Below are 62,560 nucleotides of genomic sequence, written 5' to 3'. Positions count from 1 at the left end.
AGGGATGAGGTTAGGCATGTAGTGCTTATGGTTGAGAGGGAATTCATGTAAATTGATAGTCTGGCTATCACCAGACCAAGCTCAATCTTTTAAGATTGAACATTAGTCTGGGGAGTCTGCTCTGTATTTTCTCTGCACAAGAGGCGTGATCAATGGGCATAGTTCAAATGACTCTGTACACAATTGGATAGTCCTTCAACCAATCAGACCAACGATCCGGGTGACATAGCAGTGACAGCATGGAGTGCTGCGCTTCGGTGGCCACCTTGTTGAATGTAAACAAAAAGCTGCTTGGTCGCTTCTCTATCGTCATCGTGTTAAACCCGCCAATAGCGCGCCATGTGGATAAGCCAGTTTGTGATTGGTCCCCGCAAATTTGTAACGGAAGCAGGAGAGATAAATGTACAGGTTTCCAGCCTGAGCTGCTGGGCAAAATCAAATCACCGGCAGATCGGGCTGGGTTTACCCAGTCTAGTAAGTTGATGTTCTGTGACAAAAATGACAAAAAGAAGTTTTAGTGTGTGTTGGTGTCAGATTGAAGGGAGATGAAGACAATGAGAGAAAAGACTTAAATTAAACATCCAGCCAAAGTTTTCTTTTGACTTGACTTTAAAAACTGCACTCTTGCACTCAAGAATATATATTTGTGTTTGTTTGCTGAAAACACAAAGGACACATCATTAAAGCTTATTAAACAAGTGGTGGTTGATTTTTAAGAAGAGTTTAAATGTCCACGTTGGTTATACAGGCTGTATCAGAGGTGAGAGTAAAAATATGTGCATGCACTAGAGTCAAGCTCTCAGTAAGTGCACACTGTTAATACAATATTTGTTTATGCTGATTGGCTGGCAGATACATACGGACAAAAGAGATATTAAAATCCAAAATGCTGTCACTGTGGCAGCAAAACCACACACTCACATACAAGTAAAACACAAACAATAAAAACATCAGGAGAAGCACTCCAGCTGAAGAGACAGAAAAGGGAATGGCTGGAGGAGGAGAGGTGAAGACATGAGAGGGGGGAGAAAAAGTGTTCAAACAGATAAGGGGGTTCTACTGGGTTAAACATCATACTGACTGAAGCTGCTGTGAGACAGTAGCAAGAATATCTCATCTCGGTATGTTTGACCGGATCATGTCAAAGTGGAGACAAATATTAACAGTGATCTCTCTCTCGTGTTTCTGGCCACCTGGTGAGTGTAATATTCACTCTCCTTTTAGCTCTGCTTTTGATCTCCACCAACTCCTGAGGGAAATATCTGGCTCTTCAGCAGCTAAATGCTCCACTATGTTCACCAGCTAGTTGCTAACTTTGTCTGCCGTTTGGTGCCGAGCAGGTAGCGTACAGTACAGTCGTCTGCTGCTGAAAACAAAGCTATGAGAGTGATGAAAGTGAATCAAAACTGTAAAGTTGCAGGCAGGAAAACCCAAACAATGAGCTGAGAGATGCTAAAACACTGCTTAAGGCTGTCTCTGTGTTGCTATGACTGTCCCCTTTCACAAGCAAGCAATCTTTGATCCACTGTTAACTGTTGTTTTAATTTAATTGTTGATAAGAGCAGCTTTAATCTGTTTTCCAATTCTATAATACATACTAATAGTCTACATGTACTCATTGTCACGGTACATTGCAGTATTTTTGCCGTTAGTTCATCCATATTTTTCAACTGTGGAAGCCACAAAGAGACAGCAAAAAAAAATCTGTTTTTACACCACCATTTGCAATTCGTTGTTCAGTACTGCAGCTGTAAGTATACTGTACCTCCTCCGTTTTCTTTGTGCATTGCATTGTGGGAGAACAGTGTCCTTCAACAGCACACTTAAAATTCAAGCAATTGTAGTATGCTGACATCTTCAACCGTGCTTCAATTTGATACTTTTCCAGTATGAACACATTACATACTCAAAACTAGCATTAGCATGTAACACAAAATAGGGACATACTGATAATCATCTGTGCTTATTTTAGGATATACTGTAGAATATTTAGTTCATTTATGGCTGCTTGTGTTCTCTCAGTGTTTAACACTGATGCATTTGAGAATCTTGGCTCATGTTGTTAAATATGAAAATACTTTAATTGATTAATCAACTAATTGTTTCTGCACTAATGGGTGCCGAAACTAGGGTATTATATCATCATATTTATACATTTCCTCGCCCTAATTGTGTGCATGCAGAGGCTGATGTAATGCAACAATAAGAATAGAAAATACAGAAATATCAGTTGCTCCTAAGCTGGCAACTGAACAACTTATTCATCATAATGTATCTGAGAGTAGCGTGCCCGCTGCCTCAACTTCTGCAGTTGAGAACAAGCCCGAGGAAAACCATGTGTGTTGGTGTTGTTGTTGTCATATACTGGAGCCCCCTCCCTCTCCCTCTGTCTCTCTCTGGTGCTCCTCCAGGCTGTTAATGCACTGACTCTAATGGGTGACAAGGCTAATGTGCAAAATCCACAAAGGGACACAAAAAGGGGGAAAGAGGGAGAACAGGAGGAAAAAGTGGCAAGGAAGTGTGGGTAAGAAAGAGAAACATTGTGTGTGTGTGTGTGTGTGTGTGTGTGTGTGTGTGTGTGTGTGTGTGTGTGTGTGTGTGTGTGTGACAGGATGTCAGTGTTATTAAGCTTGAGCAGAGCGAGCATGTCCTCGCCAGAGGAGAGAAGCTGTTGATTCGACTGGTCGCAGCCAAGGCCTTGTTGTCCTTGTCCTCATCTCTCTCTAGCTCTCTCTCTCAATTCCCTTCTTACTCAGTCTCGCTCTCTCCCCATTTCACTCATACATATTATAAACAGGATTTAACTTAATCCCAAATCTCTTCCCCTACTGCTTTGCTTCTTTGTCAGGTTGTCATTGTGAATTACAATCTGCACAGAACCTTCTGTCCTGGTTAAAAATAAATGTTTAACAAAAATAAATCCATGAAAGTCTGTCTGTCTGTCTGTCTGTCTGTGTGTGTGTGTGTGTGTGTGTGTGTGTGTGTGTGTGTGTGTGTGTGTGTGTGTGTGTGTGTGTGTGTGTCCTTAGAAACTCACTGTTCACCCTAGCAGAGGATGATAACCGCTTCACTGTGACACACACTCATACAGGGAGGACATGTGAGGTTCAGATAAAGATCACTGCTGAAATAAAAATGAAATAGCTACTATATGTTGCTTTTCATGTTGTTGCTGCATCCACGTATCCTTAGTTCAGGGTTACAAATTTCTCAAAATTTTACAGTACATGCTAGCTGCACTGTTTGCACGGCATAGTGCAAACACTACAGCTAGATTTGTCCATCAAATCGGGAACAATTTCATAATTAAAAGAAAATTACAGATTTTCAACCTGGCTGGAAAACCAGGTTGAAGGAAATTTGGTGTCACTTAAATGGTCAAAATGTACTAACTGAGTCTTAAATAATTTGCTTTATGTGTCATAAATTTCACACTCACTGCACTTCAAAGCAAAGAAGCTTGGAAGCCTGGATTTTCAAGTGTAATTATCTGACATCTCACATAGGATAACACATACCATAATAAGTATTTGCAGGTAGTGTTTGGTTTGTATCTGGTGTTTATTTATCCCCACTGTGAATGTCTGTGCACCATTAACCAGACATATAAAAACCAATAAAACAAGCCTGCCACTCTGAATGTAACACTGGCTTTACTGTATTTGGAAGCAGCGCTGTCAATGTAAGAGTGTCAGAGCGGTTTGAAAGGTGTGTGCATGTTCATGAGTCCCTGTACTTTGTTACAATAGCCTTAATGGAACAGAGTGTTTAGAAGCTGCTAATCCCAACCAGTGATGGAAACAAATGCACCTCGAGCCATGGCCTTCTATTTTTGCCTCCAGCATCCTCAGCACTTCAAGCATGCATCGTCCTGAACCCTGGCTTAGGCAGCTAGCACCTCATTACCATTCTGTAAAGCAGTTAACATAGCCGGGGATGCATTTCCTCCAGGGAGCAGGCAGGAACCAAGCTGGGCTGCACAGGAAATTCATATAATTTGCATTTGTATGAGCAATTGGCTGCTTCAGTGTTTCTTTAAACGTATTTATGGAGTCCTTGGGATGCAAGCATGTTCCTGGTGATAAACAAAACAGGCATATTTTTAAGATTGACGTTTTTGACAGTAGGTGATAATTGAAGCTAAACGTCCTCTGTTAGTCAAGCTATTATCAACATTTTACTGTAATGAAACAATTGAATCATTACAGTCCCTTCCTCAATTGTCATTGGGTTTCTTTAAACCAGTGAAACAGTGCCCCATTTATGTTGCTACATTTGGTAAGTATCACTGTGAGAAAGAGTGTCTGTACTGCGCTCCTGATGAAGGCAAATATCAGGTTTAGCAAGTGAAGTTGGCATTCTGTATTGACATATTTAACAACAAAGCAGCAACACTACATCAAAGCAGTTTTATTCTCAAATAAAGTCCGACTGAACAACTTCCACTGGCACAGGACAGCTGCAACCCAGACTTGGAAAGCTGCAACTTATCTGCCTTTTTCATTTTTTTTTCAACAGGTCTATTTTCAGATTTAGAGTGTACGGTCCTGAGCAAAAGCTCTTGTTACTGTTCTACTAAAAAAGCATCATTAGATGTCGGATTACTGACTGAAAAGTCAAATTCAGTATCAGGGTGCAGTAATGGTCAAACCATCTGGAGAAAAAAGCAGAAACGATACGAAAAGAATTTGGCTCTAACTCGATCTGAAAACTTTCATCCCTGTAATCAGTGGTCAGTGGACAAGAAAAAACTGGCAAACCCCTTGGTTTCTCTGCTGCAGAAGTGCATTTAGCTGCATCCACATTGGCTTTCACCCAAGCAGCAACCACCACAGCTGGTTCTTTTAATGTCAATCCAATGTGCAAGATGCATTACCAGTAATAACCACTAGATGCTGGCTCCAAAAAAGATCTCTACGTGGAGGTCATAGGTCAAATTTCTTTCTACAAGTCAATATAAGCTGAGCTTGTTTCTCTTTTCTGTTGTGTCTTTGTTGCAATTTTTACATCTTTTTGTGCCATCACGATTTAGCCTCTCAAAACCCAACATCTCGTCCAAGTTGTGAGAGACGGAAACAGGTAAAGTACGGGAAAGCTAGGTGGACCAATCATCCGCTTATCGGAACAAAAAACGATTATAAAAACATTCATGAAAAACATACAGTAAGGTTTGGAAGTGGAAGGTGTCCCGACCGCCCGACATCGAACCAGCTGGAGAAAGTTCATGAATGACTTATGCTCCCCAAAGAGCAAAATGGGTTAAATGAAGCCTTCAAGAGAGGCATATTTTGGTGTGTGTTCAACTTGACTTGACAGGTGTCTGAACACTTCAACACTCGGCTGTGGTGATCACCACCTGCTTGTCCCACCTCACCTCCGTTCAGGCTTCATGCTGTTTTTTTACTCCAAACAGGCAAATTCAACTCCAGTTTAGTAAAGCAACACAGTAAGCGACCTAGTGAAGACCTATAGGGTCTTCACTAGGTCTAACGTGTGTTGACTCACGTTGCAAATGTGCAGACAGGAATGTCATCATTATGGTTGTGACACCCACGTGACATACAAAACTGTTCAGTATTCTACTGGGTGCTATTATTATACCACATAAATGGTCAGTGTGGGCACAACAGTGGGCTACAGAAAAACTCAAACAGTTTGGGTCTTTTTAAGCCCCTGACATACCCGATGGCCGACCGTTGGCAGAAAAGGCAGTCGGACTGATCAGTCGGCTCCCCGGGGTCCAAAAAGTGCCTCAGAACACACTGAAGCGACGCCGACTTGAGAGTATGTTCTGCGCGTGCGCGAGACATAATACGTCTCCATAACAGCAGGCAGCGCTAATCTGTATTGTCGCCCAAAAAATAAAAACCAGCAGCTGATTGGACAAACGCATCACGTGGGTCTGGCTGCTCCCGGATTTTTCAACCGGGCATAATGGCGGCTTCGTTCGGAATACGATCTCATATTTTACGAAGATAGTTCACCGAAACGTGTTTCTGAAAACATTTTAAGCGAGAAATAGGCCATGCAGTTGCTGCATCTGTCTTCATTTCAGATCGACAAAGGTCAGTTTAAAAGATTTGTCAGATTTTGAGACGCTTAGTCACGCTCATCCCGCTCGTCATTTCCGGGTTAGCACTCCACCAATCAGATTGGTCATTGAGTCCGACTGCCCACCCTCCGACCCAGCAAGTCAGGTCGGCCAAAATGAAGGCCGACAGCTCCTCCGACGGACGACGGCATGGAACACACTGAACAGACTCGAGTCACTGACCTCACCAGACTGTCCGACGGCCGATTATCGGGTTGGTGTGTCAGGGCCATAACAGACTGACCCAAAAGATCCAGGCACTTGCTTTACAGTGACAGCTCTGGGTTGAGAGAGACAAATCTACCAAGTGGGGGAGTGAAGGAGAGGCGTCTATTTTCGCCATCCAACTGACTGTATGACCTCTCACAGCCTCCTCTGGAGCTGACCCTGCTAGTCATAAATCACCATAAGCTGTTTGGGTCACTCTGAATGAACTGCGAGGCTGGCTGGATTTTTTTAAACATATTGTTTTCACAGAGATGTGTGTGCCTGTTTATGTGTCTGACTAAAATATGACGCCTACAGTAGCCAGTTGGACAAACAATATAGACAGACAGGCATGACAGGAAACTGGTACATTGATTCATGAGAATAAAGACAACCTAAATTGACTAAAAGAAAAAAGAGGACAGACAGTCTTCTGAATGATATTCCTATAACATGCTACAGTAAATTAATGACCAACTGTTATTTCTAAGAAATGTAGTCCATAGTCTTGACCTACAGTAGTTTTCCATAGTAGTTCCATAAGTCTTATGGATTTATGTTTGACCCATTAAGTGCATGTTCCTTAGGCTTGTTCTAATACCATGACTCCCATATGATTCACATGCAACCTTGGCCTTGAATGTCAAGTCACAGCAGGTCTAAAGAAAAGTCATCAAAAAGCCATATCACTAGCAAACTGCGGCTGAAGAGCGGAGGCACATTTTCCTGCGGTGCATTTTCCTATGGTTTCTGTAAATAAACAAGACCTTCAGCCATGCTAGCAGCTTTGTGAGACTGTACTTTGGCACAGCGGTGCTAACATCCTCACCATGACGATGCTAACATACTGATGTTTAGCGGGTATAATGTTCACCATCTTAGTTTGGGTTGTTAGCGTGCTAACACTTTGCTAATTAACAAAGTACAGCTGAGGCTGATGGGAATGTCATTAGTTTTGTATTTGGTCATAAACCAAATTTTGGATAAATTACAATTTTGACTATTCGACCAATAGTTGAAGTCATCAAATGCATCCTCTGGGCCTCATGAATGCCTGTACAAAATGTCATAGCAATCCATTCAGTAGATTTTAAGATATTTCAGTCCGGACCAATATGGTGAATAGACCAACAGTCTATCAGACCAACACTGCCATGCCTAGAGCCACGCTGAGTGTAGCTAAAAAGCACTTCTCAAAGATGCTGGAGGTTTAGTGAGGCACAGTTCATCTCAGTCCTATCACAAAAGTCTGACTTGACTGAATAAACACGATGGTAAAACTGGTGTGACAACGGGCACTCCCAATAGCCTTTGCTAAACATCTTGAAAGAAGTAATGTTCTTTTGAAAATCATCTGACACCTTTTAGACACTGGGTTAGAGATTTGTTAACTTCTCTGGGATTGGAGAAAATCAATACCTTACTTAGAGGTAAACTTCATGTCTTTGCTAAGATACTTATTAAAAGGTACTGGAAGACTGAATTCTAAACAATTTTCTCTGTTGATTTTATGTTACTATTTGTATATATACACTCAGCAAAAAAATAAACGTCCTCTCACTTTTAACTGCTTTTATTTTCAGCCAACTTAACATGCGTAAAACTTTGTATGAACATAAAAAAACTACTAAGAACTAAACCGAACAACATTTCACAGACATGTGACTAACAGAAATGGAAAAATGTGTCCCTGAACAAAGGATGGTCAAAATCAAAAGTTGCAGAACGTTACAGGGAAGACATCCTCCTCCCTCATGTGGTACCCTTCCTGCAGGCCCATCCTGACATGACCCTCCAGCATGATCATGCCACCAGCCATACCTCTCGTTCTGTGCGTGATTTCCTGCAATACAGGAATGTTAGTGTTCTGCCATGGCCAGCGAAGAGCCCCGGATCTCAATCCCAGCACGTCTGGGACCTGTTGGATCAGAGGGTAAGGGCGAGAACCATGCACCCCAGAAATGTCTGGGAACTTTAAGGTGCCTTGGTGGAAGAGTGGGGTAACATCTGACAGCAAGAACTGGCAAACCTGGTGCAGTCCATGAGGAGGAGATGCACTGCAGTACTTAATGCAGCTGGTGGCCACACCAGATACTGACTGTGACTTTTGATTTTGACCATCCTTTGTTCAGGGACACATTTTTCCATTTCTGTTAGTCACATGTCTGTGAAACGTTGTTCAGTTTAGTTCTTAGTAGTTGAATTTTTTTATGTTCATACAAAGTTTTACGTACATACATGTTGGCTGAAAATAAAAGCAGTTGAAAGTGAGAGGACCTTTCTTTTTTTGCTGAGTATATATTTGTGTCTCTATATGTTTGTATGGCTAAGCATGAAAACAATTACATATATTAACATAAATCTGAAATAAAATCTGTGATAACATACAACGTACTGTAAGCAAATTTGATGAGTTTGGAGGAAAACCTCTATGGTCGCTCTTATTATAAAAAAAAAACATTTACTGTACCTTACATGATAGAGTATGGTCCTGTTATACACTGTGGATATCAAGCTGTCAATATGTACAGTATATAAATAATGTATATGTGACTGTCTCTGCTGGTGGTCTGCCCTGCAAAGTAGAGGGCACTTTTTTCATGCTCCTCTCTGTCTAGACACACACACACACACACACACACACACACACACACACACACTTAAAGGCTATAATTTATCTAAGGGGATCAGAAATAGCACAAACACCTCAAAATATAGGTTCTTAAACTTTTTCTCTGCTGTATGTATTATCAGTAAACTTCCCAGCGATCACTACAGAGGCAATTCGCCCAAACTCTCAAATCACTGGAGACTTCTGGAGGTCATCGTAATGTTTTTTGGCTCTGGTGTCTCAGAAAAAAGGACAAACTACAACCCTATGACATCACTCATATCTGGATATCACCAATCAAAGTGTATCTATAATTCTACATACTTATTTAAAAGAATTCCACATTTTAAAATATGTTGCTAAAATAGTAGGTGGAAGAAAATATTTTAGACTTTTTGGACAGATTTCAAACAATACATTTCAAAAAGTCACACACATACACACACAGCCACACACAGCTAAAACACAGGAGACAGGTGATGCTGACCCAACACAAATAGACTCAAATCCTTAAGATAAAAGCCGGGTGGTAAGTGCTAGCTTGGGGGGATCTTAAAACAGGCCCGAGAACAGCATCTAGAGGCCAGCGGGTACACCTGCACTCAAGAGGAGACAAACAAACCTCCCCAGCAGCTGGTTAAACAACACACACACACGCAAAAACCTCCAGCTTCTTATTTATAACCTCGCCTACACAGCAGAGAAGAAGCAGCCACACAGACAGACAGGCAGTAACAGCTGGTTACTGGAATGAAGCTAAAGACTTCAGGTCACACAGGAGGAACAGTTCCAAAGTGATGTACTAAAATTGCATACAGAGGGTTACCAACATATTCAATTTAGATATTTGTATATTACATTTTTACTTTAAAAGAAGAAACTCAATTCTTCATATTTGTAAAGCTGCAACAAACATTCTTCATTTAGACTCAGTTTTTTTCATCTATTACTCGACTAATTGTTCCATGACTAGTTGTCTCTTTTATTTAAAAGCGATTATGATATCTATGTAGAAAACAAATCGATCAAAAAATGAACTGAAAATACAAATTACTGGTGCTGGTTTTAGTTAAATGAGTTAATAGTTTCTAAATTGAGTGTTGCATTTCTGTTTTTTGCAAATCATCATGTCCTCATTCATCTCAAACCTAAATTATGTTCATGACATAAAGTGTTTTGGCATAACTGAAGAGAGAAAAAAAATCTGTATAATCATCTAATTAATCACGCAATTGTGTTTAATATAATAAAAGCTTGCAGAGGTATAAGAGAACATGTCAATGGCTTTTTCCCAAACATCTCAATAAAGTAACAAACCTGTCCAAGTGGAATAACACCAGGTGAAATGATGACTATCAAATATCCGCCCTTTATAAAGGAGTCAGATTTTTAATCTTGCTCATTTTGATTCAGACAAGTGACCCTTGAGCATGCTGTCTTGCATGTGTGTGTGTGTGTGTGTGTGTGTGTGTGTGTGTGTGTGTGTGTGTGTGTGTGTGTCATCACATCATCAGTCTTACATTTATGTAACTGACCGGCTGCAGAGCAAATGGCTTGGAAGATTATCACTTCCTTGTTGGCTTCTGATTAAAAGGATATCTGCATGGATTAATAAATGCTCTATTGGAGTAAAACACAATCCTCTGGGTGCTGATGTGTGTTTGAAAATAGCACATACTGTAAATTAGCCATTATTAAGATACCCTTTGGCATACAGACTCGTTGATGATACAGTGTAACAGAGTTGTGTGATGTGACATAATAACCTTTGGCTGTGCAGCACAATATTATGTTATCAGATTGGATCTATAATATATATTGATTAAAATACATTTTAAAATCAAAGTTCAGTTAAATTAACACTCTGCTTGATATTACAGTAAGTGATTTTAGATTACAATTATTCATAATCAGGCTAGATATGGGCTCTCCAGCAATAACATACTGCAGTATACAGTATGTATTTATAATGGAGGCTTGTGTAGCTTCAGTTTCAGTGCTGTGTAAAAAATAAATAGGCCTACTACAGTAGGCTATATATGCCTCTTTTACAGTTATGTGTGCACATTTACGCCCAGCACTGGGGTTTTAACAACTAAAGTTCCTGGAGACTACACAGAGAAGACAACACATGACATTATGAATCAACCAAACTATGATTTGTAACTTAAAATCGGTTTCGTTCTGCAATAAAATCTTAATTAGTGCGAGTCGCCAAAGGGCAAACAGTGCTGGGTCAGCTTGACACCATCATGCGAAAAGTCAATTAGTCACTGTGCCAACTTTACACACAAAGAAGCTTTAGTTCAACAACTTTATCTGTCGTTTTCAGCATTTTAAGATTAAATTCCTTTTATAATGTCATAGGCCATCCATTATTGACAAACTTAATGAATGTGGGAGCTCTCTACCTTGCGTGACGTTCCTCATGTCCGGACTGTGTGTTACAGCAGGAACATGCTGCTGCAGCACAAGCAGCTACCGAAGGTTTCAAGCTGCGTCTGTGTCCACCTGGAGGTGTGGAGGGTGTCCTGTCGAGCCCTGTTGTTCGGGTCGGCAGTGCAGCGTCCTCCTGGTGCCGGAGAGTCCCCAGTGTCTGATTCCACCTGGCAGCGGGAGCGCGCAGCGGGGAGCGGAAATCAATGGACACTGAGTGAGTGCAAGTCAATGTGAAGCAGTGAACGAAACCAAACGGGGAGAAAATGCGTTTCTGGAATATTGAGCATCGTGTTCACTCGATCATTCTACCCACTCACTCACTCACTCACTCACTCACTCAATCAATCAAATGTAACGTTGCACGACACGTTTACCTGGTAGATGAACTCGGAGGGATATTTTTATTTACCAAAAATGTATATGTGCTCTTATCTGAATATTGATCCTGTATTCATCACCTGATGCTTTAATCTCTTCCTGCTGTGTCAAATTAAGCCATAATTATATCACACAAAAAGGAGGATGACATATTCAGAGCAAATAAACAAGGAGAGAAAATTGATATTTATAATTTAAACAATATAGGAAGAGCCAGGTTAAAAGCAAAAGATGTGTATGTACTCGTAAAGCTGAAACTTTTAAACTCTTCATCCCTAAAGTCAGTCGAAAGACATCAGTTTATATGAATATCTAATGTGTAGTAGCACGATCTTGAATTTGTTTAAATGTGGGCTAATTTGATTGTGTGAACGTGAGAGACGCCTGTGAAAAAGCTCTGCACTGTAATTTAATGTGTGTTACTGTAAGGACATGCAGCAGCATCACACACATTCACACACACACACACACACACACACACACACACACACACACACACACACACACACACACACACACACACACACACACACACACACACACACACACACACCGCATTACAGTATGATGATGCTTCACATGCTGCTGCTGTTTACATCACTGCTTCCTTTCTCGTGGGAACGATGAAGAGCAGCTTATTATTATATGAGACACAAAGGAAGTTCCTTTGCAGAATGAGATTTTTATCATTTCAACTGAATTTGAGAAATGTGGGTACTGACAATGTTCGTACAGAGAATTATTATCATGCATACATAATACTAATAACAGTAATCAGTGGGTTTAATGTAACAGTCTCAGATTTACAGGGTCACTCTTCTTCTTATGTGATGACAGAATAATTAAATATTGCTATTGTTTGATAAACAAACAATATGCAATCCATGTTCAATTCTCAACATTACATGTCGATTATTAAGTAAACCATTATAGAGGAAGCTAGTTTGGTGATTACATGATGAGTCTTTTCCCCAGTATAACATGATGATGATCATCATCCCCTTGACATCTCCTTACAGTATGATTTTGGTTATCCTATATGAGGTACAGTATCTGTACCGCACTGATGACACTTTGCTTAATTTGGTTCTCCATTTCATTTAGATGTTCCAGCATCAACAGATAACTTGCTTTTAATGTCAGAATGTTTTTCATAACATAGTTTGAAAATGAATTTCCTGTTTGGGTCAGAGGTTGTAATAACAACAGAGAGCGTCCAACATACATGCAACTCACCAGCAGTGACTGATCACAATTAAATCATAGTTCACAGGGGAGTTTAAGTCAATTAGGTAAACAATACACCAACAACTGGTATATACTGAAGTATAAGTATTCTGAAGATTGTTTACTCTAAATGGAGTTGAGAAACTCTAAAAAGGGATTAGTCTTTTGGTGGGTATGGGTGCAGTCCCTCGGTATACCTTTATTCCATCTGAGGTTGGGTTGAAGGCAGCTGTTTCTTCTCAGAGAAGATGTGCTGATGTGGAGAGTCATCCAATAAAGGGGCTCTTCATTCAATCAAATCTGTATCGATACAATTTTCTTTTCCATCCACTAGATGGAGCCATGATCAGTGTGGTACAGTGAATATCTTTGGACCCAAATGATTCCCTACAACACACTCCTTCCTTTCTACAAGTTTATTGAACTTTTTACTACAACACAATGATTCACATACAATACAGCATAGTGATGAGTCTATATATACAGAACTGTGATTCTTCACATAATCATGTTGACGCTACAGTATAGGCATACAGAAATAAATAAAACAAACATTTCTTTGAACAAAATTAGCGTGTGCATTTCTTTTGCATTTTACTATGTCATGGCACGCTATTTTACTTACAAGATTAACAATATATAGCACATGTATTTTAGATATGTTGAAATAAGACAGTTGGACAGCAGGTGGCAATATAGTACACATCCCCCCCTCCTTCGGATTTATTTATTATACTTGAAACATGATGTCAAATAGAGGGTTTGCTTGGACACATACAGTAGGGTCTGACCAGAGGGATTTTTTCATTTTGGATGTCATGTGCTAGAATGGAGACACTGTGTTTAAAATGTTGTTATTTCTGTAGATGTATCATCCCATTTATCTGCTAAGCCTCAAAGAATACCTGCTGACCTGATTTTTCATCAGCACTCGCATGGGGAAGACAGTGGTGATGGCTCATGGTGGCTGTGATTGTGAATGTGAAGCCCTGAGATGTTGTTTATGAGCATAGAGCATGAGACAGAGCGGTGCTGTCATGAATTAGGCTGTTAAGTATTAGACAATTTACGTACTCGGGTCCTATTTGGGCTAAATAGAACAAGTCCAGTCATGCCATGTAATACACAGAACTTAAGAAAGAGAATTCTTTTTTCAATGTAAAAGATTTTGTTATTTAAAAGCTGTTTGGTCTGTTTGGTTTAAAGCACGTTTCCTTGAACACACGTCTGTCCTTTAATTCAGTGACTCAGCTCAGTCCAAACACATCCATATGTTCGTCACCCACCAGAGACATGTTGCGTTCTTCTATCCTGATTGGCTGGTCAGGATTGACTGAAGAATAACAGCACGCCTTGACAAAAAGCTACAAACAACAAGCATCTGTCAAACGGTCCGTCCATCCCAGACTGGTGGCTGCTCAGCTGGGGACTCATTTGCAGACACTCCCTAATCATCGGACTGTTGATGGGTCTGTTTAAAAAGCACTGAATCACTAAAAAAACATCCATATAGTCTAAAAAGCGTTGAAGATGTTACTTCACTTCTGTTTTAAAATCAAAATTTAGACAATACGTAGTCTAACTTCACATTAGGAGACAAAGGATGCAGGCATTATAATTTCAGCCTTAACTAGGTACCAAATAGGAAAATGCATCAAGCACCAGAAAGTTTAGGAAAATATTTGAAATCAATGTAGTATACCTTGATATGCCCTTACGTGGTAAACCCAAACTTTCTGGTCCTGCACTAGAACATTTTTGCAAGCACGTTTTCAGCCCAGCCCTGATTCTGTTTTATGATGGCGGAGGAATCTGTGTATGAATGAACTTCAGGAGAATATAACTACTGCTCTGATAAGAGCTTTTAAATCTACTTACAGCTATTGATGTACTAAAGTTGCATCTTTCTCTAGAAACTTTAAGATCAGCTCTTATTCGACATTTAAGAGGATGTTAGTATAGTGTAATAAGCGTATAATGAGTAGCTCTAGAGGTAGTAATTACAAATGTATGCACACGTGTTAGTTTGATCATGAGAAGTCAGCTCTTGTTAAGGCTCGATATGAAGACTCACAAGGTGTCGGTGCAATGCAGGGAGGGATCCACAATAAATGGAAGTGGGCAGCATTACCTGAAATATACAATGGCATCATACAGCTGCAATATCACAGTATCAAAGCAATAACAAAAGGTTTCCTCAACACAGACTGGGTTTCCCTGACACATGTTGCTCCTTATGTCCACTTATGATGTGTTTTTTGTCATTTTTCCTGTGTTTGAGCCACATTAACACAACAGACAAGTTTTACATTAAAATAGGAAATCTAAAGCACTGAGCCCTGATCGGGATTAAGGGAAACCCTCCCTCTTTCTCTCTCTCTCTCTCTCTCTGTGTGACATCTGTCGAAGTCGATCAGACTCTTCACTCGCAGCATACCAGCTCCTGACTGGAATCAGGACACATGCAAAGATTTGAAAGCTAACCCTCTAAGCGACATGCATGCAGAGTGTGGGTCTTCTGTTACAAGCTGGCGTTACACACTATACTCTTATTTACGACAGAGAAAAAGGTCATGTCTGCCCACAGTATGCCATTCACATGTTGCCCATAAGAAGATGTGTGCAGGGGACGGTGGAGGCTGGAACAGTTGCTGGTCAAAAACCTCTACTGGAGTATACAGCACTATTATTTACAACATGTGTGTACTAAGTCATCAGGGATGGAGTTAGTCCCGTTTCAGCTCAACCACCTCAGGAGGTAATCAGCATCAGTGATATCTGGTGACAAATTGATTGGGGAGAGATCAATGAGTTGATTAAGTGAAGTTCTTATTTTAAAAAAACGAATTCTGATTTAATTTACTTCCTCTACTGACTGAACTGGAAGGGACTGGACCCCAAACCTAAGGGTCATAGTGGTCACCAAAGGAGCTGGCGGAGCTTCATCTAGTGTGAAGACTACAGGGCTACAGATCTTCATCATCATCTTCATCAGTGATGCAGTGGAGGGACAGGGGAGACAGGCTGCATGCAGATGGAAGGAGAGGGTCCGTGGACAGGTACAGTGTTTGGTCATCTTCTGGAGAGAGACAATTAAAGGAAGTCATCATTTGGAGAAATACAGAAATCTGTTGAATGTTCTATTAGATGTTTCTTATTAAAGGACCATAGCAATGGTTTTGTTTGTTTGAAAAAACCTAAATATGCCTTGCATTTTTTGTCCACACATTTTTCCAAAGCGTGCCATAAGTTTGTCGACTGATTTTCTAACGTCCAGGCAGCCACTGGTTTCAAGTTTATGGCAGTGTGTTAATAAAGCTAATTGCAGTGACTTTCTCTTGCTTGACACAGAAACCACCCAACCCATCATGGCGAACACTTTTTCCACCTTATTAATTTCTTTCTGTAAATTGTGAGTTGATTTTCATAATGTACTATAACAAATCAAAGGGCAGAGATTTGTCTAAAATGTTAAAAAGTAAATTAAAATGCAGATGACTCATAGTTAATGTCTATCTGTATGGTTGAAGTAACTGCATTGATAAAGACGATTTTAGTGTGTGTGTGTGTGTGTGTGTGTGTGTGTGTGTGTGTGTGTGTGTGTGTGTGTGTGTGTGTGTGTGTGTGTGTGTGTGTAAGACTGTGTACTTTGTTAATTACCATGGCATTAACTTGCGGCGGTCTCCTGCTGAATGATGTAGTGCCTGTTTGAATCATCCACCTCGCTGCCACAGTAAACATCACTTCTGGTGCAGATATACAAACACAACACTCAGTATCGTAATTCTGTTTACTGTTTTACTGTAAACTTAGTGGAACTGACATCCTCACCTGTTGTCATTGATGTCTCTTGTTTCACTGATACTGTTACCTGCTGTAAATAAAACAATAGATTAATTCCATTTGTTGATAAGGACGATCAATATCATCAACTGGTAAATGGATCCTATAATAGAATAAAGAGTGTATAAAGAACACTGAGCTCCTGACAATAATTATCTCATACTCTTGATGCCAAACTCTGTGTACGCACGTATACATGTATGTGAACATCCAGGTTGGATACAGGTACGTGTGTGTGCTCTTGTACTTACCGTTGTCAATGTTGAGTGGGAAGGACTCCAGTATGTCTCCGGTATATCTGCCTGCTCTGTAGCCCAGTGCTGTGGAAACTCTGTGTAAAACATTACAGAGGGAACAGAAAACACACATATAAGCACAGCATTAGACGTTACAAGTGAGGGGGACTTGCCTGATCCAGCCATTTGAAAAATCAAAAGGTCGACAGAGTAAAAAGGAATACATTGTTGAAGCAATACTTAACATCAAAGAGAGAAGCCTGCCAGCTGTAGGTTATAATGAAATGACCATGCTTGGATGAACGGCCGCTCAGTACCCGTCTACAAACCACAGGATGCTATGTTTTTTGGAGAGTAGTGCTGACTCTTCCTGAACTCTGTCATCTGACATATGTCACAGACCTTACTTAGGCCATGCAATCTGTAGCCTGAAATGGTGGAAGGAAGGATTTAAACTCACGTGTTGCTCTGGACAGAGTTGGGGTTGCAGTTTGAGCTGGCGGCGCTTGGCTGTGTCACGTTGCCCTGGAAGAGGGCGTTGCTGTAGGTGTTGGCCTGTTCAGTGGCACGGATGTAAGTGTAGAACGGGTTGGTGGGAGAGCAGACAGGCATCTGCTTCGGTCTCACTGGCTTAGCTGTCAGGATGATAATGTAATGTAAGATAGGATACAATAATAATGAAACTGGGTTATTGCAGACCAAATAAGAGACAGAAAGTCAGTTTAAAATTCCTTGCATTTCAGACATTTCATTTAGGAAAATACCAATACCCAGGCAGCGACACAAACTAAAGCATAAATCAAATGATCAAGCTTCAGTGCTATACCGATCTGTGCTGCATGGGGGCGCCTCAGGGCGCTCTTTGCCCTCATGGCGTCCTTGATGCGGTCGACCTCCTGCTGGTAACGGCGGCGGTCCATCATTGCGCCCTCCTTGGCATCCCTCAGTGCAGTCTCCAGGGCCTTAACTCTCTCAGCAGTAGACCGAAGACGTTTCTCCAACTTTGGAAGCTCACAACGCAGATCTGCATTGTCACGTACCAGCTGGAAGGGAGAGAGACAGAGGGAGGGGTGAGAAATGACACAGGGTGGGAAAATTGGAATCTAAATTAAAAAAAAATAATCAGTGTGAAGAAAGAAGAGGAAAAAGAGGAAGAGGAAGAGGAAGGAGTGAAAACGTGTAGCCAAGTATGGCACTTACATCTTAAGAAGCTAATTCAATTCCTTGTTGAAAATACTCCAAGAAATACAAATACATAAAAAGCCATGCAATTACAGTAATGTGATACAATATCATTTAGTTAGTCACTTCCATCACACCAATCACTAATAAAAAGACATTTAGGGCAGAGTTTAGATGGCACAATTTGCTTACATTATAAACGATTTGTGGGTTTTGAACATACTACTTTACTTGAAGTCTGTTCAATATAGCAATACATATTTTTTCTGTTATGGACCCACTTAGGTCAGACTCCTGAGTGTGCAGTTTAGGCAACTAGCAGGCAAATTATCCACCACAATTACTTTATCTCTTGAAATAAAAATATCAGTCAAACTGTGTTTCCATCACTAAAGGTTATAGTTCCTCTCATCCACTCTGTGTTTCTCACCTGTTTGTGAACCTTTGTAAGTTGGTCCAGGTTATTCTCAAGAAAGGAAATCTTCTGCTTCTGGGTGCAAGACCCCCCGCTATCATCAGGCTCCATTTCGGAACTCTGCAGAGAGGAAGACGAAGCACAAAGATGAGGAAACAAATAGTAAGCAAGGTAGAGAAAGAGGTTTTCTAGTGTCCGGTGGCAGAAGATGATTGTAACACCTGACGGGGGCTGACCGAAACCTTTATAAATACCACGGATTACCGTGAGAAGACCTTTCAAACTCACTTTTGAGTAATTGTGGTTTAAAACCTTCCATCTTATCTGTTATCAATACACGGTCAAATGTGCCAAACAAGCCCCTTTTAGAACAGCTATTCATCCAGCATTTTGCATGGTGACATACTAACTCCTTGCAAGGCCTTTCTGTTGGATCTTTAATCCACTAGTCTACACAAAAGTGAATTTCTTGTGTCACAATATCAAAAAGTCAAGGGGATTAGAGGAATGGAGGATATTGTTGCTATTCTCAGGTTCATCACTGAGAATTTAGGTCACAGATTCCTTAACATCCCGTAATGTAATCATCTTTGAGCTGCTTACTTTTTTAACCCGCGACGTGAGGTCTTGAACGAACAGCTTGCGCAGGTTGTGGAGGGTCTGGAGTTCGCGGGCCTGGAGGACAGAAAGATGGAGAGCAGGTTAGGAAGACAATTCTGCATGTACAAGATGTTAGAGAAAGGTAATTCAAAAGAAAAGATAGCAGACTGAGGTAAGACAAGACTCTAAGGTATAAGGAAAGAGAGAGACAGAGACACAGCAAAGTGTATATTTTACTCACGACAGTCTCCTCCAGACCCTTCAAGTCCTGTTTAGTCTGCTCATGGCGCTCATGCAGGAATCTGACATAAAACAGCAAAACCATCATTACAAATAAGACAACATTTCTGTGTATTTCAGGAAAATTTAATATCAATGGGTTGTTTTGAGTGCCCTCTGCTGGAATTTAAAAGAAGAAACAGTGGACTGTATCAATTCTATACTCTAATGTTTCTAAGTTCTCCATTGAAATAATCATGAAAACGCTGTAAACCACTGTTTGCTGACCCATCCCACACATGCAGTACGCTATACTTAGACCTTTGTTTCAACCACACTGAGTAGTGAGAACACTTACGAGAGCTCCTCCAGACGCTCACTCTTAGTGTTGTCCTGACTCTTCAGGCGTTCAAAGTCGGCGTGGACATGAGCCAGCTCCAGCTCCAGCTTGGAGTTACGACTGGAGGTGGGAAACAACAGCACACATGTTTGGAAGGAAAAAGAGAAAAGGAAGAGTTGAATAAACAGCAAACCTGTTTTATTCCACAGATAATAGTTGGTAAACCTTTGTGTCTACAGTATGAAAACATTTATGTTATATTGTAAATAATAAAAATAGCATACAACAATTAATAATGTTAAATTATCACATATATGGCATCTATGTGTAAATAGAAAGAACTAATTAAGATGGTCACAGACTCAGTGAGCTCGTCAATGATCCTCTGCTTCTCATTGATCTCATCCCGCAGGCGGGCCAGCTGCTTATGATGGAGGCCACGGTGAGACTCCTGCTGACGGGAAACCTTCTGCAAATGAAAAGAGCAAAAGGCACAATGTCTTCAGAGATGCTGGCTCTAGCAGGGAAAACTAGAAAATAAATATTAATAAATATTAATTTTTAAAAATAAAAAGCCACATAATCTAGGATTTTAGGATATTTTTAGGAAAAAGATATCCTGTTTTAAAATTACAGAAAAAAGAGGCAATCAGATAACTGATACATTTAGTAAAAATGGGGATTATTAGCAATATTACAATTCAAATATACATTTTAAAAGAAACAACAGTATAACACCATGCACATGCGCACACATTACAACATTTATGAGTCTCACACAACACCACTCTGGTCTTGAGTGAAACCATAGCTAACAGTTGCCATTTTTAATGTTAATTTGTAAATAAAGCAGAAAAGGGGAACAACATTACAGTATAGTGCAAGTTATGCCCATATTTGGCATTGAGGGACTCCAAAAAAGTAATCAAAGTAATCAAGTTATATTGCTTTAATATTGTGATATTGGATTAGGTTACTGACCACATGTTTTAATAGATAATAGATAATAAGTAATTGTATTGGAATACATTTTTAAAGTAACCCTCATAAACCCTGCATGTAGCACCCTACAGGAATTAAAATACAGGCATGAAATGGCACAAAGGAGTTACATCTGAACAATAAGTACCTTAACTTGTATTATATTGCCCGTGTCACAATTTCAATTAAGTCAAAATCAGTAAATCAGTTTACTAAGGTTTTAGGCTGGGCACTAAAGAAATTGCCTTTTAACGTTTCTTACCTTCACATTTCCATCCTCAGTCTCACCCTTCTCTCCATCCTTCTCCTCAAGCAGGGAGTTATCTGTAAGAAGAAAAAGAGAAAGAAAGCATTCACCACAGAGCAACAACCTAAAAAAAATCCTATTTCCTTTTGCTTGAACATTAATTCTGTAGTTAATATTTGGTATATGTGTATGTGTACACATGCAGTGTGCAGGTTACCCTGGTCTTGCAGCTTGGCCAGCTCTTCGCTCAGGGAGTCGTGGCTCTCCTCCAGCAGCCTCTTCTTCTGCTCCACGCTCTGCATGTACTCTGTCAGGGAGCGGATCTTAGCTTCATGCTGTACGAACACAAACAAACGCACACACAGGAAATAAAAACAAAAAAGTCATAAAAACCCAGCCACAACAAACTACAATATTTGATTCATTCACACAGGCTTTCCTCCAATCTCCCATCCTGTCCCTCTCCCTCCATCCCTCACCTGGGAGATGAGGAGGTGGCATGAGGAGAGCTCCCTCCCGGTTTCCTCCATCTTGCGGTGGCACTCCAGCTGCATGTTCTCCAGCTGGCGACAGCGCTTCACCATGCTCTTCACCTCCGACTTGATCTTGCTGATGTAGAGGCGAGCCACCGTGAACTCTTCTTCGATCGCGCCACTAATCTCCACCGGCTGAGGATTGTAGAAAAGTGGTGATTATTTTCTCTTTTCTTCTCCAGTCGGGACTAACAAGAAACTCAACTCAACTCAACACACTCTATATAGTGTACCTACAGTATATGTACAGTACATTTAAACTTCTGTTAACACTTAACACAGCGAACTCACCAGCTTGATCTCCCCGTTGCCCACGATGGTGCTAAACTCACTGAGGTCCCTCATCAGACCGTTGAGGACGTCAGCGATGCGTTTCCTCTGCTGCCCGCTCACTTCCTGCATACGGGACAGCTCTGCCTCCAGCTCCATCAGACTGGCCTGTAAGAGAAAAAGAGAGGCTCAGTCAGGACCAGGGAAGCACTACCAGTTTCCAACAAAAAGCACCCAGACCACATATCACCAGAAAAAAGTTTATGGTACATCTAGATCGAGAAACCAGGATATCTCTTCATATGTAAATTATATAAAAGTAAGATTACCCCAAAGAGGACAGAGGTACTGTAGCAGTTTCAAGCTTTCAGTTTTAGTCATAACTGTTGGGTGATGGAGGCCATAGTTTTTGGAGAATATCTAAAACCTGTCCCCGAACATTAAGGCTTTCATATTTCATCTCAAATGATTAGGTTGCTAGCTTCACCTATAGGTCCTTAAAATGTGACTGCACAATTCTAAGGTGTTATGGCAGTTAAGCCACATGGAGAAGAAATTGACAACCAGCTGAGAAACAGTACTGCATCGCAAAAGTCCATTTATTTTTTCAGTCCTCTACAGCTAAGCCTAATGTAATGTAAACAGTCTCTAACACTTCTCTTCCAGTACTTGACTGTCATATAATTCCTGCAGTATTTTCCGCTCACTGCTGCATGTCCTTGTCTCTTTAGTGCAGCAAGGAAGCGAGCGTCCTTCTGTTTCAACTCCTGTCTCTGATTTTAGCTCTCTGTCAGTCATTCCTCTTAAAACGTACCATTTTCTGGGACAGTTGGTCAGCCAGCAGCTGGTTCTGCAGGCCTTTCTCCTCCACCTCCTGGCTCTTCTGGTCGTAGTTGATGGCAAGCTCCTCCAGAGCCTGCAGCACCTCCTTCACCTCAGCCTTGGCGCAGTCGCTCTCCACCTGAAGCCTGCCAAGTTCAGCCTGGACCTTGTCCCCATCGCCCTTGGATGAGGCTAGGAGCTGGAGGGGGGGAGGGAGGGAGTAAAAGAAAAGAGAGGGAGACATGTCTTCAGTTAAAGGTACAGTAGGTAAGACTTATAAAACTAACTTTCTGTCATATTTGCTGAAACAGACCCTATGTTCGAGTAGAACTACATGAAGCAGGTCATTTAAAAAAAATCTGTCTCCTCTGGCACCACCTACAGCCTGTAGTGTGATTTGCAAAAAACCACAGCTCCCTGTTCAGATGCACCAATCAGGGCCGGGGGGGGGGGGTGTCTAACTGCGTGTCAATCACTGCTCATGCACACGCATTCATTCTCCCTTGTGGGGGCTTAGGAGACAGTTTTGGGCTTCAGCGGAAAGAGGGGAGGGACTGAGAAGTTGTCGATGTTTACAGTTTTGGCTAAGTCCTGGATCTTCGCAATCCTACCTACAGCACCTTTAAGTCATTTTCTCCATTCCTCAATTCTTCAGCGGCTGTTTCAACGCTGACGCTTGGTTTTAAGATTACATTTGGAATTAGTAAGTACCCTCTCAAACATAGTCTGTGTGTGCATACAGTGTGTATGTGTTTGTATATAATGACCTCATCCTGGTCCAGCATCTGCTGCTTCAGTTTCTCCACCAACTGGCACTGCAGGTTGATCTCATCATCCTGCAGAAACATGATTTTATCATGCTTGTTTGAATGAATATATGTGACACTGAAAACTTTATAGGCTTTCATCTACTTTGTCCATGATTGTTTTATATCTATAAACCCTTAATTGAATTTCGGTCTATAAGATGTCGCAAATGTTACTGTAAACACTAGCGAGAAAGACACTTAAAAATAGTCCTTCCTTTGATATTTATAAAAACAATTACATCTACATTTACACTGAGGTGGAATTAAAGTGGAGCAAAAGTAAGCAAGTTTACTAATGTACAGGCAAAAAGTGTCTGTTGTAATTAGTATGTTGATGTTTGGACCTTATCATCCAGCTGCTTGTAGAGCTTGCGGATCTCCTCCTCGTACTTCTGCCGCTCCTCCTCGGAAATGCGAACCACAATGGAGGAGGTGTCATTGTCCAAAATGGGACGCTCCTCCACGGTCTCAAAACGGGTCACCACGTCTGCAGTGGTCTGCTCCGTCTCAGGCACCTCCTCTCCTGAAGGAAAGGCATGAAGGGACAAAGAGGACAGAGAAATTAGAATAAGATGGTTGTGTTTATAATGTCAGCACAGAAGAGTTGAAGTTATGCAGCTGAAAAGTTAGTCAGAAAACGCTTAATGTGTCTCACCATTTCTCCAGCGGTTGAGCTCAATCTCCAGCTTCTGTACGGTTTCCTTCAGAGTCTTGTTCTTCTCCTTCTCTTTCTCGTACTTCCTCTTCCACTGCTCCGCCGTCAGCTCCAGGTTGATGGAGGCGGTGTTCCTGATGGTCTTGGCGCTGTGACAGAGGACGACAAAGACAGAGAGACACAAATGGAGAAAACAATGTGAGTCATTTTTTTAAGTTTTAAATTAAGGAAAGGACTGATGATCAGTGTTTGTGTTCAATTAACAATTCTACTGGATAAAATGCCCAAAATTCAGCTTTATGTTGGTCATATAGTTTTAAAGTCACCTGATAAGTATGAGAGGAAACTATTGTAAAGAAATAAGAATATAACACAGCTAATGCCTGATTTTCTTATAGGTTCATTTCTATTTTTGAGACATTTCTTCAGCTTTCTGACTCAAAAAACACATTAATACCTCCCTGGTGAAATAACATAATTTCCTTTAAATAAATATAAGTGCAATATAGTCAAATGGGCAGTGTCAGTTAGCTTCTGTGTCTGCCTTGTTTGGATTTTAGGTCACGCCCAAAATAGATCATTGCCTTCCTTATGTAAATTATAATCAGTTTGGATTCTTGCTAAGAAACATTGCAGCATGTTAATAAACTGTTAGACTGAGTTCATTTTTCATGTATATATTGTATACTAAAGTTTCTTTCCAAAGCTGCATTGGCTGTATCCACAAATGTATCTACCGTTGTCCAAACATTAGAGTGGATTTGGTCTCGGCGTCGTTGTAGCTGGAGGGAGAGCAGCAGATGAACATGGTGGTGCGACAGTTCCCACCGAGGGAGTCCTGCAGGATGCGGGTCATTTTGCTGTCACGGTACGGTACGTGACTTTTCTGAAGGAGAGAGGTGAGGGAGGGCAGATGATGAGAGAGGAAGCAGAGGGAAAGAAAAGAGGGGAAAAAAAAGGAGGGGAAAAGATCCAGACCCAGAGACAATTTGAAACTAAAAGCATGACAGGAAGGCAGGAGATACATTTCATTTGCTTCCTGATTTTGGATTTCTGTGTGATTCATCAGCAGATTATATTCAGCAAAAATGTACACTTTCCCATTCAACTTGATTTCTCAAACAAATCCCATAACTCCTGTCAAAAGTCTCAGATTTATTGTGCCGCATCCAACTAATCTTATAATTGGCTGGGATAGTTTTGGCATTTGACAGCCAAACCTGTTGAGTTGGCAGAATGGAAAGAAGGGTTCAGGTACTGGGCAGGATGCATTTCATAAACAAATCGACAGGAGGGACAGATTTGAAATGAGAGAGGAGAGCTATATGCAACAGTCTCTGAAGATGGAGATAAACAGGACACTTCCAGTTGTAGAAATAGAAATTAAACATGTTGTAGTCCCCAAATTCTACAATAGAAGTAAGCTTCAGTTGGGGAAAAGGTACATATGTTTCACTTAACTTAAATGTGAAAATACTACTTTACATCAGCTCCTTAAATATCTCACACATTGATTAAACACTGCGATACAGTATACTCCAAAATAGCAAACCAAGACCAAAACATACAGTAAGCACTACCATTGTTTGACACTTTATGGTGATTTATTAGCTGATCTACAAAGTATTTTAATTTAATCCAGATCTGTATTTCTGTAGACCTATTTTATTATATCTCTTGAGGCACACAGCCTCAATTGTTTCTCTACCGTCTATACAAATAGAGGTAAGTAGGGTGAAAATAGCTCACCGTGCCCTCAGCCAACGCAGAGATGACATTTCCCAGAGCAGAAAGAGACTTGTTGATGTTTTTAGCCTCATCCAGGACGGCTCCTGCTGCTCCTGTCTTACTGACCTGGAATAAAGAAAAAGAGTGAAGTAAAATATTAATGATGAACTGCTGCAGAAAAACACAGAACGTAATTAATTTGAAGCAGCTGAATTGCATGTTGGAAGTTGCTGATTTTTAAACAATATTTTCCTCAGGGTGTCTCCTACCTTCTCACTGCCAGCCAGATCCACCAGGTACAGCTTTCCACACAGTTTCTGCTCAGTCTCCACATGCTCCTGTTTGATGTTGATCAGGAAGATGCTGTGGCTGCGAGAACTGTGCTCGTTCATGTCTGCACAAAGACAAAAGATGCATAACAGTTGGGTAGAGCAAAAGGCAAAGAGGTTTCGTTGTAGTCTTAGAACTTTTGCTGTTAAAATTGATGTTTAAAACCATTTTCAGAGACACATACATACAGGAAAACACAGTAGTTTCACAATAGAAAAAAGAGCCTACAACGAGATGTGTAATAATGGAGCTTTACATACATGTAAACTTTGTTTTACAAAACATACAAACTATTATTTACATGCCTCTCTCCTACCAGCAGTTCTTACCAATCACCTTAATGCAGTGAAACTATTAACAGATTCATTCATTTGTGCATTTGAAATCTTCCGTGTCTTTTTTGTCAACCAGAACAAGTCATCTCTGCAGCAGAATGATATCATTATTTCACAGAGTGCAGATAACAAGCAGCACGGATCGAAATGCTGTGCTTCATCAGACAGTAAGTAAGTTCAGGTTTCTCTGCAGACCATATATCTGAGGGCATCAGCTCAGTGTCTGCAGAGTGTCGCCCCATTAGTCTGCCATCAGCACACCGCTCTGCAGCACCGTGAGTCAGCAGGCATCAACCAGGAAACAGAGAAGACTGCTGGTGAACGCAGCTTTAAACACATTGGATCCACTTCTGCTCACAATCAGTTGATTTTCAAAGCTAGACTGTTGTAGGATTTGATTGTTTGTGAAAGGTTTGTCTTATTTCTGCTCTACTGAGCACACTTTCTTTTGAGTAAATAGTATATAGGCTACATTACAAGTATGAGCAAATAATATATATATAAGTAAATATTTCTTATTTTCTTTTTTAAAGAGAGGAATTCTATTTAATTTGTCACGAAGAAGAAATTTGTCTTAGCCTCCATTATCTCCCACACAAGTACGTAAAATCCATAAAATACAAAGCCCACACAATCCTCTAGCTCAAACATCCATGCATGCCTGTTATACAACCCCGTTACAATGACGATGTTTACTTATAGTCGTAACACACAGGCAGAGATACATTTCATAGTGATTTTGCATGCACCAAGGGACTTTGTATCTTCTGCCAGAGCACAAGCTGCAGCTCAGTGTGAAGAGTAAGAGTTGGGTCAGAGACCACCCATAGATCAACTCAATGGATGGATGATTTAAAACACCATTGCTCTTTTATAGCAGTCTGTACCAGACAAGCAATCTGACCGTATTATCTTTAAGTTGCAACATGATGCAGAATTCTCCCAGCCAATTACACTCTGTAGCTGAGCCAAGATATATCTAGAAAATAATTGTATTCAAACTCTGCTGAACACAAATATCTGTTATTATTAGTTATAAACATTTCGCTTTTGTTTGCCTTACATAAGACACCAAACGCTTTGGAGATGACTTCATAATAAAGTCTTGGACTGCATAGCCCCAAGTGCAACAGATCTATTAAATGAGGAATATGATTTCTAAATAAAGATTTTGCATTTCTGTGCTTCTCAACTGATCCTTATTGCATAAATAGGAATATTATATTTCTGTGTTTATAAGTATTACTGATATAGGAAAACATAGAAAACAATGATAACAGATTAAGTTGTTTTCTGCTGTTGGTCTTTAATATAATAATTAGAAAACCCCAAAACAACGCATGTTCCACCCCCTAGGTTGCAAATGTGGCATGAATACTATTGGGACATGCAGCAACATATAAATGTTTGCATATGACGACCAATATGATTTAAAAAAAATAATAAAACGTAATATTTCTACAAGAATAGTACTGTTCTGCTTCCAGAGAGGCTGAGCAAAGGCATGCATCGGTCTGAAATGAACATTCATGTAATGTGTGAAGCTAATTTGATTACATATCAATAAATGTATTAAGTAACTATGAATGAACATTCCTCCAACATTAAGTGTGAGCAATAAAATCATAGTGGCTTGATCATTTGTTCATGGTGCCAAACAGGAATTCATGATACATCCTGGATTAATGTATGCATTAAATCATCATGAGTCATGCACATAAGTATATGACTTGTACCTTTATTATAAAGTGATGGCAAATTATTTTATTTTGAATGTGAGTATCACTCATGAGTCATCTCTCTGGCTTATTACCTGCATCCTGAGACTATGGGATTATCATTGTCAGGAAGCTCAGTTTCAGGTGATTAAGGACTCAAACTGAGAAGCAGGAATGTTAATGCACAAAAGTTCCTACTGATATGACACAATGGCTGAAACGTATCAGATAAATAGTATTTGATGACTCTACAGTTAAATTAAGTCCACAATATTCTGTGTTGATTTATGTGGTGTTTCTGGTTAACAATAAAAAGAAATGAACTAATGTGATACTAGCTTATGTTTTACAGAGGGCATCTCCTTGTTCTGGAAGTTTCTGGATTAATATAACTGTATGAACTCGTCTTTGTTTGCATTAACTGAGTATTTCATTACAACGAGATAACCATGCACTTAGAAAAGTGTTGTTATCCCTAAATCATAAAGGTTTTTAGCACTGTAACGTATTGTGGGTCATTCAATGTATTTTTTGTAATTCATTCAAAAGGAACTTCTTGTATGAATGCATGTAGGTCAGGTCCTGCAACACAGATGATTTGGAATGGCTGACAACAAAGAGAAGTCCAAGTCAATCACTTTGCAGAAAAGGGCAAAATCAAATCACTGATTTCTTGAAAGTGTCACAGAATGTCTGTCACATGAATCACTGGGGTACAAAATGCATTAACTCTGAAGAAAGAAGAACTGCACAGGTTGAGATTTATTACAGTGAAGCTGTCATGGTGTTTTTGTTGAGCACTGAATCCCAAAGCTCATCCGGTCACAGCTATTGAAGCATTTCTATGGATTTCATGGAGTGCAATCACTAGGTTTACTGAGGTCACATCTGATTTATTATAACTATAATGAAGTGTTGTACAATGATGCTAAAGCATCACTCTGACCTGTAAACCCGCAGTATTGGAGACATTAATAAAATATTAGTACTACTGAACCACAGACGAGTGAGTCAGCAGCATGGAGGCCAGCACAAGGTGCAGGAATTACAGATGAGAGAGCTTTTATTTCTTGTGTTTGAAGGTTTTGTAACATACATTAAAGATAAACATACTGTTGCCATTTTACTGAATATAGCCCCAAAAAGCAGCTTATTAGACAAGCTGTTTCTGTTTGTAACTAGGAATGACTTTATTGAGATAATGGCTCAGGGCAGAGACGTTGTTCTGCTTTGCTACTGTATCTGAACCCATAATAACTGCCCAGTGCTGCCAATTATATCACATTGAACTCCATCTGACAGGATCTTATTTCTTTTCATGAGAATGAATAAAGCTTGTAAATTACAGTGGGCTGTAACACAGAGATTACATAACAATAAACAATACCAAGCTACATGAACTCAGCTGTCCCTTCATGCATCAGTGATGAGTTGTGAGCTACTGCTGGCACTGAAGAGAAACTACAGTAGATCTCGTGTTCTGATATGGAAGTAGAGGAACAAGAGAACTTGAAAACGTGAAACATCTAAACATGTTTTACTGTAAGCATTTGTCTTTTGGGATGTTTGTTATCATATATATATATATATATATATATATATATATATATATATATATATATATATATATATATATATATATATCTATATATATATATATAACTGATTTATGTCCTGAATTGCTATATTCATACACCCACTGAATATCCTACGTTGCAACAACAGTATTCTAAGGTATAGACTCACTGGTCACAGCAACATGGCGGGCAGCTTTGCCTTCATCGATCACATCCATAACCTCATCAGGGCTGGAGACAAAACGCTCAGTGCATCCCTGAAGAGAGGAAACGAGAGGAGAGGAAATAAGAAGAAACAAGAGCAAAGGAAACAAGAGGAGAGGAGAGAAAACAAGAGAGACAGAGTATGAGTCAGACTTAATATCATGGATCTGATGCAGCACAGAAAGATTTTCGCCTACAAAGACAACATACAAGGCACTTTCACAAACCTTGACATATGGCACCCTATTCTTATCCTCATGGACAGACAGGTTGGTCTTTGTCACTAAAAACAATAGAGAAATGCATTAGCTAAACACTGGTGCTACATGAGTTTATATTTCACAAATCAAAATACTGTTGCAGGTGATTCATGAAGAGCTAATTAGCACTTTACCATCCAGAAGGTCACGGATTTTGTCCATGTAGATTTCAAAATATGAAACCTGTTGGAGAAAAATAGGGAACCAAATTTAGCTCAGGCTGAAATGTATCATCACATTTAAAAAAACTTTTTTTGTAAAAGGGCATACAAGTTTTTTGTTGAACAGTTTGCAGACACCAGGTAAAGATTGATACAAAAACAAAGGATTAAGACAAGAAGCATAACACAACACCAGACATAACTCAGTTAACTCATGAAATACACTACCTTGATGTGGAATTCCAGGTTTTCGTCCATGGCAAAGATGTGGTTGAAAATATCCTCAGCGATGCGAGGAATGATGCCCATTTGGTGAGGGTCATGCAGCTTGCCCTGAAACAGGGAGTCACAGATATAGGTATAACTAAGAGTGAGGTGGTGATAGCTATCTGGGGCCAAATAGAGATTTCATGCATTAATGCCTTTAAATTCTCATAAAATGCCTGTTAAATCAAAACTGAGGACAGCAAATTGGCTTGGCAGAAAAAAGAGAAAATGCTATCCTGGTAGAACCATGACTCAACAAAATATAGAGTATTCAAATAATATGACTGGTGTCACAGAAAGAATTACTGGTAGATCACTTTTGTGGACCTCCCACTAGTTCCTAGCGACATTAAAATTAATCTTAGTTGTAATGTAATTTTTGAAACAAAAGTGCAATGTTAAATTAGTTCTTGTCCTATAAAATTATCATAAAGACCCCAAACTACCCAAAATGTTAATAAATAGGGGCAGATAAACACTGAAACTTAATGAAAACTTCCAAGTGGTTGGACACTTTGCCTTATACAACTTTCCATATTTGAGTGGTTGGATAATATTAAGGTTCATTTAAAGAAATACTTTTGCTTTATTGCTCTGCATACCTCCATGGTGTGGGTCTTCCCGGAGGAGGTTTGTCCATATGCGAAGATAGTGCCATTGTATCCACCCAGAACATCTATGAGAAAAACAGAATAACAAATGAGACCACAACACATACATTTCAAATATCTGACATATTTTGACATGGCTAATGATTCATACCCTTGACAATCTGCTTGGCACAGGTGTTGTACACCTGCTCCTGGGTGGTGTTGGTCGGAAACACTCGATCAAACACGTAGGACTTCCCCTGTGAAGACCATGAACAACAACAAAAAATGAACAAAAAAAAACATATAAGGTGGTCTATCTCCAGATTGAGATCAGATTTCTCAGTTTACACGTGCCTGGCCATAAAGGTATGACATACACACTCATATAAAATGGGTAACTCATCTTTAAACCTTTAAATTTCATCTCTCATAGAGAAACAAACATTAATGTTACTGGCCAACACAACATATTGCTGTTGTTGTGCCAACATTTCAGAAATGTTTAAGAAATGTCTCTTGATGGATTTCTTTTTTTTCTTTGAAAACTCAACACATTCAAGAGAAAAACAAGTTTGAGCTTCTGCGGTAACTCAACTTGTATCAACACATGAACGTGTTATTTTTTATCATGACATGGCAAAAAATCTATATCAACCCAGTCTCTGAGAATGCTTCAGTGTTGGTAGCATTTTTGTGGATGGTTTGTACAACGCTGCATCATCTTCTGAACAGAAAGTGCACAACAACAGATGATATCAGCAGAAGGAGAAAGCTAGCTCTGCAGTGCCTCTTTCTCCTAGCTAGTCAGAGCCAAATTTCATCCAGGACCAAGGTTGTTAAAAAAACAAAAACATTTTATAGTTTTATATCTAACATGGGAAAAAGTCATATGAAAGACAATAGCTACTCATATGTATCCAGTGAGGTGCTATCACTAGCTTTTCTGCAGCACCCTCAGCTGTAGTTAATCAGTCCTAACAAGCTTCTGTTGCTCTGACAACTGTAACTTGATGGGTGTTCTCATTTTGGGTTTCTTTCATCAGGCTTTCTGGAAAATAGAAACACATTCCCGCTATTTTCTGTACGTATTTTTAAAATAAAGGAGTATCTACTGCTGTACTTAAATGTGAACAATTCTTTTGTTATTAGTATTAGTATTTAGAAGAACTACAGCTCCCATAAGACTTTGCCAGTGTACAAAGACTCATGGGGTATGTTTTTTGCTAAATGCTGATAACATATAAAATAATCATCCTTTTATCTTTGTTGAAGGAATAGTTGGACATTTTGGGAAATACATGTATTTATTATTTATATTTTATTTTTTTATTTATTACCTTAGCTTAGCACAAAGACTGGAAACAGGGAGAAACAGCTAGCCTTGGCCAACAAAAACAAAATCTTCCAACCATCACCTCTAAAGCTACCTCCAAAGCGTAGATCCATTTGTTTAGAATATGAACAGAAAACTCCAGGAACATGTTTCGGCTTTTAAGAAAAACTGATTAATTAAAAGCTCTATAAGAAATAAATTAGGTACAGATGCTAGTTGAACAGGTAGAAGAGGGGACAGGACTTTATAGTCTCTAATTTCTCAGAAAGAGTTTCAACTCTGAATATATTGTATGGAAATTACCACTCACACTGCAAGGAAGTAGGTCAACAAACTGAAAAATGAAGATCCTCCACTCAGCATTTTAAATTACTGCAAAGCTCAGTAGAAAGTGCACGAGAACTACAACACACTCTAAATGTTCTTTTGAGTTTAAAAAAACAAAAGAATATTTATTGTGTGTAGCTAGGTATAATGTACATTGATGTCTGCCCTCATTTTGTAAGAGGGTTGGCAGCTAAATCCACAAGAATGGATTTTGTTTATTTCAAAATGTGCCCCAAATAAATCCGCTCCTCCTAAAATACACACAATCTTGCATAAAACACAGACGAGTGACTCAGCCCTGACACGCCTCGCTGCAGAAACCAAGCTATAAAACCCGTGAATGTCACCGTCCTATCTGATACAGAGGCCAAAACGCAAAGCAATGATGTGAGCTGCCAGGACATGAGCCGTATTAAATGTCATTAACAAATTGACTCATCTGCCGACCTCCCCCATAACAGAGTGATTTACCAGAGAGAGAGACATTTAGTCCCAGAACAGGGAGGAGGGGAGGAGGGGAGGAGGAGGAGGCACAGAAAGAGACATAAAAATGGAAATGGATGAGCAAAGGAGAAACAGAGGTGAGAGTCAAAGAGGCAGGCGCAAAATATAAAGAGAGAAACGGTAGAATGAGACAGAAAAATTCAAAGACAGAGAGAGAGACAGATGGAGCCGGAGACAAGACTAAACGCAGGTCAGCAGGTGATGCAGGAGCTTGCTGGATGATTATTGATTCTCTCTGTGTGCAATTAGAGAGATCAGTTTCTGACTCTACTGTCCACCGTCATGGGGAGAGAAAGGTCAGGTTGAGATGTTTCCATTATCACTGGAGAAACTTTCAACATGATTCCTCCCTCTGCACACTGCATGTATCAGCCACAGGAGAACCAAAGCTAACTATTGCTCTCCTTTTAGCACTCTAAGTATTCATTGTGTTTGTTTCTTTGGCCTTCCTTAGACATGACATAGGCCTACTTGACCAAGAAAAAACAAAACATAAAGAACAACAGCAGCATGTATAAGCAAAATAATAGGCCTACAAGTTACAATCTTTCCTTCATTTGGCCTTTAAACTGGATGTATTTGGAATGATTTTGGCCTCTGAGGATGGGATCAAATCAATTTACTTTTTTTGGATTTCAAATGTAACAGGCACCAGTGTAGGTGGAGTATTTCAGTCTGTTTCCGATACGACTTGTTTCAAGATATTTCTAGAAATTTGTAGATTGCTGCCCAAAAAAATATGAAAAATCTTTTAAAAATGCAATTTGTATTCAAAACTAACACTGAAATGAGGCGACACTGGCAGTTTTTCTCTTTTGAGGAAATGTTTTCATGATTCAGTCATAAACAAAAACAAAACAAAACAACAATGTTTTTGAGTGTTTGAGTGAGATGAACTGTATGAAAATAAATGTATGTCAAGTGTCCTGACATGAAACGGTGTTCACCCCACATCATAGCCACATGCTCACCAGCTATTAAACATTCAGAATTTAAAGAGACTGGCTTATGTAATTGTATCCTCCCATACAAACAATCTTCAGGGTAAACAAGGCATGAATCATCAGAATTTGGTCCACCCAGCTCACCAGACCCCATTTCCCAAAACATCTACTACAAAGGTGCACCAGTATATTTGTCTGCACCAGCTGAGTAACCCACACAATAGAAGAGAAGAGAAAGCCTGCATGTGCTGTAGTTGACCTCCTTCATGGCAGCATTAAGGAGAGGTTAATTTGCAAATGAACTAAATCACACAGAATTAATGAATGGACCCATCAATATCAGCATGGGAAATACTTTACATTCATTTATATTTACCTTTGAGGGTTGTATTAGTTGTGTGTTATGAATCAGGATTAGGCCTATAGGGCCATGACTGACTGATAAAGGCCTACAGAAAATTATAGCAATTTGTTGTTTTAAAATATGTTATGTTAGCATATCTGTCTCTTTAGAAAAGTACCTTCCAACATAGGTTACGATAACAAGGTGTTGGCTGTTTCATTCATATGCTACACAGTGCAGACTTTGGTCAGCTGATGCAAAAGGCCAGTTTGCGCACTAACATTACATGTATTTGTGCTTTGTCATGTTAAGGAAAAGACATATTGTGGGGGAAATGTATATTTCCCTGTGCCTCACCGATTATCATGTTTCCCTTCCATTCTACGACCCAAACAGATGAGTCGAGCTGATGATTTATTGATGAAGGCCTGCATGCACAACAAAGCGCCTCCATTTACTTACCCCGACGACGACAGTATCGTCTGATTGGAATTTGGGGATAAACTGGTCCCCACGTAGAATCTCTGACTGGTTGAGAGGACGAAAGCGACACAACACTTTTATGTTACACTCCGCTGGAATATCGGCCATTGCGCAGATTCAAGGAGGAAGGATGCTGCTTTCTGAGAGGAGAGATGCTGCCGAGGGTGGAGGCGACCCGTCGCTGATCGGGGCCTGATCTGACCGTCAAAATAAACGAGGGATGCGCAGTGACTTAGTCCTTCTACGTCGAGGGGACTCTGAGGACGGTGGAGAGGTTGGATGGTTTTACCCTGACAAGCTGTGAGAGGATGCAATTTATTTATGCGTAGCCGGATGGTGTTTCCGTGTCGCAGAGAGGCTGGCAGACTGAAATTAGATGTCAAACCGCAAAACGATCCCCTACATCATTGAAAAATAAACCCCGACTTTGCTGTTGCTCGATTTCAATTGTTGGTTTGTTTGACGCTGTCTTTCTCTCGTGTTTTTCCTTTTCGGGTGCGGCGGTGGATGTGCGTCAGGCCGGTTGAAGGTGAGATGCTGCTGGAAGGGCAGTGAGGTAAAGCTGCGGATGTTTGGCCTGCTTTGATGGCCACAGCGTCCTCTATCGGCGAGCAAAGGAAGGGCGTGGTCAGCATCCGTCTCTTTAAAGTGGTACCCACAGCCTCGCATCATCATGTCAGCATCCTCACAAGCAGGCGGAAACAAGAGCCCCCGTGCTGCAGCGTCACATCCTCACAGAGCCATGAAGAATAACTTCATTACTTTCTGCAAAGCAGCTGCCAGGCCCGATGATGATGCAGTGACTAATCATCAAAGTCATTATTTGGCCTCTCTCCGATACCCGATTGTATTTCTTGGAAGACATAAGAAACCATTATGGAAAGGCAGTGGATATTATTGATTAAAGATGAGTTTAGGCCTCACCTTGAAGGCGCATCTCAGAGATGATGCAGCACAATGTAAACATTTAAAAATACAAATCAGAATGAACTCATTAAGCTGCACAAACCCATAAGTTGTTTTCATTAATAGAAAGATTATGGATACTTGGGATATTGTGCCAGATATTTTAATTTATGAAAAAAAATGCCCATTTTGCCAACATTTTAAGATATCCTGATAAAAGGCAAACAGCTATTATTCCAGGGGCAACTACATTTGAAAATAAAATGTAGTTGCCCCTGGATTTTATTGTCTAGACCAAACAGTTAAACCTCTTAACTACAGTGAACGGTCACTGTAATTGATCTTTTTTGTCGTAACAGCCTCCAATGTTATGCCCATGTTTAATATAATCCTTATCTAACAATGTGTGAGACTTAAAGGCAAATTCTCATAGCTATAAACTGCATCACAAAGTTTCTTGCATCCTTTTCAGAAGAGAACTCAACACAAGGTACATTTTCTGTAAATAGTTTAATATTAAATAAAAAAGACTCCCATATAAAAAAGAAAGCTACGGTCCACAATTTAATCGTCTTTTTAAACATAAGTATTGAAAGCAAGGGGTAGAATGAGAAAAATACTTAATTACAATTCCCAGAAAAATTCACAATTCATTGTTTTCTCTCTTGTCTCTTTCTCTAACAATATAAAATCAAAATAAAACACATTAACTGTACATATGTACAAATCTCTAAGTGTAGAAATTGCATAATTTGCTTTCTTTTTCACTTTTCTTTATTTATTTTTTTATTTTTTTAAATACAGCAAGAGATGCCAGTACTCTTGGGGCAGGGCAGTGTGTGGAGGAGAGCTCAAACAGTGAGAGGAGACAGAGGGAAGATATTACTCCAAATCCACAGTAACACACGGACACAACAGATCCACGTACAGTAAGACGTCATTGCTCCCTGTGTTTAAGGTTTCCAGCCATTTGTTCAACCAATGAAACGACATACTGTACTGTACTTTGTATAAACTCAGGATTCCGACAAATATTCCATTTCAAAATGAAATACCTTTTCCAGACATTTATCTCATATCTGGGCAGTGAAAGTTTTGGTGGGTGTCAACAGATATTAAATAGTCTCCAACACACCACAGCTACATGTAATTCTTCAGAGCAACAAATGACAGCAAGTGGGTTGCCAAAATGTGACAAATGATGCTGAAGGTTGTTCTGAGTAGTACCACATTTGTTGTGGACCTTCCAAACGATAAAAACTGGATGTTGTCAGGTTTACCTCATCCTAATGTGTTATGACACGTTTCAAAGTGGGTGTCCAAAAGAACTTCATTTTTTTTTCCCCCACATTAAATTAATAGTGATGTACAAACTATTAAAACATCTCACAGGACATGTGGAATCATGATAAAATGGTGTTTTCTGTGTGGCCAGAGGTTGATGTAAAGTGATTCATGAAACCTGATACAGTGAACATAATTTCCTTGGCTTGTCCCATATAAAATATATTTTATACTGTGAAAGAAAAAGAAAAGCTCAAGTCTGTTCCTTCTTATATTCTCTTACAGCACCTTCTGAAAACCCTTCAAAAACATTTTTTTACACAACCACTGCGAATCTCTGCAAAGAACCCTTTATCTTACAAACAGACAGGGTCTGGTTTACTAGAATGAAAATAAATTCTAACGGTCGGACAGTGAGGGGCTCAGCAATAGCACTGTTGTCCAACATGCACTCAGACACAAAAAGACACACACATCCACACTTTCAACAGAGAGCACAGTCAAGTAGTTGGGCTTCATCCTGACTCAGTTATACACTGATGAGAAGAAAACAGTGCTCTCGTTTTTTTGTGTTTTCTCATCGATATCATTCTAACACCAACCATAAGTAACAGATAGCTGATCACAATGTCAAGCAACCATTATTTTGTGAACTAGACCTAAGAGAAGTGAAAAAGTATCCACAAAATGTCTCAAGTTTTTTCTCCCACTTTTTATAAATTAACATTTCAGACTAGATCTCTCTATTTTTCATAGTGGTTGCCATAACAATGGTTGACATGACAACGACATAATATTAGTGCAGTTGAATAAGAAAGGTCTAAACAGTGGTGAAGATGGTGGAGCGATTGGGGAGGGAAGGGGGGTGGTGTGTGGCAGCATCTGGCCGCCTTTTGATTGGTGAAGAGCTCAGACTTACAACTCCCTCCACCAATCACTGCCTCTGGGACCTGGCGCCTCGTCGCCTCCTGCCGCGGACTGACCTCTCAGGCTTCAGCAGTGCTGTCTGGAGCAAGAAAGAGAGAAACTACAGTCACACTGGCCTCATCTCCTGCCAGACCCCCAGTGGTGGAGTGACTGTACCACCGCAGTCAGAACTGCACAATTATTCCCAGCATGAAACAAAAAGCTTTCTCTTCTTTAGCAAAGCATTTGCTTTTCAACCTTCGCAGGGTATTAAGAGTGCAGTGTAAGAGACAGAATACTGCGCCTTTAAACTTCCGATGTCTGATTCTTGCCTCTTCTGTTTTTAGCACCCTGCTTTTTGAAGTCCTTCTGTGAGCTTGGAAACAGCAGTTGTGATAACAATCTCACCACAAGGCCCATTTAAAAGGTTTTGTTTTCTCACCTGCTGTTTTGGAAAAAAATAAATAAAAGCTTTTAGAAGTCCTAAAAACATTTTTTAAATGAACATCAACAACTGGGCATCTCCATCTGCTGATGAAGCTCCTAAAACAACACAACTAATCAGACTTTGGGTTGAAATTGTTTTCTCAAATGCTGCTTTTTTGCTTAATTCTTTTTTCTTTTCTTTTTAGCTTTTGAAAAGATTCTCTGACATTCTTTTAAATTTGTGTGTGCTATGCTGAAATTGCTGTGGTGTTTCTGCACACTTCGGACAAGCTAAGTAAAACACTTTAATTCACAGTTGCTTGAATGAAAGTATGTCATATAAAAAGGAAAATGGTAAAGCAACCATTTGTTGATATGAAAATATCACACAGGATTACATTAATTTGTAACTCTTGGTACTCTAAATGCTAATGTTACCATGCTAACATGCTCACAATAACAATGCTAACACGCTGATGCTTTTTAGTGCTAATTAGCAAACTAGGTAAAGCTGAGACTGATGAAACATTTTGCAGGCATTTAGTCATAAAACAAAGTACTGAATAAATTCAAATTTTGACCTGATGATTCATCATGAAGGCGAACATGAATGTATGTACCACATTTCATAATAATCCATTCAATAGTTGTCAAGACATTTCACTCAAAATCTCAAATGTGAACCTTGTGGAGGTATATATATCTATATCTATATAGTCACTGAGGGGAAGCTGGGTCTTACCGTAGCCTTGGTTTCCTCTAGTGTTGTAGCATCCATGTCTCTGAAATCCTCTAACACATTCTGTAGCCTGATACACAAAGCAAGAAACACATGAATACTCAATACAGCACGATACAACCAAATAAACATGATAGAACAGTCGCTAGGCGCAGGCGATTCCCCGTCTAGAGCATGTCTGAGACATTAACGGTTAACAAGACAACTTACGTCTGTTTCCTTTTCCTTCCTCTTCTGGCTCCACCAGCTGCTCCGGCTTGATCCTTTGGAGGTAAAATAAGAAATCATGACAATAATGAAATCATCTACAGGTATCAGTGGTACATTCCTCTTTTTACAGTCTTTGGTCCATACCATATTAAATTCTGGTGTCTCAGCAGGATAATTATGCAGTCCCACTTTGTAATATTAAATCTAGTTTATACATTTAAAGGAAAGAGGAGACCCAGGCACTCACCCTTCCCTGTTCGGTGTGCAGCAATGTCCCAGCTGTCTCCTCATTGGTCCTCCCACTGCATCCATCCCTGGGAGTTAGGTACCCCGTGTGGGGAAGATGCCCCTGCCTATCTACTCCTGCCTCCACATAGGGGCACACAGCCGCAGCAGGCCCAGTACAGTCTGTCTTAGCCTCCTCCAAGTATATGGATGGCAAAGGAGGCTCTGGGTGGGTATGCCCCTCTACCATAACCGGTTTCCTTTGTAAGGGTGACGTAGACCCATCCTCAGTGGGTTTGGGCGTCCCCTGGGCTGGGGAATGCGCTGCTGCCTCCAAGCTGAGTCGAGATAAGCATGGATTGCGGAGGGAACAGGCCCGACGTGGGCTGAGGGAGACTGGGGCACTTGCCTGGGGCAGAGTTGGGACAGGGGTATGGTGTTCCACAGGGAAAGAAACCGGTGGTAAGGCACAGAAGGGTGAAGTGGGGTCAGATTGCCCCATGTGGGCCCTGCCTTCCTGCTCTTTAGCACTGACTTGAAGGAAGGAGGTATAAATCGTGTCCATGAAAGAGGTGTAAGGATCAATAACAGACCTGCCCTCAGATACCCGCTGCTGGGGTGGGGTGTGTTCTTGGGCAGGCGCTAAAACTGGAGCTGGAACAGGACTGGGAACCACTTCGGCAGCCATCTGACAGGCTGGAATGTCTTCCTGTGGGGCAGGGCTTTGTGCTTCCTGCAATGTCATTGGCTTCTCTCCTTCTGAGGGTGGTGCAAGGTTTAGCTGGAGGAAAAAAAGGGAGAAAATAAAGTTGTGGCAATCAATAACTGTCAAAGAAGTCCCAAAAAATGTGTGAGGGAACAAACAATGAGTTTTCTCACTGAGGCAAAATAATCCAAAAGCTAACTATACACATTTCCTGTCATAAGGGCTGTCAAAAATAGTTTAAAAAAGTTTGAATATTGCTTTTAAAAAGCAAACGTTTGAATATATTCAAATATCTATTTTTACGCATTAGTCCACAAGAGGGTGAATCAATACAACGAGAGACATAACTTCTTGTAATTTTGTTTCAACATAAACATGTCTTTTAAAAGATCTACACACCTACACATTACACAATTAACAACTATTAAATTAAATATTAAGAGAGGAGTTTTTTTGTGATTGTTGCGGGCAAAAATCCTTGATTATGCGGCACGTTTTCTTAAAAAATACGATGGAATATGCGGGATATTTATGCAATTTAATTGCGGGAACTTGCAAAAACTGCGGTTTGATGAAAAAAAGAAAAAAAGTAATTCCCCCAACACCCTGCTTTCCGATGATGTTCACGTCGCGTAATTACGTCACTTCATAACGTTCCCATGGCAACAGGGGAAAATGGCTGCTCTTGTGTGAAATAAACGCAACATTTTTCAACTTTCTAAGATGTATGTGACTTTTTTGCAAGGAAAATGCGGGGATTATGAAATCATGCAAGCCCCGCATATTTTGCGCGGAAATCGGCAATTTATGCGGCGAAAGTGCGGCGTATTTGAAAAACAATGCGTCCCCCGCATAAAAATGCGGACTTTGGCTGATTATGCATTGAATTCTGCGATTGCATAATCACGTTTTTCTGGAGGGACTGACTGCCTGCCGCTGAAGACGTTTATCATTTTAACCGGCGAAAGCGCCGGTCAGCGCCGGCTAAAAATGAGAAGCTGTTACCTGAATGTTTTATCCACTAAGCTTAATGCCAGTTACCTACCTGTATGTTGTTGAGCAAGTTGATAGCTCCATCAGGACCCTGCAGCAGAGGCATGCCCAAAGCAGAGGTCTGGACGGGGGGTAGGAGGATGGAACCTGCTCCAATCCCCAACAAGTTGTGGAGGCCTGTGATGCCAGAAAGATCTCCTGCAAAGACACATTTCATAGATACGCTGATATAATGGCTTTCTGCTACATAATGCCTGCAATGTTTAGAGTTTTGATACTGAGAACAGTTGGTCGTGTTCGCTGGTATAATTTCAATTTATTCCTAACATACAGAGTTTAATCTTTAGAAAGAAGTGTTACACAAGGTGGCCACCAACTCACCTAATACAGCAGAGTTAAGCAAAGTGGGCAGTAACTGTTGGAGGATGGGGTTGTCCTTGCCTTGAAGAGATAGGGGGATGAGGGTGTCAACACCAGCATCAGTGGGTACCTGGAGAGTAGAGTACAGTAGAGGACAGAAGAAAAGCTTAGTTACTGAACATAGTTACCACTGAACTGCACTCTATTTTTATGGAGTCTGTTTGTGTGCGTTTGTTTTTTATAGCTCTTTTATTAGTTTTTAAATATAACTTATAAGTATTTATTTCTGTTTTTATTAATTACCACTGATGTGAAACAACTTTTCGTTTCTTCTGAATATGCAAATACTCAGGGAAATGACAAAGTGAATTGAATTGAGTTAGAGTTTTAGGCAAACACATTACAAAAGAGTGATCAAAAAAAGGAAAAGATGGGGTTTAAGAAATACAGAAAGACAAGACTCAAATGCAAATATAAAATTGTTTCCAAAACATGTGCATTAAAATCTAAATTACATTAATATAGACAGGCTGTTACCAACCCAAAACAAACTACCTATGTAGTTTGAGGAGACCGTCATTTAAAAACTCATTTAGAAAAAAACATATTTTAAAAAGGAAAACAGTTGATTGTTTTAAAGAAAAGAATCAGCTAACACAGGGGGAAACAATGGAGCAGTTAAGGAAATGAGCTCAGGTTTTTCTAGGGAAACAAGGAGGAGCTCAGAGGAAATAGCTATAGGAGATAGGGAAGCCTACCTGAGGTTGGGTATGTTGGGTTTGCTGTGCAGAAGCTAACTGGGTGTGGGGAGGTGGGTGGAGTTCGGTAGAGCTCAGGGCAGCAGTGAGCAAGGCAGGGCTGAGGGGCAGGAAGGCTGCGTGGGAAGGAGGAAGAGAGGCAGGAAGGAGCAGAGACTGGAGGGCTTGGATAGAGCCCTCAGCTCCTGGAGGAATGGGGAGAAGGCTCTGGGCGACCTCCAAGAGCCCCGCGCCTGATAGGGTTGATGGATCCAGGAGGCCAGAGGTCTTATCCAGGGTGAGACCCTCCAATGTGGTGGAGATGTTATGTGGCTGCTGGAGAGGAACTTCCAAGCTGACCTGGCTCAACTGACCCAGCCCAGATAGAGGTAACAAAGGTGTCTGCTGTTGGCCGAGCAACAAGGAGGCCATAAGCAGAGCCTGAAGGCTAGGTTTTTCTGTTAGCCCTAAATCAGCTTCCTGTCCTGGGGTAGGGGTTGAGGCGGGGGGTGGGAGCGGGTTTAGTAGGCCCAAAAGGTTCAGAGGCAGCTCCCCTTGGGCACCACTCAACAAGGGCAACAAGGGAAACAGAGGATTGTTGTTTATCTGTTGTTGCTTCTGTTGTTGATCCTGGTTTTGCTGCTGTGTCTCTTGTTGTTGCATCAGTAACTGCTGCTGCTGCTCTGCAGGGGGTATCTGCGCATGTTGCCCTCCCAACCACAGCCCCCCTAGTTGCAATGAAGCCAGGACTGTAGGGTCCAGGAGGGATGGTAGACCTCCTGTGGATGACAGCAGCTGAAGCAGCTGCTCTTGGTTCATGAAGGGGAAGGCCTCTGCCAGAGGTAAGGGAGAGGTTGAGTCGCCCACAGCTGAAGGTGTTTGAGGACTGTGATTGTCCACGAGACGAGAGGAGAAAGCGGGCCCGGGGCTCGTGGCTGCTGGAGGTTTGGTCACTATGGAGATCTTCGGGTCCACACATCTAGGCTCCTCTGGCCCTATGGGACACATAAGTCATTTACATCTGCTCAGGCTGACTTATAAAATCAGTAAACAAATTATATACAAGGGGTCTTGAGCTGGGCAGTATGCAGTGTTTTACACAGGATTTAACCGTGGTGGTTGACACTGGTACTTGTCAACTGGCATTGAGCGCAGATAGATTGCTGAAAAAAAAAACAGCATTTACAAGCTAGCAATAACACATCAATACACATGTGCAATCACATTGATTCAGAGCAACACTCATAAAAGGGTGCAACCATGAGAAAACTGTTGTACCCTTTGCCCTGAACCATTCTAAGAAATAAAATCATCCGTAAAGCCTGATTTAAAAAAAAAAAAAAAGGTATAGCTCATGACTGCACACAGTTCATATTAATCACACTTGGATGAGTAAGATTTGTGAGAGTATCTTGATGTCTACATAGGTACAATTCCAGTATGTTGTAAATATCTACAAACCATATTACTTTAATACGTATTCAAAGTTAAGGTTTTATCTTCCAGACTAAAAACACATTTCAGACTGAAAACTATTTTCACCTGCAGTTGGATTTTCTTGGGAAGACATCACAACATCAGTGGTACGGTCGGAGGAACTGCCCTCCCCCTGGGGTACAGTGGATGATGCTGCGAGAAGGGCCAGGACATGGTTGCTAAGGTCAAGAGGCTTCGGGGAGCTGGATACCGCCATAGAAACACTGCCTTGAGAATGACTCAAGTCCACTGATGTAGGATTGCTAATACTACTAATCTCCGTTGCCTGCGGTGAGGCTTCCCGCAATGGTGCTTGGGAAACAGAGTCTATTGTAGGAATGTGATTTTCAGTCGGTGGATGCTTGTCTGAGGGAGTGGGGAACGTATGCTGCGATGGGCTGATGCTGTTGTGTAAAGCTAAATTTGAGTTGGGCAGCAGTGTAGAAGGAGAATGTCTCTGTAGAGGACTTGATTTAGTAGACTGAGGACGTGATTGAGACTGCACAGATCTGAACTGAGAGGAAGTGGGGGGAGGAGAAAGCGGCTGTAGCACCGAGGGTAGAAGATTAGTGTTACTGGTTCGGCACGGTGACCGAGTCTGTTGGTGCCTGACGTTAGAGTGAGGGGCGGGAGAAGAGGGTGACCGTCTGGGGCTCTGTTTATTAGTGTGTCCACCTCCTTCAATAGACACAGATCCTGGCTGAGCTGAAGCAGAGTTCAATGCTGAGGCCTGTGCGTTCTGCACACTGAGCAGGTGTAACAGAGCAGACAGAGGCTGGGTTGGAGGGTCCAAGCCAAGAGGTGAATGTGTCAGGCCTGTAGTGAAATCCAGAGCCTCAGTTTGTCTCGGAGGCCTGGAAAGGTGTGCCATCTGTCGGGGAGCAGGGAGCCTTGGCATCTGCCCGGGGAGGAGATGATGATGGTTTTCTAACATGGCAGCATTCTGGTTCTGCACAGCTGAGGTAGAGGAGGAGTGCGAGGAAGAGGGGAAGGAAGAGGAGGAGGAGGATAAGTTGATAACTGTAGCAGAAACGGCGTCTCCTGGCGGGGTTTTACGCGGCCCATTAGTCAGCTGCTGGGTGTCTCTTAGCATGCTGAGCACTGTGGGAGATCGCCGCTGCCTCTTTCTGTGTGACGCACTGCGCTCTGCTGTGGGAGGCAGGTGGGGCAAGGAGGAAGCCAGGGACTGGGCCAGAGAGTGGGATGGAGGAAAAAGGACAGAGGAGGCTATTGCAAGGGAAGGATGGGGAGGCCTAGTAGAAGCATTGGAGGAGGGAGGCTGGCTGTTATGTAAAGTGCTGTTTGTTACCTTTGATGACTGTTGCTGCTGTGCCTCTTTCGAGACCTCCAGAGAAGAGGGCAAGCTCATGGGGTTGCTGGCCACATTTGAGCTCGGGCCCTGGATTATCTGGTTAGCCAGCTGAGCTTTGGCAGCTGCAGAGAGAAGGCTACTTGCAGGGAAAGAAGCTGGGTGTGGCAGCTTGACCTGATGGCTGTGGTGGTGGTTCAGAAATGGCCCCAGAGGTAAACTAGAAGTCCCTGCAGAGTTCAACCCAAAACCTGGTGGTCCTGTGCTAAGAATCGGACTCATGGCACTCTTTAAGGGCTTCGAGGAGAGAGCATTAGGGTTGCTACTGCTTTGGTTGGTCAGTAAGGAGGGGTTAGTAGGGATTAGGAGGTGGTGGTTATTAGTGCTGCTGTTGCCTGAGTTCTTAAACTGCTCCAAGATGTCTTCCAGCTTGTACTTGGGAAAGTGGGGGCTGGGATTTGGTGAGCCATGGAGAGGGGAGTGTGGAGAGGAAGAGGTGGATTTCCTCCTCTGATGCAAGTTACTTCCCATCAGTCCACCTCCTGCTGCTGTTGAGCCTCCTACATGATCAGAGAGAGCGGAAGGAGAAGCTGAAGGGTGGCGGGACCGCTGGTGAGGAGACACACAGTTCATGTTATTGACAGAGGGAGAGGGAGAGCGAGAGAGGGGGGGGCCTCCCACAATGACACCATGAGGATGATGAGCGTGAGTCTGTGCTCCTCTTCCTCCACCACCCATGGCCATAGGGGAAGAGGGAGGAGGTGAAGAGAGGGGCCCGTGCCGAGGAGAACCCGGAGTCTCGGGGGTTTTGGGTGTTCTTTGACCTTGAGGTGTGGGGGTGCGGGGTGACCTCTGGGCAACGCTGTACGCTGGGAATGAGGAGGTGGAGGAGACAAGAATAGGAGTAGGATGGGGAAGCCTTCTCAAAGCATCGAGGGGGTGGTGAGAGTGTGCGCCTGTGTGAAGGACAGGGGAGGAACCATTGTAAGGGTAAATAAAGTGGTAGGAAGATTTGGGGCTGGCACAGGGGTTTATGTGGATGTTGCTGTGGGGTCGAGCTGGGGCCGGATGGAGTTTGGGATGGTAAATGCCATGGTCCTCTTCTTCCCGCTCAACAAGTACTCGCTTTGAATTGCGGCTGTCCACTCCACTGCTCATCTCTGAAAGACACACAACACGCCACACACACACACACACACAGGGTTATGAGGAAGTCACTTTCATAAAAAGGTATTGCATACAGTCTATGAACTGAATACTGAAAATTAAACTTCTGCCATATCCAAGTGCTCAGGAGGAGCATTTGGAGGTTTGATTTTGATGCTTGAGGTAATTGGAAAACATCCTACTCCCGCCCACTCCTGTGGTGATTCTGACACACAATAAAAAATGTTTTCTATTAAACATCTGTCGGGCCCTTACCACAGGGAAATAAGACATTTAGCTGTTTCAGTTCCTACTGCTTTAATCAAAATAAATAAATAAAAGTCTATCTAAGCACGGACATCGGAAGACTTCAGAAAGAGAAAGGAAATGGGGGGAAAAGAAAGTGAGGGAGACACTAAATGGAAACATCTGATTCTGTATTTCGGAAGCATGTGGTTTACTGGAGGACAATGTATTTACATGTGTGGTTAAGCCCAATAATAACAGCCTCTCATACTTTCATAAATTAAATTTCCATCTCTAATTCATCCCACAATAATGATGGTACTGACAAAGCGCTCCCACACACAGAGTAAATTTGTGTTGGGTCCTGGGCCCAACACCAACCATGACCTGCAAGATCCTAGTCCAATTGCAGCCCTCTTACATGAGGTGAGTACTGCACACACAGCATACTCAAATCAATATAATAATTTGGTGTTTTTTGTTATAATCTAACATACATAAACTAGAGAAACCTTACAAATTAATAATGATGCTGATCAGCATCCATTAAGTGAATCTGTAGAAATGAGTATAGAAAAGCTATTTTAATGGATTTCTTTTTACACACGGTTTGATAGTACACAGGTACAAGAGTAGCATGCCTCAGTGCTTCAAAATGTACCTGGATGATGAAGGTTGGCAAAGGGCAGCTGGGAGGCCTGCATACTCCGACAAAGAGCAGCCATCGCCACCACTTTCCTGCGGTGGTTACACAGTTTGGTCATGTCCTGCTCTGCTTTGCCTAATGGCTGGATGTGCTGCTCCACCTTCACTCCCACAGTGAAGTTGAAAACCTGTTACCAGATAAAAGGAGGATCAGACAGAATTTAGATAGGACTCTTTGCATAACATTTCATCAAAACTTAGGAAATTAGGCACTAGTTGGGTATTTTACACTCATAATAGGCATAGTCCCACAAGGATCATTGCTTATTGCAGACTCTCCGCACTCATTTTTTTATAATGAAAAGGTTAGCCATGATTCCAGAGAGTTGCGGAGTTAGTGAAAAGTTAGTCATAGATATTATTATTATTATAATTTTTTTAATCATTATATTTAACACATTTTACAATTTCTCTATGCAAACATGTCTGTTATTAGAAGCTAGTTTAAGTCGTGTTGTCTACAGAAATATCAAAACAGCATGCATTGATATGTGTGAAGTGTGTGTGAAGAAAAACCCACCACACTGATCAAAAAGTTTGAAGAAATTAAAAGGTCATGGCCATGCTGTTAAAATATGTGTACAATGTCACAGAGTTACTAAATCTTAAAACCCTATAATGTGTGTATTTTGTCTGTATTGCCATGGCTTACCACACACACAGACAAACAAACAAACTTAAATAATATAGACCGGCTTTACCTTATGGATGATGAGTGGACACTCAAGACCACATTTGCAGGTGCCATCAGTCAACAGATAGGTCTTGACCTCGTCCAGAGAGGATAGGGCAGTGCTACTGGGACTAAAGACAGAAGACAGAGACAAACTGTAACAGAAAACTCAAAGCACACTGAAAAAAATATGAACACAGATATGTTCAAAGCCCATCAAAGATCTAAGTTGCAAAGCTGAACACACCTAAAGATCTCATATATAAAATCTTATAGAGATTTGAACAATTCAAGCACTCCTACAAGACTACGTATAGAAACTGAAAGATGTAGTGTTTAACAGTGAAAACACACCGGGCGCGTAAGCATCACATATAGCCGCATTGCACAGGGAGGGACGGACGGAACAGACAGACAGACAGACAGACAGACAGACAGAGACAGACAGAGAGCTTTGTGACCGGTGCATAGAAACCATCCGGTATGAATGGCCACGTGGGATCAGACATACAGTATGTGATGCAACTCCCAAACAATCAGCATCCATAAATATTTGAATGTGGTCACAGCCCCCTGTCTCCATGTCCTCCTTTTAAATATTTCTGAAGACAATGCAGTTATTTGGCTTGAGTAAACTTTAGTGACTTAACAAATCTAGGTTATATCCCATACACATTTTTTTTTTTTAATTATATATATATATATATATATATATATATATATATATATATATATATATATATATATATATATATATATATATATATATATATATAATATGAATACGATATTGTTATATTATCAAGCGCATTGCTGCTTATACAATCAAGCTTCTCTTCATTTGACTGGCTTGAAAAAAACCTGACTCTTTCTTCAGATGGTTAGAGGTCCTAAGCAATTTCATATTTCACACACACTTTCATTTTGAGCAAGATCCAAACCACTGTTCAATGAAAAATGTGTATTAAATCAAATTGAATTAAACTCTTCCGATCTGAGCTGGCCAAGGAAAATAAGGGAAATGAAGGTCTTTATTAGAAAAAAAATAACTGCATTTTGCATGCAAATTTCTCAAACAAACCCACAGAAGCCACAGTCTTCTTTGCCGGTAATATCCCTCCAAATAGGTTGGCAAAACCAGCATTCCTATTTCTCCAGAACAAATGATACACACATTCATGCATGTATACTTTCATATTTACCTTGCACAGCAGCTGGATTCTCGCAAAATCACGAGATCATGCGAGAATCGCAGGAACACATATCACACGAAAATCCATCTTGTCAGGCTTCAAGTAATATGTTTGTGTCCGCAGAGCAGTGGACCGAACCAATCAGCACCCTGTGAGGAGTTACTGGCAGCTACGGCTGTGGTTTAGGTGTGTGTGACGACTGCCACTGTTTGTTCAAAACAACAATGGCGAACGTGATAGACAGATGGTTCATCCAATCACCTGGCAGGTATTTTTTTTAAAGTGACAGCCCTTTCCCAAACAGTTTCCAATCACGGCTTCTCAGATGGTTCTGTTAACAAACCATCTGGCGCGTCACGTTACATTTTTATACCTTCACATTTAAATCTTTTCTCCAAAGATTAATAAACATCAGCAATAAGCCTGCATATGCCATCTGTTCAACTGAACCAACGCACCTGACATAGATCACCTGCCCGCCCTCCACTCTCCTCTGCCAGCCGATGGGGACGTGTATTGCAGTGGTGTGGACCCCATCCTTGTCCCCACTGACAGTCTCAGTGCCTCCCATCATTTTGTAGCTGCGGCCTGCCAGCACCTTGGAAAAGCAGCAAAGTGTTGATACAGCTTTCTTTAATCCCATAAAATGAAGTTACATTTGTTTAAAGACGTACTACAGCGTCAGTAGTATTCAAAACTGAATTTACTATTGTAATCTTTCAATTTAAATGTATAGTCTGTATCACATTTCAATATAATTTTGGAATGTCACCTTACCGGAGCTTTAAAAACAGTCAAGTTTTTTAGTACGGCCCAAAATCTGCAAAGACTCACAATCCAGCTGAACTTCTTTTAAAAATGTATGTATGCATGTAGTTGTATGTGGTTTGTTGTGCCTCACTGTGAGTCACTAAATAAGTAAACACATGCATGCATAAAATAGATGAAGGAATGTCTCTGTGGTGACGTCTTCGGGATATCAGTGTTCTTTAACCTGCATGCCAAATGTGTAGGCCACATCCATCTGATTACACAACAACAAATGTCAACGTCACACATCAAATATTACAAAATGTAACCTCGGCACCATGATGACATCAGCCTAATTTTCATGAAGAATGCTATACAATAAGGGCTGCCAATTAAATGTATTGCACGTTTTTAAAGTCAATTACTGAAAGTGTACTTTTTAGCTGTCCTTTATGTGCCCAAAAAGGTCTGTCAAAGTGCTCAACATTTACTTTACTCCTTTGTGTGTGCTCCTTACAATTCAAAAGTCTAATTAATGTAGAACCCCAAAACATAAACATACCACCACTGGGTGTGGCCAAGACAAAAGGAAAACAGTTTTGGTTTGCTGTCAAGGTTAAGTAATACAAAATAAATAAAAATATAATAAATAAAGCAAATTTAGCATACCTTGTCATCTTTGAGAAGCCAGGATCTGTTTTGGCTAGGGTATCCACTGTCCAATGTACATGCTGGTAGGTTAGAAGCACACAGACTGCCAGTAAAATCTGACTTGATGCCCAAACACCTGGACTTTCCTCAACTTTGAAGTAAATCCTCAAATAAGATGATAACACTCCTGTAGATGTATTTGTTGAGTTTACATTAGAGTAGGGTCTTGGATGAAGATGGAGAGCCTGCAAAGAAAGGTGGATTAAGTAATCTGACAGGGACAACTAGGGTAAATTATTCATGTAACAAACCATTTCCTGCAGTTAATGTGTTCCAAGCATATTTCCAAAAATGATTACATCAGATGCATTACTCTTCCATTACTCTCAAAAACTGTAATAGTTGGGGCTTTGTAAATTACAGAGTGTGGTCTAGACCTAGTCTATCTGTAAAGTGTCTCGAGATAACTCTTGTTGTGATTTGATAGTATAAATAAAATAACATTGAAATTGAATTGAAAAAGAATACAACTTCAGAGCAAGCTGCGGCTACTTTGAAGTGGGAGGGTGTGTTTGGATAGGCCCGTGGTTTACTGGATGTTTAGCTACAATATAAGCAGCTGCCTTTCCAACAAACAACATACAAGCTAGCGTGCTTGCAACATGAAAAGAACTTGAAATACAATCTTGATGGAAGTCGTAGTTGAGATTAAGTCGACATATCTGCAGTGTGCAGTACTCTCACCAACTTAAACGACTGATAACGGCAGGCTAGCAGCTAGGCTAACAGCTAAGCTAGCAAGCTACCCTACTTTGTACTATGTTGTCGTGACAGCTGTCAGGCGCACAAAACAATCCGATGTAAAAGTCTTGCTTCTTAGCTATGGTTACAAGAAACGAGCCAGACGCAATACTGCTTCGCAGAAAACCCTATATGAATTTGATCACCAGATTGCACTTACTTATTGACAGCCGTTCGCCAACATTGGTAATGTTAGCAGGACCTATGAACCTGTCTCTGCGCGTCAAGCTCTCTGTGTTGGCCAAGTTTTGGATACTCGCTTTTCTGGCTCGCGGGAGAATCAGGAGTTAGCTGTCCAGCTAACGGACTAGCCAGATAATGTTTTGAAAACGGCCGATACTTTAATAATTAACTGTAAAACGAACAATTTCATCATTCAAAACGCGTATCGGCGCAGTCAATCAGCTCTCAGCGTTTATGCAACGTCTGCCATTCCGATTTAAAAACAAAGGGCAATAACGCTTCATTTTACTGCGCCTGGTATCTCGGGGCTAACGCTATCAGCTAGGCTAACAGAGCTAACTGGCTGAATTTACTTGATTGTGGAGTGTCCCAACAAGACTGAAGGATGTCCCGCACCGGTGCACAGTTATCCAGTCGTTGCTTTGGTCTCTGCTCTCCTAAACCGTCTAGCATTCAAATGTATTCCGACAACCATAGCGATCCATGTAATCCCAAATTCACAGTTTCCCACTGTTTTTTTTTTCTTACAGATTCCGAGCAAAAAAATAATGGAGTTTTCTGTCGGGCATGCGCATTCAGCGCTCAGGGAGTATTGTACCCGACATGCAACGGGACCTTTGTAGTGTTCCAGACAGACATCAGTGCGGAGCTCCTTGATAGAGGACATGATAATGAGAATAATAATAGGCCCGTGATACAGGTCTGCAGTTCACAATAATGGACTAATGAGCACCTGTCTACGCTGAATTGTAGCCCAGATAACATATTGTTTATCAAGATACAGAAATTAAATGTAAGTTAAAAATGTAGGCCTATTTCAATGTGTACAATTTATCAATGCATATCACATTATATAGGCCTACTGCTGCTCAGAGGGCCCTTTCATGTTTTCATGTTTGCTCTAAATATAATAATACTTCCATGCATAGACTACCTTATTGTCACATTATAGAAATGTCTGTCAAGGCAGTAAAGTTATTGCCTTGTTTGTGTGTGTGTTTGGTGTTGTCTGTGATTAACATATTTCAGAAAGCATACACTGATTGTAGTAAAGACTGAAATAAGCAACCTAGTAAAACAGGCAACTGCCCTGGGGCCCCAGACCCTCAGGGGGCCCAAAGGCTCCAGCTTCACAATATGGCAATTAGTGTGTGGTAGTTATATTAATTACAGTTTGGTAATACTGTATGCACATTAAAGCACAATATAAACAGAAATGATGAAAGCCTTAAGGTGACATCTGAATCTCTTGTAACTCTTGTAGTGGGGCCCTCAAGATTATGAGTTTAAATGTAGCCTTTATTAATTCAGTTTCAGGCTTGCATGGTGTTAATTCCAAAATATAAGTTACCAAAATGTAGGCTAATACATAAACACTGGTTTAGTGGTCAGAGGCCCACAGCTCATGTTTACCCCGAGATGGTTATTCTGGCCCTGAGTTCGGTGACCTGATGTTACCTATAGCACCTCCACCAGGACAAACCTTTTATTTTCAGGTGAACCATCAAAACGCACATTTGTGGTGCATTTTCATGCACCAAACATGAAGGGAAAAAAATTTGTTTTTTGAGACCCCATGACCCACCTCTGAAAACCTCCACCATCAGGGTCCCTGTGACTTAATCAACTGTTCTGTTATCTGCTGTGAAAACTGATGTGAACTATCAGATAAAATGTTTAATAATGAAAGGTGATGCACAGGTTTGTGTATTGTTCTTGGTCTCCCAGGGATAAAAGGACAAGGACCGTGAGCAGCATGAAGACAGAGGGAGAGAAGGTATCTGATTTCCCCTCGTCATCGGTGCTCACTCTGAGGTCCCCAGCTGTTGCAAACCGTCAGCTTGACACATGAGTGCTCAGCCTAGCACGCACACAAACACACATACAAACACACACACAAAAGCATAGATAAGTATGCGAGTATACAGACATATACATCACACCCGAGCCTAAAATCCCTTTAGAAATCACCAAAAGATGCTACAGAGGGAATAGAGAAAAGGCCCAGACTGTGCGAGTGTTGACACATAATTCAGGGGGTCTGAAGTGAGGAGACAAGTTGCTCGGCTGGTTTTTCAGACTCAGACCCACTGGTCTTCCAGCGCTCCAGTCATCGGCAGCAGGTAAAGGACTCACTCACAGACAGATTTCCCCACACTCTGAATGTTGTCATTTCTTCTCTGAGCCACGTGAATTTTGACAAAAGGTATGTTTCAGTTTGAAGTTTGAGTTATCCCATTACAAAATATATTTGCACGACAAAAGCATGTACGTCAGTTTATATAATTTAATTTCAGTAATGCAGTAACATAAAGCTGTGAAATACTATGAATAACTGCAGTATTAAGATAGTTTTGCCAAATCACAAAGACTGATTTTTATTGCTGTCATACTTTTGAGAATTTTGCTCTTCTTGTCCTGACCCAAATTTAGCTGTGATGAGATTGAATTTCACAACCCCAGAATAGTTTGGGTCAAGCAGACAAGTACACTCACAGTTTGTGTGTCTGCGAGTACATACATGAAACCTTTTTGGTAATACAGACACAAGAATATATCTATAAAAAAAAAAAAAAAGAATATATGTAATATATGTATTTATATATGTATATATATATATCTGTGTGAGCTGTGTTTCAAACAACTGTTTGTGCTAATCTCCACATAACAAACACCACATATAATTCCGCTGTGTATATATATTTTTTTAAATCATTATCCTCTTATAGAAGATACAAGATAAAGATAAAACACTGGATGCCATGTGAAGGCCAACATTCATACATGACAATTATAAATGCTAACTAAAATCTTACTTTATTAAGTTGTGTCTCTATGAACATTTTAAATATGCACATATGGCTTGTGGTACATGTTGATTTTACCAACCATGCCATACAACAGCTGAAATAGTAAAAATGTGCACTGTATTTGAGGTTAAAGAGAAACAAGACAGACGTTTAGTTCTTTAATAAATTGCTTGTTTTTCCATTTCCCCCCCCCACTAGGGCAAATAGAGTACACAACCTACTAAAACATTTTAAACTGCTTCAAAAACATATAAGATAAGATCATCTTTAGCCATTTATCCCTGATAACATTAATCTGCATTACTTTTTGCAAAACTCTTCACAATTATTTGCTTCAGAAAAAAGTAATAAATATGTATTTATCTTTGTAGGTGGGGCAGTGCTGACATTATCCACCAAACATCATGGACCAGTGAGTATTTCCTGAAACCAGTCCAATTACCTCTACAATACGAATATATTGGTTGCTCTACTTTGCCTGCCTGCACCTCTTCACCACAAAAACACGCATGCAGTACAAACCCCTCCTAAACAATAATGATAAACAAGCTCCATGTTCATTTGAGAAAATGTGCCATAAATAATAATAAATAACACTCAACTATTTTGAGGTGGAATGGCAATTTGATATCAGCACAAAGCATGTCGGTTACATCAGGTCACTCTATGAGGTTATACTGTGAAAACCTTCTAACCCCATATGTTCACATGTCCTGTTTAAGTGTTATATGTTTAAAAAAGTTAACACATAGAGAAACAAACTTTTCACATGAAAGTAATGAATGTAGCAGCATTCATGATTTGATGGCTCATGGTTTCTTATTTTTTTTCTTTGTGTGTGTGTGTGTGTGTGTGTGTGTGTGTGTGTGTGTGTGTCAGGGAGGAAGACAAAAACTCTGTGGATTTCCATGACAACCCTCCAGCTCCTGACAACGTAGTGAGAGAGGACGGAGACACAGTGAGTAACAGGACCATGCCAACCCCCCACTGTTAGCAGTACCATTCCCGGGTCGGTTTAAAATAGTCACCAGCTGCAACAGGAACTCAGTGCAACGTCCACTGGAAAAATATAAGCCTTGGCTTAAGTGTTTCTGTCTTGTATCCCCTGTGGGATAAAGTAACGCTGTTGGTTAATCTGTGAGGGACGACTACTGTTAGAAGACACAAAAAAGTAGAAGATGAAGCAAATCTTGTTTAATATCACATGACATAAGTGACTGTGAGTGCACATCCTTAGAATACTTCACCACAGTTATGGTTAAATCCAATAGAAGTCACTTTAAAAGAAGACGCACAATTCAATGGCCGTCCTCTTCAGAACAGACTTCTACACAGAAATAATACTGACTTTAGACTGGTCATTTGTTTTGGTGGGTACATTATTTTTGAAACCAACCATTTTTATAGCAGAAAACTCTACACAATGCAAAATATGCATCATGATTTTATACAACAGGGATATCAAATGACAAAGTGGGCAAAAGCAAGACAACTTTGACTCTTAATCACTGTCCTTTTCTAATCAAATTATTTCCCCTTGCAGGCAATACTTCCCTGGAATCATAAAAACGTTGCCCTTGTATTGTGTTTAGTAAATGACTGAGATATGCCCTTTGTGTGTCCAGGTCTATTTCATATATGATGAGGAGGTGGAGGTGGAGGAGAAGGAACCAGAACCTCCTCCTCCTGTTGTCCGAATCAACGACAAACCCCACAAGTTCAAGGACCACTACTGCAAAAAACCCAAGTTCTGTGACGTTTGCGCTCGCATGATAGTCTGTATGTATTTGAAATCATACTTTCTTATATATGTGTGTATGTATATATACATTGTGTATATATAGTATACATGTTTTCTACATATCATTTTGAATCTCGGTGTCTGACTGACCCAGTTGCTGTTCATTTGTTCATTTTTCAGTGAACAACAAGTTTGCTCTGAGGTGTAAAAACTGCAAGACCAACATCCACCACTCATGTCAGTCCTATGTCGAGTTCCAGAAGTGCTTTGGCAAAATTGTGAGTCCTGGTCCTTCTGCTCTCATGCTCTATATAAAACAACAATGCACTGTACCTAGACCAGGGGTCTTCAACGTTTTTTAGGCCAAGGCCCCTTCAGCTGATAAAGAGATGGAGCAGGGACCCCGTACCATTTCTATTGTATAAAATTGAGTTGCAAATTAAACTGGGCCTACAACAAGGCGGCCTAGAGCCTTTACACAAACCTTTTTATGGTGCATACAATACTAAGCTATTAAAATAATAATTGTTAAAATATTCATATATTTCTACATCATGTTTTAATGTTAACATGTGGCACAGTGAATCCTTAAGATTAACTGTATCTTTGGATGGCTACGTTATGGCTATCTACCTATAGGCTCAATGTTGTGTAAATTAATAAAAAGGATTTATCTTTAAAAAATTATATGTTGGATTCATGGTAATGTATATTTTCAGACATACGTATATATATATATATATATATATATATATTTTTTTACTATCTAACAATAATTTGGTGGCCCCCCTGCAGCAACTCTGAGGACCCCCTAGGGGTCTCGTACCCTCTGTTGAAAATCTCTGATCTAGACAGTAGTACAGTAGACCACTAAAATGTATACAGATTCCCATGACTTTACCCTTGGTGAGTCATATATTCATAACTAAAGTAGCTGAAAATAGTGAAACTTGATGTGCTCTATTTGTTTCCTGTAGCCACCTGGCTTCAGAAGGGCCTACAGCTCCCCGCTGTACAGCAGTGACATACCAGATCCAAGTGAGTCCACTGAATGACAATATGTCTCATGTATATCTAGGGTTCTTAACCTTTTATCTTTAGATTTTCGTGAAAGAGTACAGCCTATTTGTGATAAAGTGTATAATCTAATTAGCAGTACTATAATTTAATTTTCTGGCTAACTACTCTGTCTGTAACCAGACAACCCGAACCGGAACGACCCAGTCTTTGACACCCTGCGTGTCGGTGTCATCATGGCAAATAAGGAGCGCAAAAAGAATGAAAATGACAAGAAAAATGTGAGTGTACAATAAACTTGTTATCAGGCAAAGCCTAAAATCCTCAGATAATGTTTTTAAGTCATTCATTAAATTTGCCTCACACCAGTAGAGGAAATTGGTGAAGCATGAATCCACCCATAACGGTATTACAGTAAATATATTGTTTAGAAAGAATATAAAATATGACATTTGTGTACGGTTCTGATTAACAATGTTTTCCCCCTAGCTGATGGTGATGATGGAGGAAGAAGAAGAGGAGAACCAACGGCCCAAAGAGAATGAGGAGGGAGGAGAAGGTACAAAGAAAATATTATGATCGTTAGAAGTTCTCTGTGGTATAGACTACGCTAGTTGTGGTTATAGGAATAAAAAAAATTGCAAATTTTTTCATGGAATTCATAAACATTTTAAAAACTTCACAAAATGTGTTTTCTTTAAAGTGCAAAAAAATTTTAAAAGTCACAAATTCAACAAGGATGTTACGTACCCAAAATAGTGAAGATAACATAAGTGGATTTAAAACATAAGCAAGAAATGTGTTGATTACTCTGATGTTCATACAGGGAAGCCTGATGATAAGAAGGAGAAAGGAGGAGACAAAGCAGATGACAAAGTAAGAAAAAATGTTCAGTTGCACTCTCAAGCAGCTACTAAAAGTACTGATTCTATCCACCGGCTGTAATACAGTACATGTGTTTGTTATACGTCAGTTGTCATATGCAGTAGCATCTGTGTTGTTTTGTCAACAGAGTAAAGGTACATTCTCCCAGACCCACTATTACCTGGCTCTCTATCGCTTCAAGGCCATAGAGAAAGATGATCTTGACTTCCAGTACGTTTGAAAGATGCAAATATTTCCCAACATGCAGAAGCCAAATTACGTGCAGTATAAAGCATTTTTTATTCAATTAAACCTACCTCAATGTTCACTAAACTACACTTTTTATATCCAAATGTAATTGTTAATAGACATTTATGTTTAATATGTGTGTGTGTGTGTGTGTGTGTGTGTGTGTGTGTGTGTGTGTGTGTGTGTGTGTGTGTGTGTGTGTGTGTGTGTGTGTGTGTGTGTGTGTGTGTGTGTGTGTGTGTGTGTGTGTGTGTGTGTGTGTGTGTGTGTGTGTGTGTGTGTGTGTGTGTAATAGCCCTGGTGATCGTATCACAGTACTGGATGACTCCAATGAAGAGTGGTGGAGGGTGAGTTCTTTTACTTCAATTCAATTCAATTATAATAATTCAATTATAGTATCAAATCAACTAACAAGTTATTTCAAGACACTTTACAGATAGAGTAAGTCTAGACCACACTTTATAATTTACAAAGACCCAACAATTCCAATAATTCCCCCAGAGCAAGCATTTAGTGCAACAGTGGCGAGGGAAAAACTTCCTTTTAGGCAGAAACCTCGGGCAGACCCAGCCTCTTGGTGGGCGGTTGTCTGCCGGTGCCGATTGGGGGTACGATGAACAGTGGCAATAAAAATAATGGAACTATGACTAGAAATAGTGGTTGTAGTAGTTCATGGCGTAGCAGGGCACTGCAGGGCACTGCAGGGCGCCGAGCAGGACCACGACGGAAGCTGCAACCATGATTTATGTGCCGTACTAATCCAAGGAAAACTGTGAGGCGAGAAAACTTAAGGACTCCGGGGAATAAGCTCCCCAGAGCTAAGTTAGTAACAAGCATTTCTGGGGCATGAGAAAGAGAGAGAGGAGCTCAGTGTGTCAAAGGAAGTCCCCCGGCAGTCTAAAACTATAACATAACTAAGAGCTGGTCCAAGGCAAACCTAAGCCAGCTCTATAAGGGTTGGTAGATGAATCTGACAACTATGAGGAGAAGCAGAGAAGAGATTTCATTTAAACCCTTGAAATGTGCTCTTTCAGTTTTATGGTAAACCAGTTTCAGTCGTGTCCCTTTTGTCATTCTCCTTTTCTGTAGAGAATTAACTCAAAGTCTGTTCACTCTCTATTTCAGGGAAAGATGGGGGACAAGTCGGGCTACTTCCCCACCAACTACCTCATAAAAGTGCGTGCATCAGAAAGAGTTTTTAAGGTGTTACGTTCCTTCGTGGGGAACAGAGAGATGGGACAAATCACACTGAAGAAAGATCAGGTAACTGCACTAATGTGTGTGTGTTTGTGTGTTTTTCTAAACTTGTTAATGTTTTACTGACAAAATAACTGTTATAGCGGTTGTAGTATGTACAACCATATGTAACGCATACAGTACAATTGGTGCATGGTGAATCAATGCATCTGCTGTTGTCACTCTGTGTTTCAGATTGTGGTGAAGAAAGGAGACGAGAAAGGCGGCTACTTGAAGGTCAGCACTGGACGCAAGCTGGGCTACTTCCCTGCTGATCTGCTGGAGGAGATCACTGTGACATAAAAAGCACGACATGCAATGAAAGAGCCTGCAACACACTTTAAAAAGTAGCAAAAATTGGAGACATCACTGTTTAGAAGATCCTCCTGATCTTTTCTATATTTGTTAACCAAAACAAAATATCAAAATGAGCTCTTTTTGTGACTGTCACAGCAGAAATGTATTTCCTGTGATGTATCTGTGACTTTGACACAAAGTGAAGCATGAGAAAGGAGAGAATAATGATTCACATACATTAAAATATTTGTAAGAGGCAATCAGGTGATGTACTGGCTTTGTCGTGACTAGCATGGTAAAACAAAGGTCAGATCCTTTAAGTTACTACAGCGATTATAGCTAGCATAAAGGAGAACCATTGAGACAACCTGGAGAGCTTGCGAGAGGTCATAAATGAATGCATTATTGATATGAAGGCAGACAATTAACAAAGGCTTGATATAAGATTCAACAATATATTTCTAAATCAATTTGACAAAGTGGACAAGGAGAGTTCATGTTACATCTCACAGCATATTATTTAAGTTTGGCCATAACACAACCTCTGAGTACCCTTCATTGTACTTTCAGGCTAAGTATTTTCATGATAGTTATTATTGTCTAATAAAATATCGAAAGACATGTTTGCTGCCATTTTCAAGGCTCTCTAGGTCCTATATAGTTACTTATAAATACTATAGGGTCCAAAGCCATTTCAACATGTACATTATGTTAACAAAAAGAGTGAACAGTGCAAAGACAATTTCCTAGGCTTGTACAAAATTTCACGTTAACCTGACAAACTGAAGAAAGGCTATATGAAAACAAATTGTGTATAAAAACAGAAATACTGCTCAGAATGGTCTCACATTTTTACACTATTTGCTGCTAATGAATAGAATGCCTGAAGTTTAAATGTTTCAAAAAGGAAACCTGAAGTGCATTTAAAAAGTTCCTGTGAAACGTCCTTTAATATGTTTCCAAAAAGGCAATGTGGTATTTAAAAACAAAAGAAGAGATAGAGAGATGCAGAGGGGCCTCCCTTGATGTGCTGGATAGTAGCAGTTGTTACTGTTGCTGCAAGTTATCCATAGCTTACAATGGCGTTTTAACTCACATCATATCCTGTATTTATGTTAAGACTGGCAGCTGCAATCCAGTTAAAATTGAGTTTGAAGTTGGAGTGGGATTATCAACTCTGGACAGAAAAACATCATGTGACCCAGCAGCAAATATCTTTCTAAATAAAATGCATCAATATAGCCTACTGTATATCTTTCCTCCATACTCTCATGGACATCTGCTTCCTCCCTCAATGTTCCCCAAATTTAATGACAGCTAAGGATTCAAAGAAAATCCAGGAACAATGCAGAAAACAACAACATACACTCTTTTACACAATTTTGTATTGCAACTTGATTAGCAAAATATATAGATGCTACATAGTGGTGAGTGTAAAATACTAGTGATAATAAAATGTAACCAATAACTTTCATTAAAAGACTACACTAATCTAAAGAATACACTAAAGACTACAAATCCATTCCATCTTTACTCATACATTTTGCCTTACTCGTGTCAGTTTTTATTTTTAGCAACCTTAACTCAAGGTTTGAACATGTCAAACAGAGAAGAATATAAGACAAAGAGTAGCCCATCTTTATGACAAGAGAGCACACAACAAAAGACTGTTAATGAAATTTCACAAAATTGCACTTGTTGAAAACCAGCTGTGGCACAAGAGCTCATAGCTCCAAAGCCTCTCAGAGTTGACACTTGTCACTGGGCAGGCCAAATATTTGATTGCCACTCAGCCAGTGCAGGGTATTGTGCCATCTTTGCTGTCCAGTATGGTTAGGACTTACTCGTTGGTGAAGCTGCTGTACTGAATGCCTCTGGGAAGTGTGTAACGGGGGGCCACCACTTTCATGAGTTTACAGAAGTCTTTGTTTTCCCCCAAAAGATACAGCGAAAGATCTATGCTAATAATTTCACCCACACTTTCAGTGATTGTCTGGGTTATTGGCTGATTTGGTCGATCAAGAGTTTAAGATTGGGAACTTGGGGAAACAAGTGGTGCAGTAAGGCAGGAGGGGCAGGGGTTGGCTGATCTTCTGCTCTTATGAGTGCTACAAATTCCTGCCTTATTGCAATGTCTGTAATGCATATGGTTGTGCATAGTAGGCTACTGGTGGTTAGATGTCCTAAATCCTTGCCTCTGTTCACAACTCTTTTGCATGTGTTGCAAACTCTGGTGGTTAGACGTCCTAAATCCTTGCCTGTGTTCACAACTCTTTTGCATGTGTTGCACAGCAGTTTGCAGGGTAATACAATTTTAAAGGAGGACGTAGGCTATCTCAGCGGGACCACATGCTCTTCTTCTGGTCTACTTAAACCTGTCCATGTGTTATTTCCATTAAGCATATAAGCCTCCTCCTCATAGCCTTATATGCCTACACTGGATGAAGGGGTTAGATGCCACTTGAATGTCAGTGATGTAAATAATAAATCCATGGACGATAAAAACTAA

General features: G+C 40.5%; 3 protein-coding genes across 9 annotated transcripts; 1 reads left to right on the top strand and 2 right to left on the bottom strand.

The window, feature by feature from the left end:
- Positions 1-14,185: 14,185 nt before the first annotated feature.
- kif5aa (kinesin family member 5A, a) lies at positions 14,186-35,696 on the bottom strand. Its single transcript, XM_078254627.1, has 29 exons — positions 35,192-35,696; positions 31,448-31,535; positions 31,288-31,361; positions 30,647-30,751; positions 30,392-30,440; positions 30,225-30,280; positions 29,963-30,050; positions 26,103-26,227; positions 25,855-25,959; positions 24,843-24,991; positions 24,106-24,254; positions 23,795-23,973; positions 23,409-23,477; positions 22,634-22,840; positions 21,841-21,987; positions 21,496-21,684; positions 21,234-21,351; positions 21,032-21,093; positions 20,151-20,257; positions 19,807-19,908; positions 19,471-19,531; positions 19,233-19,304; positions 18,645-18,749; positions 17,859-18,075; positions 17,493-17,667; positions 17,048-17,127; positions 16,785-16,827; positions 16,614-16,699; positions 14,186-16,032 (listed from the first exon to the last, which is right to left on the bottom strand). Exons 1-28 carry the CDS (start codon positions 35,318-35,320, stop codon positions 16,621-16,623), a joined length of 3,129 nt encoding a protein of 1,042 aa, XP_078110753.1. The 5' UTR covers positions 35,321-35,696; the 3' UTR covers positions 14,186-16,032; positions 16,614-16,620.
- Positions 35,697-38,216: 2,520 nt separating this feature from the next.
- Positions 38,217-52,413, bottom strand: mbd6 (methyl-CpG binding domain protein 6). 7 transcript variants are annotated; one of them, XM_078254623.1, is made up of 13 exons: positions 52,191-52,413; positions 50,872-51,098; positions 49,911-50,050; positions 48,288-48,390; positions 47,543-47,714; positions 44,247-46,649; positions 42,726-43,699; positions 41,989-42,097; positions 41,660-41,805; positions 39,931-40,689; positions 39,684-39,736; positions 39,477-39,543; positions 38,217-38,408 (listed from the first exon to the last, which is right to left on the bottom strand). In XM_078254623.1, exons 3-13 carry the CDS (start codon positions 50,024-50,026, stop codon positions 38,337-38,339), a joined length of 4,974 nt encoding a protein of 1,657 aa, XP_078110749.1. In that variant the 5' UTR covers positions 50,027-50,050; positions 50,872-51,098; positions 52,191-52,413; the 3' UTR covers positions 38,217-38,336. The 7 variants fall into 7 exon arrangements, with proteins under 7 accessions (XP_078110749.1, XP_078110745.1, XP_078110747.1 ...); XM_078254619.1 differs by lacking the exon at positions 38,217-38,408 and adding an exon at positions 38,415-38,753; XM_078254621.1 differs by lacking the exon at positions 38,217-38,408 and adding an exon at positions 38,415-38,750.
- A 2,638-nt stretch (positions 52,414-55,051) lies between these two features.
- On the top strand, positions 55,052-60,058 carry LOC144520263 (SH3 and cysteine-rich domain-containing protein 3-like). The gene is made up of 12 exons (XM_078253930.1): positions 55,052-55,059; positions 55,527-55,605; positions 56,273-56,426; positions 56,569-56,666; positions 57,366-57,426; positions 57,589-57,686; positions 57,895-57,964; positions 58,232-58,281; positions 58,418-58,500; positions 58,814-58,865; positions 59,644-59,781; positions 59,950-60,058. Exons 1-12 carry the CDS (start codon positions 55,052-55,054, stop codon positions 60,055-60,057), a joined length of 999 nt encoding a protein of 332 aa, XP_078110056.1. The 3' UTR covers position 60,058.
- The last annotated feature ends 2,502 nt before the right edge of the window (positions 60,059-62,560 follow it).

Source organism: Sander vitreus, chromosome 7 (genome assembly GCF_031162955.1).
Source record: "Sander vitreus isolate 19-12246 chromosome 7, sanVit1, whole genome shotgun sequence".
Taxonomy (NCBI): Eukaryota; Metazoa; Chordata; class Actinopteri; order Perciformes; family Percidae; genus Sander; species Sander vitreus.
The sequence above is the reverse complement of the archived record's forward strand: the minus strand, read 5'-3'. Positions and strand labels throughout refer to the sequence as shown.

What these genes read in the sequence shown, in the direction of transcription:
- kif5aa (XM_078254627.1), bottom strand. Translation starts at nt 35,320, where the DNA reads ATGGCCGATATTCCAGCGGAGTGTAACATAAAAGTGTTGTGTCGCTTT. An exon ending in ATCTGGCTGGCAGTGAGAAG is followed by an intron (nt 25,960 to 26,102) that starts GTAGGAGACACC and finishes TCTTTATTCCAG; the next exon opens with GTCAGTAAGACAGGAGCAGC. An exon ending in ACCAACTGTCCCAGAAAATG is followed by an intron (nt 21,988 to 22,633) that starts GTACGTTTTAAG and finishes TTTCTCTTACAG; the next exon opens with GCCAGTCTGATGGAGCTGGA.
- mbd6 (XM_078254619.1), bottom strand. Translation starts at nt 50,026, where the DNA reads ATGATGGGAGGCACTGAGACTGTCAGTGGGGACAAGGATGGGGTCCAC. An exon ending in ACTTGCTCAACAACATACAG is followed by an intron (nt 40,690 to 41,659) that starts GTAGGTAACTGG and finishes TTTTTCCTCCAG; the next exon opens with CTAAACCTTGCACCACCCTC. An exon ending in GGAAGGAAAAGGAAACAGAC is followed by an intron (nt 39,544 to 39,683) that starts GTAAGTTGTCTT and finishes TTTGTGTATCAG; the next exon opens with GCTACAGAATGTGTTAGAGG.
- LOC144520263 (XM_078253930.1), top strand. An exon ending in TGAGAGAGGACGGAGACACA is followed by an intron (nt 55,606 to 56,272) that starts GTGAGTAACAGG and finishes TTGTGTGTCCAG; the next exon opens with GTCTATTTCATATATGATGA. An exon ending in GAATGAGGAGGGAGGAGAAG is followed by an intron (nt 57,965 to 58,231) that starts GTACAAAGAAAA and finishes ATGTTCATACAG; the next exon opens with GGAAGCCTGATGATAAGAAG.